The sequence below is a fragment of the Protopterus annectens genome, chromosome 4.part0 (genome assembly GCF_019279795.1).
Source record: "Protopterus annectens isolate FY-2018-M chromosome 4.part0, PAN1.0, whole genome shotgun sequence".
Lineage (NCBI taxonomy): Eukaryota > Metazoa > Chordata > Ceratodontiformes > Protopteridae > Protopterus > Protopterus annectens.
The window spans coordinates 721,564,926-721,637,014 of NC_056733.1; the positions used below are offsets into that span (position 1 = coordinate 721,564,926).

General features: G+C 40.4%; 1 gene segment (V, D, J or C); it reads left to right on the forward strand.

Annotated features, from left to right (window-relative positions):
• Positions 1-4,091: 4,091 nt before the first annotated feature.
• Positions 4,092-47,172, forward strand: LOC122800307. The segment is given in 3 exon segments: positions 4,092-4,163; positions 4,336-4,752; positions 47,105-47,172. Coding segments are annotated over 3 exon segments (531 nt in total).
• Positions 47,173-72,089: the final 24,917 nt, after the last annotated feature.

Below are 72,089 nucleotides of genomic sequence, written 5' to 3' on the forward strand. Positions count from 1 at the left end.
TAAAAATCCTAAACAAAAGATTAAAGAACAATTAAGATAAAAACAGCCCATGTCCTGGGAGGAGCATAGTAGTAGTACTGGTAATATGACTCAGAGGGTGACGGTCCTGATGGTAAAATGAAGTTTACATATAAAAATATGTATTTTATGGTACAACACCAAGCAACACTGAGTTTGTTCCTCTGATACTGCATAAAAATTTAGCGGGAAAATAATACCTGATTTGACACTTGACATGAAGCTATGTAACAAGGTCAATACAAACAAAAGTAATAAAAAGCCTGAAGGGGACCTGGCAAGGTTGGAGTAAGGTCCGAAATATGGTAGGGATAATTCAGTGCAAACTAAAACATAAATCAAACCCTCAGGGAAACAAACATATCACAGGGAGAATGAGAAGTGAATGCAGGTGTAATGTTTATTGAAAAGACATATACTGCACCTTAGGCTGAGTGCAAACAACTGCAAATATAGTACAAGCACGACAGAAATGTTTGAAAATGAGTGCATATATCAAAGGCAAGCAGTTATAACAGCACAAATTGAGCAGTGTCTAGGGTGGTCACCCAAAGGTGACAAAACAGGATGAACAATCAAGAAGAAGAAAAAGAGCCTGGTGGGACTCATAAATAGGTTGCACCACTCCAGATTGTAATCTGTGCCTTCATATATTTACTGAAGCCTGTATGCAAGGGATATCAAAAGTAAAGTACAGAGATATATAAAAAGTGTACACACCCCTTTTAAATGCCAGGTTTTTGTGATATAAAAAAATGAGACCATAATAAATCATTTCAAAACTTTTCCCACCTTTAATGTGACCTATAACCTGTATAATTCAATTGAAAAACAAATCTGTTAGGGGAAAAATATAAACAATAAAGAATGTACAATAAGCTGGTTGCATATGTGTGCACACCCTTAAACTAATGCTTTGTTGAAGTATCATTTGATTTAATTACAGCTTTTAGTCTTCTTGGCTACACACCTGCCATCAATTAAAGAGACTCTGATTAGCCCCAAATAAAGTTCAGCTGTCCTAGTAAGATTTTTCTGACATTTACTTAGTTGCCTGCTACAGTAAAAGCATTAGTTCGCAGAGAGCTTACAAAGCATCAAGGGGATCTTATTGTTGAAAGGTATCAGTCAGGAGAAGGATACAAAAAATTTTCCACAGCATTGCATATATCATGGAACAAAGTGAAGACAGTCATCAAAAAAGTGGAGAAAATATGGGACAACAGTGATGTTGCAAAGAACTGGATCACCCTCCAAAACTGATGAAAAGACAAGATGAAAACTGGTCAGGAAGGCTGCCAAGAGACATGCATCAACACTGAAGGAGTTGCAGGAATTTCTGGCAAGTACTGGTTGTGTACTACATGTGACAACAATCTCCGGTATTCTCCATATGTCTGGACTATGGGGTTGGGTTGCAAAATGGAAGCCTTTTCTTACACACAAAAACATCCATGCCTTTCTAAAATTTGCAAAACAATACATCAAATGTCCCAAAAGCATGTGGGAAAATGTGTTATGGTCTGATGAAACCAGCATTGAACTTTTTGGCCATAATTCCAAAAGGTACATTTGGCGCAAAAACAACACTTCCCATCATCAAAAGAACAACACCACTACAGTGAAGCATGGTGGTGGCAATATCATGTTTTAGGGTTGCTTTTCTTTAGCTGGAACTGGGGCTTCAGTCAAGGTGGAGGGAATTATGAACAGTTCCAAATACCAGTCACTTTTGGCCCAAGATCTTCAGGCGTCTGCTAGAAAGCCGAAGATGAAGAGGAATTTCATCTTTTGACACAACAATAACCCCAAGCATACATCCAAATAAACAAAAGAATGGCATCACCAGAAGAAAATAAAAATTTTGGTAAGGCACAGGCAGAGCACAGACCTAAATACAATAGAAAATCTGTGAGGTGACCTAAAGAGGGCTGCACACAAGAGATGCACTGCCCTAGCAATCTGACAGATTTGGAGTGCTTTGCAAGGAAGAGTGGGCAAATATTGCCAAGTCAAGATGTACCATGCTGATAGACTCCTACCCAAGAAGACTGAATGCTGTAATTACATTAAAAGGTGCTTCAACAAAGTATGAGTTTAAGGATGTGCACACTTATGCAACCAGCTTTTTGTACATTTTTTATTGTTTATATTTTTCCCCTAACAGATTTGTTTATTTTTCAGTTGAATTGTACAGGTTATAGATCACATTAAAGGTGGGAAAAGTTTTGAAATTATTTATTGTGGTCTCATTTTTTTATATCACATAAACCTGGCATTTTAACAGGGGTGTGTACACGTTTTATATCCACTGTAAGTAGAAATAAAATTAAAAGTAGAAATCAAATTCAAAAAGGGAATACATTTTAATGCCATGAAGAATGGGGGGTGGGGGCATGAAGAAAGCATTCTGAGTTCATTAAGGGACTCAAAAGAGTCAAAGATCATACCGAGCACAAAAAAGAACACATGAGAACAAGATGGCACAGTATGGAAATGCAGCATTTGATGAAGCAGGGAAACATTAGAAAGTGCTCTTGAAACAGAAGTGTGTCAAATAATAAGAATATTCTTCTTAAAACAGTGAAGGAATTTAACACTACACAAAAAATGCATAGAACATTTCTTGCAACTGATGTGGAAACTAAACTGTTGGTTACATAGGATCTATATTTTCTCATTGGATAGGTAAGTACATGGACTAGGTGGGGTACAAGGCCCCTGTCTGCAATGAAAGCTCATGTTCCTGTGTGTTTAACATGGCTGAGTTCAACTAGTTACAGCAGCCATAGTGTTAGAAGCAGAACAATTGGCAGTCAAGCACATGAAGCAGAAATATGGATGCCATTTTACAATGTTGTTTTATTGTAAATTTAACCAGGATTATACATTTGTGCTTGCTTCTCAACATGTATATTTAATAAGAAGGATAACACATTTGACATTCAGATTTACATTTGTAGATTTTGTTTACAGTTGTGATATAATGGAATGCAGCATAATCATTTATTTGGTTTATTTAGTAACCTTTTGAACTGCTGGAATCAACTTCAGCTAGTCCCATAATGCTGAGAGTGAATGGCCAACAAAACAAGCTTATGTATATCAAGTCCAAGATGGCCTTTTCTCTGAGGTATGGCAAAATCAGTTAGTATATATAACTTAATGGGTGTGGGGGACTTGTCCCCCACATCCAGAGTGCAGGGGGGTTGCCTTCCTGCAAAAAAAGAAGTTTAAAGGAGAACAATGTTCAATAATCGCTGCTGTCCTCCATTTTTGTTGGAGATGTTTTTTTCGGCACGTCAGCACCAAGCATTATGAGTGCAAACATTTCAACAGGGATCCCATTTATATTATTGTGTACTGTCTCTGCTTTTACTAAGAGATTGGCTACTATGTGATATAGCTTGGTTTATTCTCTTAAATTATTCCCAGCCCGGGGTTGGTAATACTGTGAGTAGGACAGGATCTTTAGGCAAGTGAGTATTTACTGATCCAAATAAAAACCTTGGGAAGTAACAAGAAACTCAGAGATAATGGAAATGAGGGTGTACATGAAGTAACCAGATAGGAACAACATCGTAGCTGCCTTAATCTAGAAACATGAGCAGTGGTCGCAGTTTATTAGCTGCAACACTGAGTGACCAGGAGGCTCCCTACCATATAAAGAAGTCATGAAGTAGGATGGAGGAGGAGATCAGTGGTGTACCTCAGCCTGCATCATTAGATAATCTGTGGGATGCAGAAGTCCTAGGTTAATACATACTTTCCCACTCAGATACAGAATCTGCTGGGTATTATGCATGCTTCATTAAATAGGTAAGTTTTTTCGATGCTTTTAAGCAGCATTAATTAATACAAAACACAAGATGACAGTCTTGAGGTGTAAGAAAATCATATTCAACATGTTCTAAAATGTTACGTCTGACTAAGGAAGCCCCACCTCATCACCACCCTAGGGGAAAGTAATGATAAGAAAACAAATGTTAGCAGTCATATTTACATGAAGGGCAGGGTTCAATGCTTTAAAGGAAACAGATGAGCAGCCATTCTAGACAGATGCTAAACTGGGCTCCTGGCAGCTTACAGCAATTTTACAATGTTTTATGTTTCAGTCCTCACTGTAACAGTAACCTGCTGGCTATGTAAGGGGTTCTATTTTTTTTTTTCTTCTAGTACTTTTGTTTTAAATATCTCAGTTGTGCTCTGTAAATATATTAATCATTTAAACACTGGTAGAGTTAAAGTACTTTATTTAAGATTTATGAAATATTACGCTCCTTTTACTAACATGTATAATTTTGTAACAATTTGCAGGTTGCAGGGCACAGGCAAGTCTGGTTCAGCCTCCTTCACTGTCTGTGTCTCAGGGGCAGAATGTGGAAATCCCCTGCACAGGACTCAGTGGTTACACTCTGTCCTGGTACCAGCAGAAACCAGGGAATTCTCCTCGGCTTCTTACTTATGGCACTAGCACAGAGACAGGAATTCCAAGTAGATTTTCTGCTTCAGTAGATAACTCTGCGAAAATTTCCAAATTAATAATCACAGGAGTCAATGCTGAGGACGATGCTGATTACTACTGCAGTAACTGGGATAGTAGTGCTAGCACACGCACAGTGATACAGTTACATGAAGACGTTAGACAGAAACCTTTTACTTCACTGAGGCTGTACAGCAGTAATTCATGCAGAGTAATATTATTTAAGCACCCTGGTTTCCAGGTAGAGGATGGTACTGATTATTACTGTGACATGTGGGTCAGAATATTTAACTCATACGCAGTTATACTGATAAAGGGGAACACAGAGGTTAATTAAAATTATTTAACACAGTACTCAAGCGGGGGATTGTATTGATTATTGCTGTGACATGTGGGACAGCATGTTTAACTCATACATAGTTATACAGATACAGGGAACACAGAGATTCATTAACATTATTATTTAACATGGTACCCAGACAGGGGACGGTACTGATTATTACTGTGACATGTGGGACAGTATGTTTAACTGATACACAGTTATATAGATATAGGGGAACACAGAGATTAATTAACATTATTTAACACAGTACCCATGCGGGGGATGATATTGATTATTACTATGACATGTGGGGTAGTATGTTTAACTCATACACAGTTATACAGATACAGGGAACACAGAGATTAATTAACATTATTATTAAACATAGTACCCAGGCAGGGGATGGTATTGATTATTACTGTGACATGTGGAGCAGTATGTTTAACTCATACACAATTGTACAGATACAGGGGAAGTTGAGATAAATGTTTTTTTTTTTGAGGGATGGGGGACACAGCGGTGAAGGAGACATCAGACAATCAGAAGGAAGACAGCAGGGAGGGTAAGACTGTACAACCAGCAGGAGTGAGTATTGGTGCAAAAGGGGTGGGAGGTTGGCATAATGGTTATGGTGTTTGCCTTATAAACCAAAGGTGTAGGGTTTGATTCTCAAATGGGGTAATTGGCTAGGCTTAAAATGCCTCACAAAGGCAGTTAGCCTAGTACTAATCTATGAACCTATGAACCTATGACATTCCATGGCTGTAATCCCGTCCAGCTACCCTGGCTACCATCATCATTGGGCCCTGTCTTAGATGTTAGAGACAGTGCTGGACAGGGATGGGACTCAATGAGTTGTTGAAAGAGGTTCTCCATATATCTGATTCAGGTGTTTAATGTCCTCTCACTTTTCTCCTCCACAGTGTCTGTCAGCTTCCAATGGGTGACAAAACTGTCATCTACAGTGGCATTGCTACATGTGAATACAACAGTCCCAATATCCAATGCAGTGCTACCTATAAGAGGTAGTGAAGGTGAGTCAGGAGGTGTGAAAGTCACTGTGACAGGAGGTGTAAAGTTGACTGTGGCAGGAATCTAGATGTGCTGGGTACTTCTGGTGGTGGTCATGGTGTTGCTTCCTCCTGTGGGAGGTCATGTGGGGGGGTCAACAGGCTTTGCTAGAGGGATTAGTGCAGATTGTGATGCTGGTTCTGTTGCAGATAGTGTAATAAATGAAGAAAAATAAAATAATAAACAAAATAAATACATGTAATAGAAAAGGATAGCAACAGAGAGGATGGGGAGAGAGAGATGTACAAATACAGTAAAAGGTACAGCTGATGTCTACTTGTCATATGATGAAGTTATACGTAATATATGTAAAAGAGCAAACAATTCATCCATGCTGTTAGTATAGACAAGTGAGATGGGAACTTGAAACTACAATCATCATCACCTGCTTTCTGTAACACAAATGAAAACATGATGTGTTACTTGTCAAACCATCAGGGGTGGGTAGTATAAGACACAGTAGTGGAATCTCTGAGATAATATACATATACAAAAAAAAATGCCGCTCAGTTACAGATTCCCCTCACTGGTATTTTAAATAAAGGAAACAAGTACAGTGACAAAGTATGTCCGTGACACAAATGTTCACCTACCAACAAAAAAGTGTTGCTCATACATATTTCCCACATCTAATCTTATGGGTACTATAATAAGACAGATATATCATATTAAAAATTAGAATAACATATATAGGGATGGGGGGATTTGAATCAACATACATCATTACAATGTGTGAACACATCCTTCAATACCTAGAGCCACTTGTCCAACATTATAGCAGAATGCATGCACACCCACAGTAGTCAACAGAGCTCCCTATTGAAAGGTTAACACTCAAATTGCTGAGTGCCCACAAGCTGAAAATAACAGACTGAAAACACAGGAGAAGATTGAATTTGGAAAAATCACTCTTCTCCTTTAACCTTCTTTTTGCATGGCAGGGGGGTGGGTGGCAGCAAGTCCCCCCTGCACCCCCACATTCCCCGAACTTATATATACCAACTCTGAGATCACCGTACGTCAAAGAAAAGGGAATATTCTGAGAAATGGCAAGTATACTCATCTTTTTCTGCTCTTAGGTACTCCATTCTCTCCACATGTAGCTGCCTATTCACTGCAATGTCTTCAGGGTCTATGGGAGGAAAAACAGCAATGAGCAAGGTCTATGGATGGCATGTACTGACAGACTGTATGTTTAGCTGACATAAATCCTACTTAAATAGAGTAAGAGGTGCCTGCTGTTTACCTTCTTCCTCCCCTCAACCACTGGGGGTCAGGACTGTGGCACCTCATATCACAATAATATTGATGGTATATGGCTTCTCTCTACATGAGACTCCAGTGTCCCCAGTAATAGTACAGCTTAAACTGTTCTAGTCTTATACTGAAGCCCATAATACTCCTCCTACTGGAACATATGTCTGTAATCCTGATGAAAGAGGTGGAGAAAGATGTTCGTCTCCAGCACATACCAGCTCTGCTCTGTAAAAGAAGCACGACCTTCACATTTTCCAGCCATGCCTCACCTTGAATAATCACATGGAAAAATGGCTGAAAACTGTCACTCAAAGCACTTCTCTTGTGTTTCGTCTACCATGTATCAATGGCTATTGACAGGCACCACATTCACATGCCGGATTGCATGCTAGTGTAATACAAGTACTGCATTATTATGGTTTACACCGATAGCCTAGTACCTACCTATGAACCTATATCAAACAAAGCTCCTCATTAGCACTTTTCAAGAAAAATCTTGATGATTGGATGGGAAATAGGAAATTCACCCCGGGGATCACCTCTGTGGCTCTGCTCGACAGTGGCACAAGAAAATAATTTTCTTGGGTGGCAAAACCAGGGTACCTTTTTGGCTGGGCTTGTATAGGCCCCAGGGCCAATAGCCTAGTACCTACCTATGAACCTATGAACCTACAACAGTACATTAAAGTATTATGCCATTAAGGAAGCAACTACTACAGTGACTCCATTTTCCTGTGGTTATATGTGGAATTACAAATATCCTCTAGAAACATGGAAAGGACTGCTCATGCACAGTGCTGAAAGCAGGAATGCAGGTATGCGTATGGCATCAAAGATAATTGAGTGTGATGTTTAGCAAGTTTTCTCATTGTGAAAATTGAAAGAGCCAGACCCAGTAATTAGGAGTGCCCATATTGGTATAATGATTTTGCTCAGCCAAGTGAATATGCATGATATAAGTGTGACAGGAGTCGCCAAGCCTCATTGTGCCATGGAAGAATCATTAGAGCAAAATCTTCTGAACCTGCAAAAACTGCACCTGTGAGGAATTGTTAAGGAAAGTAAAACCCTGTGGTACATGGTAAGTTCTACCTTTTCTCTTGTAAACACTTTTTTGACATGTACACTTACTGACATAATGTTAATCTACACAGTAATAAAATTATGAATTTTAAATATATATGGTTATTACCAACTACCTGAAGTATGTGTATGTATGTATGTCTAAAAACCCAAGGGATATAATACTCATACTTTAGCAGTCCTAAGTATCATACAGAGTTAACTGAGATATAATCATTTAGCCTGGTCATGAAATGGCAGTTGATCTTAGCTGGAATATCAGCTCTGTATACTTGTTTCTAGTTGTCCAAATGTCTGCCCTGCTCTGGTCATATTTTACTATTTCCAGTAAACCAAAACCGAATGGATTGAAATTCTCACAGACTAAAGACTTCTTATACACAGCACTGTGGTGGTGCTGCGGTAGCGTTGTCACCTCACAGTAAGACGCTGTCCGGTTCGATTCTCAGCTAGAGCTTCTTCTGTGTGGAGATATGCATGAATGGGCGTACCTTCATTGAAGGTTGTGCATCAGGGCTGGTAACCCGGCACGTAAAAATCAACTACCAATCATTAGCGGACCGGAGTTCCGCTGTGGCGACCCCTCATCGGGAAAAGCCGAAAGACACAAACAAAAATTAATAGTCTTTTTTGCTATATCATAGCAGACTCTGTATATCCTTTTATGCAAAACTCTCTTCATTTTACCAACATAAAATTAAGTACAAGTTCTACATTTTTCATTGTAAACAATGCTGGGGGTCCCACAATTACCTTTTTTGTAGGATTATCTTCACTGAACAAAAATTGTCAAAAATATATGTTCTTCTTTCAAAGTAAAGGGGCATTGTTTGCAAACCACACTACTTTGTATACATCATCACTGGTATTACAAATACTCCACTTTCTTCTTAAAATTCTAAAGCAAAAGATCTAACATAATTTAGAGGTGGAATATTATAGCAATAACCCACGCCTGGGTGTGGGTAATGCTGGATTTACCCACGGTTGGCGTGGTTTGGTCCCGAGGGCGAAGCCCGAGGGACCAAACAAAGACAACCGTGGGTAAATCCAGCATTACCACCAGAAGTGAGTTATTATATAATGCCATTATTTAAGAAAAAATAATTACTTTTCTTAAATAATGGCATTGTATAATGCCTCTTGCTGCCCTTCTGCACCTGTCTGGTGTTCGCGGCAGTTCTGATGTACTGCGCATGCCTCGCAGTACATCAGAGCTTTGGGCAAAGCAACGGAGAACGCAAGTTCTCCGTTGCTTTACTATCTCGCTATGTTAAATGGGTTTAACATAGCGAGACAGCTAAAATAAGCAACGGAGATCTCCGTTGCTTATTTTAAAGCTGTCTCGCTATGTTAAACTCATTTAACATAGTGAGACAGGTTTAAAAGCAACGGAGATCGCAAGATCTCCGTTGCTTTACATTAAGCTATGTTAAAGGAGTTTAACATAGCGAGACAGTTTAAAAACAACGGAGATCTCCGTTGCTTTTTTAAAGCTGTCTCGCAATGTTAAACTCTTTAACATAGCGAGAATGTTATACTAACGGAAAAAGTCCGGGCGACCGGACCTTTTTCCGTTAGTATATTGAGGGATTTACCACGGGCACGCTGGTTGGTCTGGCCAATCAGCGTGCACGTTTTGAGGGTAGGCATTGTATAATATTTGTTTACTGCAAACTTTTGATTGTTTGTCTTAGATTTCTGGCCCTTTGCCAAGAGAGGAACATATCAAATTAGATTATATTGAAAAAGAACTGTATAAACTGGACCCAAACAAAACGCAGGTAATAATGACCAGAGAACACTTCAGCAACAACTTAAAGTACCATTACAGTAATAGGGGACAGGGGGTTTAAATGCAGAGATGAAAAGTCAGCAAGCAAAGGAGAGTAGTAGTGCTGAAATTGAATTCGTCCTTCAGTCTTGGTGAGCACTTTCATGAGCTAGACCCTGTTTTTTACAAAATCACACCAAGGCGACACTAATATATAAACTGTATTTATACAGCAAATATCATGAATAGAAGTAGGTCAAACATTAAAAAGTATAGCTGGGTGCACAAGACCCAGGATAAAAAGTGCCCAGTCTTGGTAGGTGCACTGGTACCAGGACTGGAAAAAATAACAGTGTAGAATTCACAAAATGTGGAAATGTTCCTACAATAGGGCAAGGCCCAGGGCAAGGATGGCCCCCCTGTTGTAGAAAGAAGTAGTCCACAAAAATCACAAAAACTAATAGGCCAAAGAAGAGCCATAATGATGACAGAGTGGACTATTGAGGATAAGAAATAAATTATTCATTGTTACTATTACGCAAAAAGCCCAGAATTTCCAGACACAAGATATACAAAAACATTAAGACAGAAATTAGAGGAAAGAAAAATACTTCCACAAGAAAAAAACTGTCAGACACTTCACATAAAAATTTGTGGTCATTAATACAACAGATTTGTGAAAAACAGTATATAGACCAAGAAACGTTGATCTGTTTGGAAAAAGAAGCATCTGAGAAAGTGCAAAAATATAAATAACAAAACCTAGATATTTTTGAAATATATAAAAAAATAAATATGGACATGAGAAAGAAGAAGAGATTTGATATGGTGCAATATTTATGCAACAGTGAAAGCCAAATTAATCAACATAAAGAAGGCAGCCCCAAAGATATTTGAAGAGAGATACAGGCAAAGGCATCCAGACATGAAAAATTTCACAATAAAAGAAAATGACAAAGAGGGAATGTAGAAAAGAAGATTAGTAAAGTAGAAGTTAAAAAATAGAAATTGAAGTTATGGAGTGCCTGCAAAGTGAAAGATCTGATGTAGAAGGTCTAACACAGGTTACATCACAGCATGATGGAATGAGTCCCCAAAGTAAGGAAAAAGAGGAAGATCAGGAGACATCTGAGAAAGAAATATGAACATGGGAAAGAAAAAGAGATTTAATATGTTGTAATATCTATGCAAAAGAGAAAGCAAAACTAATCAATACAAAAAAAGCAGCACCAAAAATAATTGTAGAAAAATACAGGCAAAGGAATCCAGACATACAATACAAAAAATAAAAAGACGAAGAGGAAAAGCAGAAAAGGATATTAGTAATGGAGAAGTTAAACTGTCACACTGTTTGTAAAGCTTTTTTATCTAGTTTCACTGTGTGAAAGATATTAACTGGAAATTTTCTCTTATTTGTTAAGCATCTGTTTGTTCTGTTTTCCAGCCAAGGATTGTATCATATAGCATGCAGTTAAAAGCATTCTCTAGAGTCTCCTTGCTCCTTTATCTGTTTAAAACTTTAATTTAGTGTCTCACTGCTGTTTTTCTGCTGTGATAAACATTTCTGTAGTGGTTTTTTCTGCTTAAAACAGTGTAGCTAGTAGCTGTAGCATAGTTTCCCATGCTGCATCCCTATAGGTGTCTTGTTCTTATACTTGGTAGCTTTGCAGTTGCCCCTAGTGTAGATTTGATCTGAGACACTCCTCCCAGTCCACTGCTATTAGCTCATTCTCCTAAATACAAAGAGAACATTTGGGAAGGTCAATCCCCTTAGTTTTTTTAACCTTGAATTATCTCACTTCTCCCTTTACACTTTATTAAAGAACTACTCAGCTGCTTTTACAGTATTTGTGTTTCCTCCTCCTACTCTATCATTTCATCTTGTTTTTTCTGCTACTTGTTCTCTAAAGTGTTCACTTGCATCTTCTCTGCTGCATTTATTACTGCTTGTTTTTAGCCTGTCTAAATTTTAAGTGCTATTCTAAGCCTGTTACTTTTGGCTTATGCACTTGTGCTTTAGGCTTACCCCTTAGCTCTCCTTGGCCTCTCTCCCTCAGATTCTGACAAATATGGATGGATAATTTCCTATGGTTTCTCCTGCCAGTCTGTTTAATATAGGCATCCTGAGACAGTGTAGCAACTGCCTCATGTACATGGGCAACCATCTACTACTACCACCTAGGAACACAATTGGTGAGAGCTGCAATTACATGAAGAAGCTAGAGTCTATGCTCTCTCCTTCACAAGCCAGTACATCTGGCACTAAGAAGGTTGTCAACAAAATCACTACACTTCAAACACCGCCCACAACTACACAGCATGCACTCACATAGGCAGAGGTTCTCAATAAAAATAAACCCAAACAAAGGAGATCTCAGAGGTAAAAACACATGAGAACTCCACAACCCTCCACACCACATACCATGCATAGTCCACACGCAAGTATCTCGCAACCACTAAGGCCTAACCATAAATTCAACATATCAGTCATAGGAGACTCCATTGTGAGACACACAGATGTGCCTCTCACCAGGCTGGATAAGGAGAAAGTCACGGTTAGTTGTTTGTCAGGTGCCAGAATCTGCCATATCACACACACACACACACACACACACACACACACACACACACACACACACACACACACACACACACACACACTCAAGTCTCTCAATAACAGGTACTGTTATGACTCTGTCATAGTCCATGTTGGCATGAACGACTGACTATATGAACAGAGACATGATTGAACTCGCTGAATATGTGTCCCAGGCAGGTATCTCCCAAGCCTTAAGCGGCATTCTACCTTCACCCAGAAAGATGCCTCAATACAAACAGAAAATGATTAACTTAGGGGGATCCAGTGCCTGACAGCCTAGGAAGATATGATTGACAGATCATGATGCTTTGCTAGAGATGGCCTGCATCTGTCTCATTTGGGCTTCTGGCTTCTAGCAAAGGCCCTTGCCTCCCCATAGTGTCTTTTTTAGGAAAAGTCATGAAGTTGATACTACTAACATAAACATCTCACAAAAATGCAAATTAAAGGTTATGCTTCTAAATGCTAGGAGTCTAAATATGAAACTGCACTCATTGCAAGCATTCTTAACCCTGGAAGTTGTTGACATTTGTGCAGTCACAGAAACCTGGTTCAAAACTGTGAAGAACACCCCAGCCTTACCTGGTTACTCATCCTATCATACATTCAGACCCCAAAATTTGGGCAGCAAAGTCAAAGGAGGTAGAGTTTCAATATATATTAAAGACACACACACCTCCAGGCTGATCAAACATTATGATGCACAGGAGACACTCCAGGTGCAGTTAACCGTTGAAGAGCCCCTATTCAAATTATCTAGCTACAGGCCCCTAAATTTGACTCAAAATGCCCACTCCACCTATCTGGACACTCTTCAAATCTATCAAGATTCAACCCCTTACCCTGATCCTGGGTGACTTTAATTACTCAACCATAGACTGGAAAAACTGCTCATGCCAGAACACAAATGCCCAGAGATTCCTCAATTTTATCAATGCCAATGCCTTGGAACAGCTAGTTGATACCCCCACAAGAGGTGATAATATATTGGACTTTTTATTTATTTATTTTATTTTATTTTACATTTGTTGACCGGGATAGTCCGACTGGATGCATGTCCATTTTCAGCGGAGGCCTGGGGAGAAAAGCTCCAAGGTAAACAGATAGAACATAACATATTACAAATAAAATATTAACAGTGATTACATAAGCAAACAAGATAGACAAGTTCCACAGGTTAGAGTTAATCCAGCATGAAAGTCAGGATTAAATTACACAGTAAGCTGACTAACAGATTTTACACATTCCAGAGGAGAGTTAGCCAGGCTTGATACAATGACATAGCCAGTTTAGTGCCAGATGTTGTTTGAGTCTAGTTTTAAATTGACCTAGGGAGGAAAGTAAAGTAATATCAGCTGGAAGTGAGTTCCAGGATCTACCTACAGAGTTTGCAAGGAGAGAGTCACTGGATGTGTTGTTAATTTTGCTTGTCTGAATTAGTAATCTGTTGGAGGATCTAAGCAGTCGAGGATTGTTATAGGGGGTGATAAGATTTTTAAGTGCAGGAGTATTGTCCAGATTATAAAGGATTTTATAGGCCATAATCAGTTGGTTATACTGGATTAGGCTGGGTAGTTCAAGCCACCCAAGTTGGTTTAGACTGATGCAATGATGTGTCCTAATGGTTAAGGTGTTTGCCTTGTAAGTACAAGGTGCAGGGTTTGAGTCTCACAAGGGATAATTGGCTAGGCTTAAAATGGCTCGCAAGGGCAGTTAGCTTAGTACTAATCTGTGAACCTAAAAGGCAAACCTGGCAATGTGGTTGTAGCAGATTGAGAGTTTGCTAAGGACAGTCTTGTTTAAATTAGAGAGTAAAGGGGTTGCATACAGAAGTGTTGAGAGAAGGTCAGAGTGAGCTATGGCAATTTTGGCTGCCCTACACTGACCGCCTCAAAAAACCCCAGCTTTACTCCGTAGCATATCGCCTACTCCGAGCTGATCTCTGCCTAACATATAAAACTATGTCAAACCCAGAGCTGTTGGACATGCTACACCTAAAGAAATCCCAATCCCTCCAAGCTACATGCTCTAGGGACCTAAACCTTGTCACCACAATAAACGAGACATGCTGGAGGGATAGATTCCTGTCCCAGAGACTTCCTATACTCTGGAACAAGCTACCCATCTATGTCAAGCAAAGTTCTTCATTAGCACTCTTCAAGAAAAATCTTGATGAGTGGATGGGAAATAGGAAATACACCCCGGGGATCACTTCTGTGTCTCTGTTGGACAGTGGCACAGGAAAATAACTTTCTTGGGTGGCGTAAGCTATGGTACCTTGCTGGTTAGGCTTATGTAGGCTCTTGGGCCGATAACCTAGTACCTATAAGGGGTTAGGAATGCTTTTATTCTGTAAAGTGACCGTATTTTTTTGTTGATGGTTTTGATTGATTGGTTTACATGTGGGTCAAATTTTAGATTATTATCTGTAATGACACCTAATAGTTTTATAGAGGGGTCAGGGGAGATTATTGTGCCATCATTTGCATTTATGGTAAAGGTAAAAGCAGTAGAACTATGTGTAGGTGAAAATAACAGCATTTTAGTTTTTTGGGGATTTAGTATCAGACAACGTTCAGAAAGCCAGTTTTCTATTGTATTAAAGGTGGTCTGGGTAGATGACCATAAGTCTGTTGGGGATGTGGCCGAGCAAATCAGGGTAGAGTCATCAGCATATTGGATACAGCTGACTTTTGGGATGACAGTATACAGGCTGTTAATGAAGAGTTGATATTTACCACCATGAGTAACAACTGCAGGACCCCTAAGGTATCATCTTCTCTGGTAAGATCCGACCATAAAGCGGTCACTTTCAAAGTCACCATCTCCCTTGACCCCCCTCTAGCTAGGGACAAACAAAACAACTTCTCCAAAGCTGATTACAACCTCCTGAGGAATTATATAAACAGTGTCACAGCCCTTCCTTTACTATGGGAACTGGCACCAATGTCCAAATCTACACTGAAGTACTATACGAGCATTTATATAGATGCATGGAATCAGGAATACCTGACAGGACAAAATCATCCTCCACAAGGAAGAGTAAACCCATCTGGTGGACATCTACAATAAATAAACTATATAAAAAAAGGAAAAAAATGATGTCCAGGACCAAGAAAGAGCAGGTGCTCAATTGGAAGCAATGTCTCCCTAGCCTGAACAAGCAAATAAGAGCACTAGTGAACTCCTCTAAAGCAAACTTTGAGTCCAAATTAGCCACATCTACTAGAGACAATCATAAGGCCTTCTTCATATATGTCAGCAGTCTCAAAGGAAGCACCCAGATCTGTTCAGAACTGGTGGTCAAGGACACCACATACACAAATGCTGTAGATATAGCCAATCTACTGGATGACAGATTCAGAGAAAACTTCTCCCCTCTGTCCACCCATCAGTAAATCAGGACATCCTCAGTACCTGCCCCCCACCCCTCATCTCTAGGGAACAGGTCATCACTACCCTCTCCAAGGCAAAAAATACAGCCTGCAATGGACTCAATAACATCCCAGACTGCATCCTACATGAACTCAGGCTTATACTTGCAGCACTATTAGGCACCCTATTCAACCAAAGCCTGAGTATCGGCTTTGTACCAGCTGAGTGGAGGACAGCCACTCCCATCCCTTTACACAAAGGTGGAGCATCCACCGATCTAGGAAATTAAGACTCATCAGCCTAACTAGCCTTATCTGCAAAGCCATGGAACAGATTATCATGGACCTCATTAACAGTGACATTGGCAACCTCCAAACACTTGATGCCACACATTCTGGCTTTGTCAATTGGAGGTCAGGTCTGTTAAATCTGGTCTTCTTCTTTGAGACAGTCATCAAAGTCATGGACAAGGGGAAGATGACCATAAGCTAATCACCCTTAACATCCACATCCCACCCCCACCCCCCAGTAAGGAAACCTCCATAAAAAACTTCTCCAAAGCCAACTTCATGCTACTCAAGTCAGAAGTGACAAACTTCATGACACCCATGCAGACGGGAACTGAAAGTTCAACTGCTGAATCCTACACTAAGGCACTGTACGAGCACATCCACTCATGCATGAATCGTGCCATCCCAAATAGAACCAAGATGCTCTCATCCAAAAAAAGGAAGCCAATCTGGTGGTCCCCTGCCATAAACAAACTTTACAACAAAAGGTAGAAACTGTTGCAGAAAAGAGAAAAATCGCAGGATGCAAAAAACTTCCTTACCAGCCTCAGTAAGAAACTGAGATCCCTCATAAAATCCTCCAAAGCTAGTTATGAAAATAAAATCGCCAAAGATTCCAAAGACAACCACAAGGCATTCTATAACTATGTCAAGAATCTAAATGGCAATGCTCAGATCTGGTCTGAGCTAAAACAGAATGGCATTAAATATACTGATCCCAAGGATATTGCTAATATCCTGGCAGATCGATTCAGTGCCAACTTCACCCCCCTCTCACCCCCTAAATGGCCCATCTCAATACCGGAAGATTGCCAAGTTCTGGTAATAACGGCCACACAGGTAAAAAACGCACTCTCCAAAGCTAAGAATACAGCATCCATGGGACCAGAAGACATCCCGGGCTGTGTACTACATGAACTACAATATGAACTGGCACCTCACCTAAGTGTCATGTTTAATCATAGCCTCACCTCAGGTTTCGTGCCCACTGAGTGGCGCAGAGCTACAGTTATCCTGCTCCACAAGGGGGGATCCACCTTGGATCCCGGAAACTACCGCCCATCAGTCTGACAAGCCTTATCTGCAACGCCATGGAGCGTATTATCATGGAACTTATAAACAAAGACATTGGCAACCTTCAAACACTGGACCCCACCCAGTTTGGGATCATGAAGGGCCGATCTTGTCTCCTGAACATGACTGACTTCTTCAAATCAGTCTCCAGAGCCATGGACAAGGGTAAGGTGGTCCACAGAGCCTATCTAGACCTTACCAAGGCCTTTGACAACATCCCCCACTCTGGAATCATATATAAACTTACTAAGCTGGGCATTAATCCCTACATCACCCAATGGGTTGCTAACTGGCTTACTGATAGAACCCACACTGTAAAAGTAGCCGACTCCAAATCCAGCTCCAGACAAGTGACAAGTGGAGTACCTCAGGGTTCAGTCCTGGGACCGCTCTTGTTTGGCATCTACTTCTCTGAAGTACAGGCCAACACTAAGGGACACTGGATAACAAAGTTCGCAGATGACTGCAAACTGGGAGCCATTACTGAATCTCCAAATGATGTGGATACTCTACAAAAGGGCCTTACAGAAACACATGCTTGGTGCCAGAGCCATGGGCTCAAGCTCAGTGTCAAGAAATGTATAGTTATTCCCTTTGGGAAAAAACATGTATCCGTGAATTACCTTATAGGTGGCAGTACACTAAACACCGAAAGTGTGATAAGAGACTTAGGGACACAGGTGGACAGTGGTCTCACCTTGGATAACTACATCGCCACAACAGTCAGGAAATCTTTCTATGTGGCACACCTCATCACTAAGGGCTTTTCATCCAGAAAAAAGGAGGTCATTGTCCAACTGTACTCATCCCTCATTAGACCCATTATAGAATACAACGCCCCGTTTGGTATGTACCTCTCAAGACATCTGCAACAACTGGAAAGGCCACAGAAATACCTCACTAAAAGAATCACAGGCCTAAAGCAGATGTCCTACGCTGACTGCCTTAAAAAACTCCAGCTATACTCTGTTGCATATCGTCTACTCAGAGGCAATCTCTGCTTAACATACAAGGCCATGTCAAACCCAGAGCTGTTGGACATGCTACACTTAAAGAAATCCCAATCCCTCAGAGCCACACACTCCAGGGATCTAAACTTTGTCATCACAATAAACAAAACATGCTGGAGGGATAGGTTTCTGACCCAGAGACTCCCCAGACTCTGGAATACATTGCCCATACATGTCAAGCAGAGTGCCTCTTTGGCCCTCTTCAAAAGGAACCTTGACGGTTGGATGGGAGAAAGGAAATTCACCCCGGGGATCACGTCAGTCGCCCTGCTAGACAGGGGTCCAGGGAAGTAAATAGTGTGGGAAGAAATTGCCAGGGAATTGTTATGGCTAGGCTTGTATAGGCCCTAGGGCTGATAGCCTAGTACCAACCTAAGAACCTATGAACCTATGAACAACACCTACCCTGACCTGGCCAAAGCCTTTGACACTATTCCCCACTCGGGAATAGTAGATAAACTCTCTCAACTAGCATCAAACCATATGTTACCAGATGAATAGCAAACTGGCTCATTAACAGAACCCACCTAATCAAAATAAGGGGAAGCCACCTCAAGCAATAGACCTGCAATGAGCAGCATACCCCAGAGAAAGGTTTTGGGGCCTCTGATATTTAGATTATACTTATTTGAGGTGCAGGCCAAAACCAGTGGGCTATGGCTGACCAAGTTTGCAGATAACTGCAAGCTGGGCACAGTCATCAATTCCCCAAGTGATGTGGATATCCTCCAAGAGGGTCTCACCCAAACAAATGACTGGTGCCAGAAACATGGCCTCAAGCTGAATGCCAAAAAATGCATCATCATCTCCTTTGGGGAGAGTGACATCCCCACATATTATCACATTAATAACAATGTTCTAAGTACAGAATCAGTACTGAGGGATTTGGGCACCCAGGTTGATAGCAACCTGACTTTTGACCATCATGTTGCTTCCATTGTATGGAAAGCTTTCTACATGGCCTACCTCATAAGTAAGGGTATCTCATCCAGGGACAAAGAGGTGATACGATCCCTGTATTCTTCCCTTATAAGGCCAATTATTAAGTACAACACCCCCTTCAGCATGTACCACGCAAAGCACTTGCAGCAGCTGGAGAGACAACAGAGGTTCCTCACAAGGAGAATCCAGGGCCTCAAACACCTACCCTACACAGATAGGCTAAAAGCCCTGTCCCTCTACTCAGTTTCATACAAACTCCTCAGAGGTGACCTCTGTCTGGCATAAAAAGCAATCTCAGACCCCACCTTGATGGGACTGCTGCATATCCGCAAGTCAAGCTCCACTCGAGCAACCCATACGTGCAACCTCAACCTGGTCTGTGATAGCAATATGAATTCTTGGCAGAACAGATTTCTGTCCCAGAGACTCCACCATCTGTGGAATAGAGTCCCTCTCCACGTCAAGCAGAGTACCGCATTATCCCTTTTTAAGCGCAACCTGAATAGCTGGTTGGAAAACAGAAAATACACTCCTGCGATTCCACCTGTGTCCCTGCTGGACAGGGGCTATGGGTGCTGACTTGTCTAACTGTGGGCTAAACTCTTAGCTAGGCTTATAAGGCCTCAGGGCCAATAGCCTAGTAACTTCCTATGATTCTAAAGAAATAGAAACTGAGGCTATGGAGTACCTCCAAAGTGAAGGATTCAGTTTAAAAAATCTAATTCTGAATGCAACACAACTGGATAGAGCAATGGACCTCCAAATTAAAGGGAAACCAGTGGAATGGGAAGCAATTGGACAGGTGCCATATGAAGATATTTTGGAGCCTTCCACAGGAAACCAATATAAATGTTCACTTGAAGCTGGACAGCAAAGGAAGGAACAGGAAACTGTGGAAACTCTAATGTAGTTTATAATGAGGAGTGGTAGGCCAGTGAGTTCTCATATGACAGAACAACGGATGTCACAAGATGAAATTGAAGAAAATGAGCCACAGGAAGATGCAATAGAACTTTCTATAGAATGCTCACAGGAAATGGAAAACAAAAAATGTGCCATCAGTTTAAAAGAAAATGAGCTAAGAGAAGGGTTGCTTGACTTAATTGAGATAGATACATTTACGATCAATGAAAGAAATAGACTACAGAAGGTCAATAAAACCGCAAAAGTCAGAAGTTGAATAAAACAAGTAAACACAGTAATTAGGACTGTCCATAGAGATTCATGCAATATAACAGAAGTAAACAGAATATATTACTGTGCAGCTAAATTAATCACTGATAAAGTTCTACCACAAAAACACAGGGCAGTGAGGGAATGAAAGGGGAGAACTCGAATACCATCACGGAAGTATCAAATAGAGAAAACTACAAAGCAACTAAGACAAGAAATGTCACTGATAGAAGACTATAGAAGAGGGAACAGATCAACAAAAATACTTAGATAGATGTGATAAAAGCAATGTGCAGTATTAGAACAGATCAGAATCTATCATGCACTATCGCAAATAACAAACTAAAAATCTCAGCACAGGCGGAAAACTTAGAAGATACTTAGATAAATATAAAGGAAAAGTACAAGATAAGCAATTTATTGATGACCCAAAAAAAGTTTTATAGAGAACTGGGAAACAAGGTAAAAATAATTGAAAGAGCCCCAAAAAAGGAAAAAAAATAGATACATTTTGGAGAGGTATCTATGACGATCCCGTGGGATATAACAAAGATGCTAAATGAATAGAAGAAGTAAAAGAAAGAATAAGAAGTACGGGATATGAAATGGGGTGAAGTAAAAGCCAGAGAGATTGAAACAAAGTTAAGAAAAGCCTCTAATTGGAAAACCCCAGGCCTAGATGCAGTACATAACTTCTGGTTAAAAGTCTTAACATCTTTGCATGAAGATTTAGCCATGAGTAAAAACTATTTATATGCACACTCCAAACAAACACTAACCAGGCTAACAATGGGAAAAGCAATGCTCCTACTTAAGAATGAAACTGGAAGCTAACCTAAAAATTATAGACCAAAAACTTGCCATCCGATGACGTATAAACTGTACACTGGAACTGATGCTGACAGAGTTTATAGTCATTTAGAAGAAAACTCAATTATGACAATAGAACAAAAGGGAAATAAAAAAAAGTTATATGGAACAAACAATAATTTATTGTTAAATTAAGTCATAGTGTAGAACTGTAAGAAGGGGAAGAATCTAAGTATGGAATGGATTGACTACAAAAAAGTATTTGATAGTGTCCCACATTCATGGATAAAAGAGTACTTAGACATCTATAAGGTACACCCTACACATATTGAATACATTATAATGACCATGAAACAGTGGCAGACCACTTTGCAATTAAGCCTTGATAAAGGACAAATTATTATTCCAGGGATAAAAATTCAAATGGGGATATTCCATGGTGACTCTCTGTCACTGTTGCTATTCTGCCTTCCCCTTATCCCATTAAGCTGTCTGTTTAACAGCTTAGACTGTGGCTATAATATGTCTCTTAGAAAACAACAAAGTGCAAAGACTTCTCTGTTGATAATTTAAAATTGTATAGGTCATCAGATGAGGAACTGAAAGTACAACTGCAAGTTGTCAATGCTTTTTCAGATGATATAAGAATGTCATTTGGTCTTGATAAATGTGCAAAAGCAACCTTTAAAGCAGGAAAACTGCAGCACAAAGAAAACATGAGTTTAGGACAAGAATATAAAAGAACTTAAGCAAGAGGAAGTGTATAAATATTTGGGAATTGAAAGATTAACAATAAAACATGAACAAATGTGAATAAAACTTAGTAAGGAATACTTTACAGACTTAAATTAATTCTGAAACAGAGTTGACACCTAGGAACGATATCCAGGCTATAAACTAATTTTCTCTTCCTGTCCTAACTTACAGTTTTGGAGTGAGTGACTGGCCCCAAAATGTGTTGGATAGATTAGATAGGAAAACAAGAAGGATGGTTCATGCTCACCAAATGATTTATAAAAATCAGTGCATACCAAGATTATATATTCCCCGTTCTGAAGGAGGAGTGGGCCTCCTTGAAACTGATTACATGTATTGAGCTTGAATCATGGGACTCCACACATATCTGCTGACCTTATAAGACCCAAATGTAGTGAAAGTTTTGAAACATGAGGAGAATAAATCTAAGATGACTTCCCTGCTTAAACTAGCAGACGCATATCACCATCAAGCAGGAATGGAAATCATACCACAAGTATAAAAATCAGGCAGCAACTGAATTTGTCAAAAAACAAAAGAAATGTGAAGGACCAGATGAGAAGGCAAGAAATGTGGAATAAATATAGTTGCAAGTACAGTAAACTTCTGGAAGAACCTCATGTTGATCAGGAATGAATGCAGGAATGGTTAAGGAGAGGCAAATTCAGACCAAGAGATGAAAGGTTAGTATTGACGACACAAGATAGTGGGCTTACATACACATTGTTTTACAAAGTCCATTGAACATGTGGGAGAAACAGACAGATATAGGTTTTGTAAAACAGAATTGGAAACAGTTGCACACGTTGTTGCTGGTTGTGAAATACTAATAGCAGAAGGACTGTATACTGAAAGACATAATAATGTGGCAAGACTGTTGCACTGGGGATTGTGCAAACATTATGGTAATGAAGTAGCTGAAAAACACTGGAAACATGAGCCACAAAGCATCATAGAGAATGATGAAGACTACATCACATGGGATCACCCATTACCAACAGTTCAAATGTTAGATGCTAGAAAACCAGATATATTGGTCCGAGAAAAGAAGACAAAAGTAGCATTGATCATTGAAATTGCTACACCCATTGACTACAGTGTCTTGCATACAGAGAGACACAAAGTTATAAATTATCAGGATATGCAGGCAGAAATGAGAGCAGTGTGGAAAAAAGATACCCAGAGAGTTCCAATAGCAGTAAGAGCAACGGGTCTTATAAAAAAGAATCTACAAGGATATTTAGATATGTTACCAGTACATGTAATTCCATACGAATTGCAGAAGGCGTCATTACTGGGCACATTGCGAGTGCTGCAAAGAGAACTTCTGGCTGACATCAAAGACTGAAACAATACTAATTTCATGAACTTTAATCATACTTTGACTTGGGAATGAGGTCCATTCCTGCCACAGTATTAGAAATTCAAAAGATTTGGAGAAATTAAAAACAGCAATACTATTATATGAATTATTTGGGTCTATATCACATAGTCAAAGTTTTATAACTTTGAACAAGGAATGTTCAAACCATTCTGTTCAATGTTACAAAATTTCGACTAGTGATTAAAAAAAAAAAAAGAAGTTAAAACAAAATAAACTGTTGTAAGCAGGGGGGCAAGCTGCCCTGCACCCCCCACGTGGGGGGCTGCACCCGCCACACCCCATTCTACTTAAATATATTATTTCTAATATTAATTCTAATAAATCCATAAATATCTTATGCATTTATCTACCTCCTGGAAATAATATTAGCACCTTAGAGTATATTCTTAGCTGGGTCACAGCAACCTTCCCATAAGAAACTTTAATCCTAGATGACGTTAGTATAGATTGGAAGTGCATCAATACTGAGCACCCTACTTCTCATATTAACCTTCATGGTTTCTCTCAGACCATCACCTCCCAAGCTAGAATTAACAAACCAAACCAAAAAGAGAGCACCTTAGATTGGATTCTGATTAATAATCATCACCAAACATACAAAGTAGGCATCTTCCCTGATGATGTAAGTGACCATTGCTTAACCTATATAATTAGGCAAAAAAAAGATATCTCCCACCCAGCATCATATAGGACTTTACGTTCCAACAAGCATTTTAACCAAGAACTATTTCTGAGCAAACTTAGTGCCTGTAATTGGACTTGTCTAAAAACCCTCCCATTAGAAGAGTCTGTCCAACACTTTAGCTCTAAAGTCTTAATGATCCTAGACCAACATGCACCTATACGCAATATAAGAATTAGGTCAAAACCAGCCCCATGGCTCACCAAAGATACAAGGCAAAAAATTCTACTTAGAAATAAAGCCTGGACTAGGTGGCGAACTGCCAAAAGCTCATCTGCTCAACAGACATTTAGACAAATAAGAAATGCAACTAAAAAAAACATACTCTTAGACAAAAAAAACCTTTTACTACAAAATACAGCAAACACACCAAAATAACCCTCAAAGATTCTGGGCAAGTATCAATAGACTCTTATACCCAGGACACTCCAGTACACCAACACCAATAGGAGCTAACCATGAGACTCTCATCCAAACTGCTTATGACTTTAACTTCTTCTACACAGATGCCATCCAAACTCTAGACAGTCAGCTTTCTCCTGACACCTCTAGCATTCCTATCTCTATAACTAGCACTCTTCCTACCTTCCTATTACAGTCTATATCTACTAACTTTATTTTCAAACTCCTAGCAAAACTGAAGCCTTGTACCCCTTCCACTGACCAAATCCCAGCTGAATATCTGCAAAAAGCAGCCAAAGCAGTAGCTTATCCTATATCCATCCTGTTAAACAGAACCATTAAAGAAGGATATAATCCTACCAGCTGGAAAGTCATACACATTATCCCCCTACACAAAGATGGCAACTCCAGTGAATATTCTAACTATAGACCCATAGCCCTTCTACCCCCCTTAGCAAAAATAATGGAAAAATGCATTCACCATCAGCTAATAGGCCATCTAACTCAACACAACTTACTTGCCAAGGGCCAACATGGCTTTAGGCCATTCCATAGTACCACCACTGCCCTCCTATCCTTTACAGACACCATTAATAGAAACCGCAATAACAATGTACTCTCTTCAGCACTATTTATTGATCTTTCAAAGGCTTTTGATATGGTAAACCACAAATTGCTTATCAATATTCTCAAATCACTTTTCCTGGATACTCAATCTATAAAGTGATTTACTTCCTACCTGAGCAATAGGCAACAAGCAGTGCACTGGGAAAATAATCTATCATCCCACCTGCCAGTCACACTGGGAGTTCCCCAGGGCTCCATTCTAGGTCCTCTCTTATTTTCAGTTTTTATTAATGATCTCTACTTGGCTATTCCCAATGCAATTTGTATACAATATGAAGATGACTCTACATTAATCTGCACAGCTAAATCTGCTTCTGAACTGCAATGCCAAACCCAGAAAGTATTTAGCATAGTTGAGACATGGTTCTTAAAGCGCTGCCTCCTATTGAATCCTAAAAATACAAAGCTCCTGCTCTTTACTCCTACTTGTAGGTCCACACCAATATATATCTCAGTCATTTCTAACAATGATACCCTCATATACCCAGACTGTACCACCAAACTCCTTGGTATTACAATAGACAACAACCTTAACTTCGACACCCACATTAACAACACTATAAAATCAGTTAACAGAAAAATGGGCTACCTGTACAGAGTCAAACCCTTCCTTACACCAAAAGCAAGAACTACCATTGCCCACTCCCATCTAATCTCTACTCTACTCTATGCCTCACCAATATACACTAACCTATCCAAAAATAATCTTCTCAAACTTGCTACCTCTTATCATAATATTGCCAGATTTGCCACTGGTAAACCCTTCAGAACCCATCACTGTCAGAATCTCAAACAACTCGGATGGCTTGAACTTCAAAACCAGCTTCAACTCAACCAACTTACAATTGCCCATACGATCCTTTACCAGCCAAACAATACTCCAATACCCTCAGACCTCATAACCTCCTACAAAAATCTTAATGCCTTGCGTTCATCAAGTAAACTCCTAGTTAACATCAGCAAGTCTCACAACATGGCAGGGGACTCTCTATTCTCAAACACAACTGGGAAAAACTGGAACCTTCTACCTATTGAACTTACTTCCCTTCCTTCCTTACCACTCTTCAAACAAAAACTTAAAACCTTCCTCAAAACACACTGGCTGTGCCCTTGTACCAACCCTGACTAACCTATTGTTAATGCTACTAATATCTTTTCTAGCTGTTCTCTCTCCACTAATTTAATCTTCTGTAGTACAATGGAAAGCATCTAGTAAGAACCTGGATACTATTTTTTAGACACTACCATATTTATATTATCTTGCTCTAAACTTTGCATATAATTTTATGATATTTACTGTTAAATGCATAAAATATCTTCTATGTCTACTTCTTGTTTTTTTGTAACAATACTTATTGTCTATTTGTATCTGTCTTGGAGCTTTTCTTCCCGGGCCTCTACTGAAAATGGACATGTATCCAGCTAGACTAGCCCGGTCAACAAATGTAAAATAAATAAATAAATAAATAAATAAATATACCAACTCTGAGATCGTACCACATTGAAATGAAAGGAAACCTCCCCTTATGGAGATTTCTGTTTAAATGCTTAAACTTGTACAAGTTCAAACTTATGGTCTCGACCATATGGGGTTCGAACTTGTACAAGTTCGACTATGTGATAGGAACCCAAATTATTTACTAGGTCATATAAATATGGGGAGGTTTTTCAAGATTGGAAACGTGCTTATTAAATCTGTCTTTAAGGGAAAGGAGAGTGCAACAAACCCAGAAACATATAGACCCTTAAGTCCACTTTTATTTTGTGGAAAAATAATGAAGAAGGTAATATTGGATAAGTTATGTTCAGAACTTGATAGTTTGGGACTTGAAACTAAATACCAGTATGCATATGATGAAAATAGATCTATTACAATCGGTAACATAATGTTCTATAACAATATAATAGAAGCTATGAATGAAAAATTGTGCTGTGATGTAATTTATATAGATTTAACTTCAGCATTTGATAGGGTCATACACAAAACACTGATCAACAGCTAGATATTGATGTACTCTTGATAAGATGTATAGCTGCATGGCTTACAAACAGTACATGGCAAGTATCATACAGCAAATGAACAGGTGAAATTCTTGGTTACAGTCAGGGTGTCTCACAGGGCTCTGTCCTATGCCCTTACTTGTTTATATTGTACCTTGTAGACCTACCTTTTTCATCTGAGGTGTTCTACAGTCTATATGCAGATGACCTGAAACTGGGTAAACCGATTACATGTGTTACAGATAAGGCATGTCTCCAAAAGAACTTGGCTAAATTGACTATTTGGGCACAGGAGAATAATACGCTGATAAATACATCAAAATTAAGCATATGAGGTTTGGGGAACATAACTGAAAGGTGAATATTTAATACAGCACACAGTGACTGAAACTGTAGACTCATTTAAGGACCTGGGTATATGGGTAGATCCAGCTATGAGTTTTTCTAATCATATCTACCAATTGCTTAATGATAGTTATAGAACTATATGTCATATAAAAGATTTATAAAATTTAGGAAATCAGAAATGATGAAGTCATTGTTTGTTAGTTAAATTAGACCCAAATTGAGTATGGAATAACAATATGGAAACCTTATAAGAAAACAAGCATGAGTAAACTGGAAAGAGCAAAGCAGAAATATACCAAGGGCATCCATGGATATGAACATTTAAGTTATTATGAAAGTCTAAATTATATACAGTTGTCCAGTGTCTCTTATAGATATCTAAGAGGAGATCTTATTCAGGTGTATAGGGCATTTAGAGACAGCTACCTCTGGGAAAGTTTGGAGTTATCAAAAAGTACTAGAGATTCTAAAAATTAATAAGATAGCCCACTCTCATCATATTAGACCCTGAGAATTGGGAGGAATCAACTTCCCAGATTTAGAAACATATATCAAGGCTTCAATTTTCAAAATAGTTGTTAACTGGATAGATTAAAACAGTGTAAGAAACTTCTCTGTGTGGAAGATTTTCAGTCCATATATCTCTAGTTAATCACTGTATATTAATCAGATCAGGCAATAGTAGTAGAAGTAGTGAACTTAAACTCATCTTAAGTCAAAAAATAATAAAAAATATATAATTTGAAATATTGTACAGAATTACTAAGTATTCGAAAGTAATCCAAGCAAGACAGGCAGTCTGTTTCCAGTCAAAAATCCTTTATTAAGAACATTGACAAGCGATCCAAGTAAAACAAAAATAACAGAGTAAAAGTTTCCTTAGAAGCTTTCTAAATATATATATATATATATATATATATATATATATATATATATATATATATATATATATATATATATATATATATATATATATACTTTTTATCAGGCAAGGGAGTGGTTTATTGTGCTGTAAAACAAAGTGTTATTGGTACACATGTTAAATTCATATCCCTTCCCCCATCAGAGTGACATTCGAGCTGGTCCTGCCCTACTTAGTACCTGTCATAATAATATAACCCTTATGTACCTTAAATAAAATTTATAGTGATGTGATACCTCTTATTTAACCAGATTATTAAGTAGATTATTAAGTCTGTGATTTTATCCAAGACAATATACTACATGGCTGGAAATATATCAACCTTAATCCATTTGGCAATCAAAAAATATATATAAATTATACATATACAATTTGCATGTAAAAAGGTCAATTGTCAAAATCATATTCTATTTTCATAACCCATGTTAATAAAGATCGCTTTCATCCTTCTAGACTTCTTCAGGTCTGTGTACAAGAACTCTAAAAACTATCTATAAAAATATTATTGTATAATTAGTTAGTATTATTACACATCATTTTGAATAAAGTGGAAAAAAGAGAACAAGAAAAAGAAAATATAATAAGAAAAAAATGTATGATGATGAAAAACAAAATATACACTTAAATTAAAACTGATTCAACATGGTATTTAAAACCAACTAGTAGAATAAAATAAAACAAAATTAGTCATGTAAACAATGTGGCAATTTTCTTTTAATTAAACAGTAGTAATTTAGTCCAGGCTTCCTAAAAGAGTTCAGCTTTAATTGCCACATGAGTTTATGTTTCCAGAATATTCAGGATGTCTCCTTCAAATCACCCATGTCTATGTGATCCTGGATCTGGAACTTAAAACCTGTGTGTCTTTTATGAAGAGAAAGGTGTTGGGCTAGTGCAGATCATCTGTTTCCATTTCTTCCTGTCCTCTGCATCATGCTCTTTCACACCAACCACCTGCATGTCCTCTCTCACCACACCCATAAACCTTATCTTAGGCCTTCCTCTTTTCCTCTCATCTGGCAGCTTCATCCTTAGCATCCTTTTCCCAATATACCCAACATCCCTCCTCAGCACAAGGCCAAACTAATGCAATCACACCTCTCTTGCTTTTTCTCCAAACTGTCCAACCTGAGCTGTCACTCAATCCTGTCCACCCTAGTCACACCCAGTGCAAATCTTAACATCTTTAACTCTGCCACATCCAGCTCTGACTCCTACCTTTTCATCAATGCAACCCATATAACATAGCTGGTCTCACTACCCTCTTGTAGACCTTCCCTTTCACTCTTACTGGTACCAGTCTGTCACAAATCACTCCTGACACTCTTCTCCACCCATTCCATCCTGCCTGTACTTCCACACTCATCATTACTCTAAACTATTGATCCCAAGTACTTAAACTCATCCACTTTTACCAACTCTACCTCATTTGCACACATATATTCTGTTTTAGCCCTGCTGACTTTCATTCCTCTCCTCTCTAAAGCATATCTCCACCTTTCCAGGGTCTCCTCAACCTGTTCCCTACTGTCACTACATATCACAATGTTATCTGCAAACATCATAGTTCTCATCTGTCAACCTGTCCATCACCACTGCAAATAAGAAAGGGCTCAGAGCTGATCCTTGATGTAATCCCACCTCCACCTTAAACGTATCTGTCACTCCCACTGCAGTCCTCACCAATGTCACACTTATCCTGTACCCTCTTACATACCTCTCTAGGCACCCTGTCATATGCTTTCTCTAAGTCCACAAAGACACAATGCAACTCCTTCTGACCTTCTCTGTATTTCTCCAACAACACTCTCAGAGCAAATATTGCATCTGTAGTGCTCTTTCCTGGCATGAAACCATACTGCTGATCAGAGTGGATTTCTGACAGATGACATGAAATTTACAGTCTTGCCCACATAGAATGCATCTCATTCATTGCACTGTGCCCTGTAAATTGCTTTTGTAGTGTTACAGTCATGCCCTGCACTGGTCTTAATGATTTTCTTTAAATAAGGGCAATAAAAACTATCACCTTTCTGTATAAATATACAAAATGTACAATTAGCTTCACATCTTTTAGTGTTTCTCTCATATGGTCTAGGTTTAAATTCAACAAAACTTCTAATGTTCATGGCCTTCCTATAAACAAAGGATGGGACTTCACCTAAGATATTAATCAGAAAAGGGTTTTTTGTGACAATGGTTTTGATACTGTGATAATCCAAAGTGTATGTCCATTTGTTATTCTCTGTGGAATTTCTTAACATTTTCTGACTGGATGTTTTTTAACATCTAACTTTCATAGCCTCTCACTAGAAAATCATTCTCTAAGTTCTTCAGGTTTCTCAAAAAAGGTTCCATCTCTGTGGTAACTGGGACTTCATTACATTATACGACATTTACCGTGGAGTAATATGTTAACCCTCATTGGTTTTCAGAATAGATCAGTGGTGATTCTGTTATTGTTGGTGTCCTTGGAAATCTGTATATCTAAGAAAGTGGTTAAAGTATAGCTATGGGAAGAGGTAAACTCCAGGAAGGGGGTTGTTTGATTGAAAGCTTCAAGGTGTCACCTTCCCACACAATAAAGATGTCATCAGTAAAATGTAAATAGCATGTGATCTGTGTTGTTTAAAACAAAAAGAAATTGAACTCCAGTACAAGATTGTGTACAAGCATTCCACATCACTAGTTAATAAAATGCTGTCAGCTTCCACTGTAATTTTTTTTTTTATTTTCCTCAAAAAATCCATTGCATCTCTTATGTATGACTTATTCTACCACTAGTCTGTAAGGTGGGTCTTCTCTGTTCATGTGTGGTTTTGGTATTCCTGGACTCTATAAATAATTATAAAGATTTTCAGTAATAAGTTTTTCTTCCCATAATGTAGTGACATTAATGTTCTATAAATCATATGCTCTTTTTATGTCATCCATGGTAAATAACTCATAAAATATGTTATCCTCCATCATGTTCTCTATCTTTAGGTTGTAGCTAGTTGTATCAGTCACAAGTATACCTCCTCCCTTGTCTGCCTTAAACCTAAACCATATGAGAGAAACATTAAAAGCTGTGAAGCCAATTGTACATTTTGTATATTTATACAGCAAGGTGATAGTTTTTTATTGCCCTTATTTAAAGAAAATCATTAAAATCAGTGCAGGGGTGACTGTAACACTACAAAAATTTTTTTAGCACAGTGCAATGAATGAGATGCATTCTATCTGGGCAAGACTGTAAATAAACTTAAGAGTAGGATTTCATGTCATCTGTCAGAAATCTGCTCTGGATGTAAAAATATTGCACTAGCCAAACACATTTCTCTTCACAAAAGACACACAGGTTTTAAGTTCCAGATCCTGGATTGCATAGACATGGGTGATCTTAAAGGAGACATCCCGAATATTCTGGAGAAACATAAACTCTTGGCAATTAAAGCTGAACTCTTTTAGGAAGCATGGACTATAACTACTACTGTTCAATTAAAAGTGTACTGGAACTTAAAAAAATCTCCACATTGTTTACATGACTAATTTTATTTTATTCTACCAGTTGGTTTTAAATACCATGTTAAATCAGTTTTAATTTAAGTGTATATTTTGTTTTCCATCATCATACATTTTTTCTTATTTTTTTCTTTTTTGTGTTCTCTTTTTTCCACTTTATTCAAAATTATGTGTAATAACAATACTAACTAATTACACAATAATATTTTTATAGATAGTTTTTAGGGTTCTTGTACACAGACCTGAAGAAGTCTAAAAGGATGAAAGCAATCTTTGTTAACAATAGGTTATAGGTTCATAGGTTCATAGGTTGGTACTAGTCTATATGCTCTAGGACCTATACAAGCCTAGCCATAACAATTCCCTGGCTATTTCTTCTTACAGTATTTACTTCCCTGGACCCTTGTCTAGCAGGGTGACTGACGTGATCCCCGGGGTGAATTTCCTATCTCCCATCCAATCATCAAGGTTCCTTTTAAAGAGGGCCAAAGAGGTGCTCTGCTTGACATGTATGGGCAGTCTATGCCAGAGTCTGGTGAGTCTCTGGGTCAGGAACCTATCCCTCCAGCATGTTTTGTTCATTGTGATGACAAGGTTTAGATCCCTGGAGTGTGTGTCTCTGAGGGATTGGGATTTATTTAAGTGTAGCACGTCTAACAGCTCTGGGTTTGACATGGCCTTGTATGTTAAGCAGAGATTGCCTCTGAGTACACGATATGCGAAAGAGTATAGGGGAAGTTTTTTTAGATGGTCAGCCTAGGGCATCTGCTTTAGGCATGTGATTCTGTTAGTGAGGTATTTCTGCAGCCTTTCCAGTTGTTGCAGATGTCTTGAGAGGTACATACCAAACGGGGTGTTGTATTCTATAATGGGTCTAATAAGGGATGAGTACAGTGCAATGGCCTCCTTTTTTTCTGGATGAAAAGCCCTTAGTGATGAGGTGTGCCACATATAAGGATTTACTGATTGTTGTGGCAAAGTGGTTATCGAAGGTGAGACTATTGTCCACCTGTGTCCGTAAGTCTCTTATCACACTTTTGGTGTTTAGTGTACTGCCACCTATGTGGTAATTCACGGGTACATGTTTTTTCCTAAAGGGGATAACTATACATTTCTTGACATTGAGCTTGAGCCCATGGTTCTGGCACCAAGCATCTGTTTCTGTAAGACCCTTTTGTAGAATATCAACATCATTTGGGGATTCAATAATGACTCCCAGTTTGCAGTCATCTGTGAACTTTTTTAGCCAGAGTCACTTAGTGTTGGCCTGTACTTCAGAGAAATAGATGCCAAACAAGAACGGTCCCAGGACTGAACCCTGAGGTACTCCACTTGTCACTTGTCTGGAGCTGGATTTGGAGTAAGCTACTTTTACAGTGTGGGTTCTGTCAGTGAGCCAGTTGGCAACCCATCAAGTAAGGTAGGAATTAATGCCCAGCTTAGTAAGTTTATCTATGATTCCAGAGTGGAGGATGGTGTTGAAGACCTTGGGGAGGTCCAGATAGGCTGTGTGGACCACCTTACCCTTGTCCACAGCTCTGGAGTCTGATTTGAAGAAGTCAATCAGGTTCAGGAGACAAGATCAGCCCTCCACAAACCCAAACTGCATGGGGTCCAGTGTTAGAAGATTGCTAATGTCTTTGTTTATAAGTTCCATGATAATACATTCCATGGCCTTGCAGACCAGACTTGTCAGACTGATGGGGTGTTAGTTCCCAGGATCCAAGGTGGATCCCGCTTGTGGAGTGGGATAACTGTAACTGTGCGCCACTCAGTATTATGAAAATAGAATATGATTTTTACAATTGATTTTTTACATGCAAATTGTATATGTATATATATTTATATATATTTTTGATTGCCAAATGGATTAAGGTTGATATATTTCCAGCCATGTTGTATATTGTCTTGGATAAAATCACAGACTTAATAATCTGGTTAAATAAGATGTGCCACTTCATTATAAATTTTATTTAAAGCACATACGGGTTATATTATTATGACAGCTACTAAGTAGGGCCAGACCAGCCTCAAATGTCACATTGATGGGGGAAGGGATGTGAATTTAACATGTGTACCAATAACACTTTGTTTTACAGCACAATAAACCACTCCCTTGCCTGATAAAATGTATATATATATTTAGAAAGTTTTTGAGGAAACTATTACTCTATTATTTTTGTTTTACTTGGATTGCTTGTCTGTGTACTTAGCAAAGGATTTTCAACTGGAAACAGACTGCCTGCCTTTACTTCAATTACTTTCAAATACTTAGTAATTCTGTACAATATTTCAAATGATATATTTTTATTATTTTTTTTTTTTTACTTAAGGTGAGTTTAAGTTCGCTACTTCTAGTACTATTGTCTGATCTGATTAATATACAGTGATTAACTAGAGATATATTGACTGAAAATCTTCCACACAGAGAATTTTCTTGAACTGTTTTGTTTTTGGACCCACTATACTTGTTTAGTGGGTTGTTTGAGACTTCGGGGATACCACAGAGATTAATTCTTTTTTTTTTAATTGGATAGATCCTAACTTCTCTTCTGCTTGGAAATCACTCCATACTACCAAAATGAAAATAAATTAGTAAAAAATCTCCTGCTAAATGATCAAATTAATAGATTCTGGTATATACTATGTGTTAATCTACAATATGATGTGGTGAAACCCACCAATTTAAATTATGTAAATTACATTTGCAATTTACTTAGATCGTTCATCGGTTCCAATATAGATATAAAATTATGGTGGGAGTTGCTAATACCCTTCAAAATTACAAAAACATTTTCAAACAAAATCCATAAAAGTATTTTTAATAATTGGGAATTAAAAAATGTACTTGCTGGCAACACTGTATAATGAACCTGTCAGTGCTAGATATACAACAAATAAAAAATACATTTGATATTCCAAACGCAGATTGGCTTGTACTTCAAAGTATTTTATCTTTTGCTCAAGCACTATGCAGAATAATTAATAGCTCTTCCTTTAAAACTGAACCTAATCTAATATTCTATATTCAAGAAATGATATATAATAATTATAATTGGATAAATGAACATAAAGATTATACAAAATTTTAATAAATTATAAAGTTAACCCTAAACAAAATTTCTGGGATTTTATCTTTAAAGAGCATACAATTAATTTATCAACTGAAAGTAAAATTAATTTACTGTACTCTACCAAACTAACCTCTAATTTACAAGTTTGGAAGACTTTCACATGGAAATTTCTGCATAGAGCCTTTTATACTCCTAATAAGATTTCTAAAATGAACTCTTCTAAAGATACTGTATGCTGAAGATGTTGACTAAGTTGTGAAGCTGATTGGTCTCACATAATTTATGATTGTAATAAAAATAAAAAATATTGGGAGATTAGTAATTTCCTTATAAACTATCTTCACAGATTCATTTGTATTAACTAAGTCTTTGATTTTCTTGAATGTTAATGAAATAAATGAAATGAATAAAACTAATTTATATCTCCTTTGGATCACACTAGCAGTTGCTAGAAAGTGTATGACAAGAAAATGGAAATCTTCTTCAGAACCTAATATTGAACAATTCTTGATTTTATTGGACGAAACAGCGCTACTGGAAACAAAAGTCAAAGAAACAAGAATCTTTCCAAAAAATGGACCAACAACTCTTGGAAGAAAATTCTTTCTCTTATTGAAACATTGAAGTCTATCACAATCTCTTTGATTTAGAAGAGAGTGAAGTAGAAATGCTTGTTAATGGGTAACTACATTTCTTTAATGGATTGTTCTTCCTTTCATATAGGCCAAATGTAAATATTGTATATAGTATGTTATATTAGGTCATTCATTAGATAACTGCATTATATCTATTGTTACTTCTGGAAATTAATAAAAAAAATGTTTGAACAAAAAAAAAGTAGTAGAGAGTCATCAGACAACTTATGTAGAAGATTCTGTAGGAATGAGAAGTGTACTAATTGGTTCTCTGAGAGAGCAGCTGATGCATGGAAAAGACTACTAAATTGCATTAAAGCGAGGACTAGTTTAGATACTTTTAAGAAAAGCCTGGACACTTATTATGGGAACAAGTGTTTTGGTATATTGACAAACTAGAAGGGCACTGATGCTCATGCTTGAATATTTGTATGTATGTAGGTATGTGTCTTTTTCACATCTCAGAAGCCAGACTGTTACAGATGTCTGTGACTAGTTCTCTTGTGTAAACCTTCTCAGAAAGCATTACTTCTAGTTTCAATCTCTCTGTTTCAAACAGGTCAGTCTCAGAAGTCATCTTCACTAGCTTGACAAGTGCACTTTTACCAGGTTTTTTTATATACCCCAGCATGGCTATTTATTAATGCAAATATACTTTAGAAAATGCTGGTTTACAATAGATGGCAAACCATAGCTCTTAGTCTATTAGCACAAAGAATCTGGACAAAGCCAAAAATAATGGGGGGACAAATGTCCTAAAATAGGGACACATTTTAAATAGTTCTCTTATAAACTTATAAACTTCCTAGAATAAAAGATAATGTGTTCTCATGCATTTTCTAAAGGATATGAAGTCTGAAACTCAAATGTATGTCATTATTTAGTGACTTCAACCATCACTGATTTACCAGAAAACTACAAAGCTGATGAGGAACAGACCAAAAATATAAGGCAGAAATCTGGACAGTTGTGAGGTGTATGGCAAACACAAGCCTATCCTCTTTCTTCATAATTCTTACATCTGAACAAATAACTTGCTCTTTGCTATGGAAATGAGTGAATTGTAAACATTATTTACTATTTTGTATGTAGTTTAAGAATTCATTAATTTTGTGGTCTTTGAAAATCCATAAAATGAACAAATTGCCAAGGTACTTCAAATACAGATTCCAGCACTGGTTGTAACCTAAATTAAGAATGTGCCTTTTCTCCAACCTTAACATCACAATGTAGACATATATAGAGACACAAGTGCCCACCCATGCTACACCCTTCACCTGCTTGTAAAATTTTCCTTTAAAATATATAAAATTATTTGACAAAATCAAGTCCATAGGATGCATCAGTAACCTAATGTCATCTGAGGTTAATAACTTAGAATCCATCAGTGCTTTTTGGAATAAATGTAAACTAAAATGCAGTGGGATTCATGAAAATAGATCTAAAATGTCCATAGTTTAAAAAATGGTGCCTTTCCTTCACTGGTCTTGTTTGATTCTCCCAAGAAAATCCCATGAATGTTTTAAAAGATATGGGGATTCTGCAAGAACAGATTTTAACATCCTGTCAACAAAAACAACCAGAGTGTATGTTTTAAATCCTTCATATGCTACGATTAATCTGTATGCTCTTTTTAAAATGTTTGTGTGTGCCTTGGAAATCCTAAAAAGACACGGCCCAGGATTCAGGAACACTCTGTGCAAGAATAAAGCTATTCTTGCACAGAGTGTTCAGTGTCTGTGTACAGCAGCAGCACGCCCTACATATTCATGAGGGTGCATCACTGTATTCTTCATGGAGACGATCCATGTACAAGCGCAGGGGGCATGTTGAAGTAGTGCACGGACAGTAAATGTTCCTCCTGCATGCAGAAAGTGCCATATAACACTTTCAAAGCAAAAGTGGAATAATATTAGAGCTTTGCTCTAATATTATGCAGTATTTCAATGTCTGTGGACACTGAAATGTATAACTGAGCATAACAGTGTCCACGGACACTGAAATACAAAATATAAAATAAAAAAATTCAAAAAGTGCCTGGACAGTTTTGGACATTACCCAGAATAGCCAGATCCCTGCCGCACATACCCTCAACCTCCTGATAATTAATAGTGTATTATTTAATATCTATATTTTTAATACCTAAATAAAAACTTTAAGCAGAGCACAATGGTAGATCGTGAGAGCTAAATAAAAATGTGAAGCAGAAATCCTTGCTGTTGATGTAGTGTAGTGGTTAGAGCTCTGGCTTTGTGGACAATAGATGCACAGACTGAATCCCAACACAGGCCAGTACATTTTATGTGTGGAAGCAGTTGTACATTCATTTTTATGATTTGGAATGACATTGTAATTCATATGCATCACGTATGGTAGTGTCCGGCATCCAAAATGCCATTGTGGTGTCATACACTAACTTATGCAATTTTTTTTTTTAATGAAAAGTAATATTTGCACCTATCTAAGCCAGTTGCAGCATTGCTGAAACCAACTAAGGAATGCTTAAACATGAACATTGTAAGCAATCCTTAGCAAAGGTAAGCTGCACTTAGTTGGTGTAAGCATTGCTAAGTAGATTTGTGCATTGCTAAGCTCTGGACACTTTAATCAATGCTCAAGTAACTGAGCAGGTTTGTGCACTACTAAGAACTGCTGAAGCTCTTGCCTCTTTAACCACTGCTCATCTCAGCTTAGTGGGTTTGCGCACATCTAAGCACAGCTCAACACTTTTAAAAATCGCCCAATGTCGACAAAGGATGGGAAAATCTCCTTATTTAAACCACACAAGTGGGAATACAGACATATCTGTTTGAGCTTGATCAGGGTAGCAACTGTGTCTGGTGTTGGAGAGGGTGTGCACTTTGGGCACAACACTGGGACATCCAGGAGTCCAGGGTCATGGTCAGACTCCTTGTTAAAGACCATGAAGGCAGACTGCTGCAGGGCCAGTACCAGGGCTCACAGTATAAAGCAGAATTCTGGGACCATCTGGCATATGACCTCACCAGTGCCACTGGCATAACCCAAACTGGTGAGCAGGTGCGGCATCACTATGATGACCTGAAGTATAGGAAAGGTGAACGCTTGGCCCAGTGGATTCAAGAAGCCCAGACACAGGATGTCCAGGAAGTTTGTAAGTACCCACTCTGTCAAGCTGTAAATAATTATTTAAAAATTGTATATTTTACTGTACAGGTGTGCTTAATGTCCGTTCTTTTCCCCTTACAGCTGCTGTTGAGAGGGCCTCAAACATTTATGCTCATGTGCTGCATCTGCTATGACAGCACCGACAGTTTGGAAAGTACAGAAATATTCTTAATATTTGCTGTAATAAATCAGAAATAATAAAACTAATACTGCCTGTTTTTATAATTGAGTTCTAACTGTACTGAATAAATCCATGTCTCAGGCTGCCATTGTTAGAACTGAGTAGTGCCAGCTGCTGTGTAATACAGAGTTTTGTAGGAAACAAGGTACAATTGAGGAGAGGAGGAGTAGAATATGTATTAGGCTGTCTGAAACAACCTGCTAGGGAAGTGCTGTGTTAGGGCTACTGTAACAGTCATAAATGAGAAGCAGTCCTTCTGTGCAGATCATGCAGTAATACTGACTATGGATTTCTGAGGATTATAAACTGTTGTGTTTTGTTAAACCTAATAAAGATGACTACCACAAACTGTTGTCTTTCATTTGTCATGTATCTGAAAAGTAGAATTGTGCTGCTGCATGGCACATAAGGCTATGGCAGCATGCAGTAACTCAGGTGAAGTGATTTAGCACTGCTTGTCTGCATAGTTTAGAATGTGAATCTGAAATAACTGACAACATGCAAAAGTAAATATTTTGTTTAGTAATGTGTTGTACTGTGTTCCTGCCAGCACTGCCTTGTGTTAACCTCTGCATTTCAGCTGTATGTAGTCCTGAATGTACAAGAAAGTGTGAGACACAAGGAAGTACAGACTGCACAAGTAGTGTGTGTAGAAAAGTATGTACTAGGCAGAAATAAGTCAAGTAAGAGACACCACTTCCCCAGTAGCTTAGTCTGATAAGGATTGTATTTCCCTTTTGCACACACACACACACACACACACACACACACACACACACACACACACACACACACACACACACACACACACACACACACACACACACACACACACACACACACCATGATCAAATCCAGGGACTGGTACTAACATGTCTTTCTAGTTCTACAGCAGTAAACCTAAATATTTGTAGAAACACTCATCTATTGTGAACAGATAATTTCCCACAGCAGGTAAAGAAATATTTGCAGAAGCAATATGATGGTTATATCCATGAAATGTGTACAACTGTTCTATTGAGCAGCCCCAGTCCTACAGATAGAAGAAGAGTAGCCATCTACACTATGCAGTCTTGCCAATGCAAGCCTCTCAAGTGTCATGCTGTCAGAGTTTCCACTGTTGGTAAAAAACCTGCACCCAGATAACATTACAGTACAAGTATGCCATAAGCACACTCACAGAACAGCATGACAGGGAACACATTGTTACTCGTACCAGTAAGTATGACAGGTATGAGTCCCCTATACCCATGTATTTAGAGTTGTCATACCTTGCCCCATAGCAGTCCTGCTCCACATATGTACAGGTGTGTATGTGCTATAGTAGCTCCATGGCCCACGTAAAGGTTAAGCAAGGGCAGAACTGTAGGGTATTGAGCAGTACTGTATTGAGAACTATCAATGAATGCAGTTGTTAATGGAATTGTTTTCTCTTCCCCCACCACTCATCTGCTCTAATAATTGCAATACATTTCATACGGATATGTTGTTCTCAAAACCTACTGCTGGGACCTGCATTCCATTCTGGTTATTATGGGTGCATACTAACATACCTTGTTGAATAACCATTGTTGCTGGCCTGTTGCCGTAAATATAACTGACATGCTGTTGCAATCCTGAGTGCCATTCCATTTCTGCATGTGTTCTATTTGCGATGCCATTGTTATAATTCCATTGTTCTTGGTCAATTGGAACACCTATGCATGCTGTTTTGACTAATGTTGAAATGTTTTGTTCATGACTAACCAATACACCTTGTTAATTCTCACTCCATAGCAGGTTTGGGTAGGCCAGTCCTGACGGATCCACCTCTCCCAGCACATCTGGCCGAGGCACTGGGTCTCAGCCCCAACCCAGAGCACCCTCATCTGCTGGTCCTGCACCACCCTCAGCTGGAACCGCTGCAGGGGACAGAGCTTGCCCCCCTGCATGTGGGTGCAGAGAGGATCCCATCACCCGGCATGAGCTCCGTGGTATGGTGTGTAGTGTTCTCCAGACAGAGCTGGATCTCTGACTGTGCCAGATGGAGGGCAGACTGGCACAGCTTGAGGGGCAGCTGGCCCCTCCAGCTAAGCCCCCAGCACACCCACCTTTGGGGCCATGAAGCGGTAGTGGTGATTGACATCAGGTGGGGACATCAGTCCCACTACTACCATCTAGGGGGCTCATGGGCATTGGATTCCCAACCACCCTCTCCATCCAAGGTATTTACCCCCCATATTTCACACAATGCCCCAGTCTGCTGTCTTGTGTGTCTTGTCTGTCTGCAAAAGCAACCTCTCCTACCAAACTTACCTCCCCACACTTACCTACACTCCTTCCCCAACATTACACTCTCACTTTAAAAAAAAGGACATCTGTCCCAAAATAATTACATCCCATACATAGCTCTGCATTTTGCTACAGATACAGACCCATTACACAATCTACCACAATAATTATCATTATTGTATTTTTCATTATTGTATGTTGCCCCCACCCCTTCTTGTGGGGTGTGAGGCTCTAAATTCCAAATTGCCCCTTGTCATTCCCCCTTCTTGCCCCATTTCACCACTTTCCTGTGTCCCTTTTTTCTTTTCTTTTTTTTTAATTAGCGTGGGTTTAAGCTGACGTAAGTGGAGTTAAACATTGCTTAGCTTCGCTTAGCTCCATGCAAACCAACACAATCCCACTTACAACTATTATAACTTTTTTAATCACCCTGTGTCATCCACAGTGTTCTGTTTAGTAACAAAATAGCTAGAACTGCCAGGGCTTGAACCCAGAACCCTTTCCACTATAGTCAGTTCAACATACGATTAGGCCATCTTGAAACTGAGTGCTCACTCGTATTTTTCACATATATTCTGCAGTAGAGTCATTCAACAGTAAGGAAACATTCTGTAGAATAAAAGTCAGGTTTTTTATATGTACAAGTACAAACATATATATGTATGGAGACGCATATATATGGAGAAATATGTAACTAATGTAAATACAGATATACATATAAAATATATATACACACACACACGCATACATACACACACACACACACACACACACACACACACACACACACACACATACACACACACATACACACACGCACACACACACACACAAATTAATAAATAAAGATATATGACAAGACAAAACAAAAAATTAAAATAAAAACATATATAAACATATACATTTATATATCCAGAATTGATGGACATGCTCCACCTAAAGAAAACCTTATCCCCTTGAGCCACACGCTCTAGGGATCTAAACCTCACCACAACAATAAATAAGATGTGCTGGAGGGATATATTCCTGTCCCAGAGACTTACCATGCTTTGGAACAAGATTCCAGTCTACATTAGGCAGAGCTCCTCACTAACGCTCTTCAAGAGAAACCTTGATGAGTGGATGAGAAACAGAAAGTTTACCACGGGGATCACTTCAGCAGCTGTGCTGGACAGAGGGACAGGGAACTAATCTAAGGAGGCAATGAAAGCCAACACATTCTGGCTAGGCTTATAAATGCCTTCGGGCAGATAGCCTAGTACCTACCTATATATATATATATATATATATATATATATATATATATATATATATATATATATATATATATATATATATATATATATATATATATATATATATATATATATATATATTATATATATCATAACATGTAGTGGAGTCATACCTCTCAAACTCATAGTGCAACACATCTGGCCAAAGGGTGTCCAAACGGGGTGACAATGGCCGAAAACTAGGGAATTGTTTTAATTATCGCACTATAAATGTAGAATGTTGCCAAAGTGACAGGGTTCGTTTCAGCATACATGTTCAGCAGGATTTCAGTTCTGAAACTGAAATGTATGTCACCATTTACTGTCAGACATCCTCAGATCATCACAGTGATTGACCAGGGAAATAAAATAATAAATCTGTGGAACAGACCAGAATATGACCAATAAACCTGGACAGTCTGAAACAATCTGGCCACTCAAGAGGTAGCCTCAGAACCCCTTACTGCAATGAATCTGAACCAAGCCTGACAAAGTGGGGGGAGAAAGGCATGAAAACAAGGACATATATGAAATACTGGAGTAGATAAGCTGACACAGTTGCTGCAGTAATACCCTCATATCTGTCCTAACATATAGTGACTGAAATAGCACAAGTCTAACACTCACTTACTTCACAGTAGTTAGCGACTGACATCCAAACATCATCCCACTAATGTGTCAGAAATACACAGCACTTATGGGGGCAAGGCAATAGTACATCCTACAAATATTTGTACATAACATCACATTATGGAAACTACACTCAGCTCCTAAGCATGTCACCAAGCACCCTCCAAAGTACAGTCAGACTGACACAACAGAAAGCAAAATCTGCTATGGGGAATTACACTTTTATTTGCAAATATACCAGGCACTACAGGGATGTAACAGCAGTGCAAAACAGACACCATTGTGAAAGTGCATATCCACAACCAATTGCAACACACTCACAGTGACATACTGTTATAAAAAAATGAACAGTACAGTATAAGGACTTTCTTAACAGAAATATCCCAACAAGTTTGCCATTCACACAGTACCCCTACATATACTGGCCCAAGTCACACTGTAGTGTTTTGGCTGACCGTGGTATGGGGACATGTCTCAGTCTGCCCCTACAAACATATACAGCTGAGAGACTACCACAAACTGGAGCAGCATGCACAGGCAGATACAAAAGGAGACATAAGTCATACATGTATCACCTTCCCTACACAGGCCTGATACAATTGACACACTACACTGCTACACAATCCTGACAGTCTGTCAACAATTGGCATAAATACATAGATTTGTAAACTGATTGGAGTCCTACAGAATGTCCACACTTTGTCATCATATATCAGGCCTTGTACACATTACATGTCTGGCAGTCTGTTACATCAATAGGATGGTATCAGGAATGAAGGCATTAAAGAATTATATACTGCACCTACCACCATCTTACTGCATGACATCTGAAAAAAGCCTGACATACTTGGGGGACAGAGGCCCACAAACAAGGGCATATGTGAAGTATTGCTTTTATAAACTGAGACAGTTGCTGGTGTAAAACGGTTTGTTGACACACATCTTGTCTGAGGATATGAAGTCAGAAACACAAATGGATGATAGAAGTTACTGACTGCAATCCCCACAGTATGCTACTGATTTTACAAATAAAAGACATCGCTGATGAATAAACCAAATATGAGAGTGCAGCATCTGGCCATTCTGTAGATCGCCCCACTGTTGAGAGTTATGTCAACCACATAACACTGTCAGACTTAAAATCATACAGAAAAGCCATGTCCATAGAATACTGTTAAACTCGCATTAATACAACTGTATAACAGCAATACCTACATTCTGTCCTTATGTGTGGAACATTCTCCCCCAGTTTGTTGGGCTGGCTCCACAGTTTATGATGTAAGAGGTATTTCAAATGAGCCTCTGTGATGCTGTTATTCACACACCTACATGAAGTCCTCCTCATAGGCAAGGAAAAGGGCCAATGCCCACATGATGTACTCAATTATAGGAGTGTGTTGCCATGCCATTGGCTGTAGGAATAAAACCACAGCTGTTCTGCATGCAATTAGCAAGTGGGAGGCACCAACTGGTGTACAGGCCATCATCTGCTCATGAGCATTACCTACAAAAGACAAGATGCTGCCTATGCAAAACAGAGGTATATCTTACATCTGTGAGTGAGAGAGAGAGAGAGAGAGAGAGAGGGGGAGACAGTGAGAGATACACAGAAGAAATCAGCACTTGAACAGAAGCAACCATACTTTGAAAAACGAAAAGGTATGTCAAACATGTAAACATGCAATGGAATGCAGTAGAAGGTATGTAATAATGGGAAATAGGAAGTTCAACAAATATGTCTCAACCAGACTTGCTGTCCTGATATATTGCTGATCATAACCTATAGCCATATCAGCTGGGTCTGTCTGCAGTGACATAGATCACAGCTCAGGGCCCTGAGTCACCCCAGGAAAGGATGGCTCACATATGCCAACTACAGGAGTGTTTGTTAACAATACTGACTGTGACACTGCTAGGTCAGATACTGGGATGCTGTAGATATCCATATGTTAATTGTGAATACAGCTTCTATATACTTGTTTTCTCAGAAATGTGAGTGACCTATGCAGGATTTTTCTATAGTGAAATACTGTTGCAGATGTTTGTGTTGAACTGCATGTGATATACTGAGCATGTACTATTCAAATCTCCAGTGTTATGCACACCGACCATATGTGTGCCTCATATTTGTAGTTATTTACTCATACAGTTGTGTTGTGTCTGTCAAATAATTGGCAACCTGTGAAGACTGACATTACAACATCTCTTTCCCTTTCCTTTGGCTGTTCCTGTTAGGGGTCTCTACAGCGGATCATCTGTCTCCATTTCCTATTGTCCTCTGCATCTTGTTCTGTCACAACAATCACCTGCATGTCCTCTGTCACCACATCTATACACCTTATCATAGGCCTTCCTCTTCACCTCTTGCCTGGCAGTGTCATCCTTACCATCCTATTCCCAATATAGTCAGCATCCCTCCTCAGCACATGTCCAACACAACATAATCCCAGTACTCTCTGGCTTTGTCTCCAAACCATCCGACCTGGGGAGATCCTCTAACATACATATCCCTAATCTTGTTCACCTTTGTCACACCCACTGCAAATCTTACCATGTTTGACTCTGCCATATCCAGCTCTGACTCATGCCTTCTTGTCAATGCCACTGTCTCCAACCTATATAACATAGCTGATCTAACTACTGTCTTGTACACCTTCCCTCTTACTCTTAGTGGCCCTTGTCTGTCACAAATCACTGCTGATACTCTTCTCCTCCTTCCCCATCCTACCTGTAGTCTTGTCTTCACCTCTCCCCAGCACTTGTCATTACTCTGAACTGTTGATCCCAAGTTTGAAAACTCATGCACCTTCCCAAACTGTACTCCCTACATACTCACCATTTCTCTAAACTCCTGCCCAGTCACACACATATATTCTGTCATAGTTCTACTGACCATCATTCCTCCCCTCTGTAGAGCATATCTCCACATCTTCAGTGTCTCCTCTTCCCTATTCTCAGAACAGATCACAGTGTCATCTGTAAAAATCACAGTAAACAGTGACTCCTGCCTGATCTTGTCTGTTAGCCTGTCCATCAGCACTGCAAATAAGAAAGGGCTCAAAGCTGAACCACGATGTAATCCCACCTCCACTGCAAACACACCTGTCACTCCCATGGCAGAACCCACCACTGTCACACTACCCTTGTACATCTTCTGTAGAACTTTTACAGATTCCTCTCACCACTCCTGACTTCCTCATACAATACTACAATTCCTCTCTAGGCACCCTGTCATATGCATTCTCTAAGTCCACAGAGACACAACACAAATCCATCTGACGTTCTCTGTACTTTTCCATCAACACTATCAGAGCAAACATTGCATCTGTAGTGCTCTTTTCAGGCACAAAACCATACTGCTGATCAGTATTCCTCACCTCCCTTCTTAACATAGCTTCCACTACTCTGCCCTAGACCTTCATGGCGTGAGTAAAGAATGTTATCCATCCACATACACACACACCATAGATACAGCCATCCTGCTGCAGACAGATTTAGAGCAAACATCACCCCCAGGCTCACCCTCAGTGTAGGTGGATATGCACAGCACAAACAACCCTCCACTCATCATCATGAAGCGGGTGCATACTGCATAATCAAAGTCAAGAAAAGCAAGTCCCCCATGGGACCCCAGAACATACCTGTCTGAATCCTACATGAACTCAGGCATATGCTCCCAGCTCCATTACACACTGTATGGAGGGGAGCACCATTGACATCCCATCTACAAGGAAGATGGACACTGTCATCCCTCTACAGAAACGTGAATGGTGAATGGTGGTTTATGCAATGTACTGGCCCTCAGAGGGAACATGACACATCAGGAGCAGGAATGCAATGCAGCTTCATACTTTGCTGAGAGATGACAGGGTTATGATGTGGTTGGAAGTGATGGTTGTGGTAGGCAATATTGATGTGCTGATTATGTAAATAACTCTGGCCAATGTCTGCAGGCCTGTGATGTTTTCATGTTTATGTCTTCCAGGTGGCATGCAGCATCAGCCTGCTTACACTGCAGAGGAGACTGCAGCTATCATTGGTGCAGTAGTATAGCACCATGCAGTTCTGTTTGGCCAGAGCCAGCTACATCTGTGGGAGCAGACTGCCCTGTGGGACAACCTTGTCCACAGAGTGAACTCCTTGGGCCACCATGGCCGCACATACGATCAAGTCAGGCATCGGGCAACTGACCTGAAATGTTGTGCCCAGCAAATGGCTGCTGCTGTGGCCAGGAACCATACTGCTATGGGTGTGAGTCCAGCCACACAGGCCCCACTTATGGCAACTGAGGAGCACCTTGCCAACCTTGTGGCATCCCCCACACAACCACGACAAGAAATACCACTCATGGAGGTGGGTAGCACCCAGGCAACAGGTGAGGAGCATCCAGGTAATGCCACAGTGCACATCAATGTAGTCATTTATCAGTCATACTGTCTTCTATAGAGTATCTACATGCATATGTCAGTTCAAACTGCATTTGTGGTTGGGGTTTATTAATGCACAGAAATGCACATCTATGGTGAGGGACAGAAAATTGGATAGTATCATAGCTTGTACTGTACTTGTGCAGAATCTTGCACCACTACCAAATGTGAGTCTGCTGACAATACCTCTCCCCCACACCTACATAGGTACCTCTAGTCTGCATGTAGGACAGCAGCCTTCAGCCAGTGAGTATGGTATTTCCCTGTGGTGGCTCACCAGTACCACAAGCATGTTAAGGTCATGCATGTGACCATGCACACAACTGTTACTCTCAGCTGTTGTGCAAATATCTGCATATTCAGTTGTGGTTGGGGTTATCTGCATTGCATCACAGTGGTCATCACAGGGGCCTATTTGCAGGAGATGTCACATATCTGTACCATACCTCTCAACCTGTAATTGCAAGAAATCTGGTGAAAGACTGACCAAATGGGGGGGAGGAAGGGCCAAATCTAGGGACATAATTTACAATAATTGTTATACAGTGCATATAAATGGTGTACACACACCTGTTAGAATGGCAGGCATTTGTGAAATGCAAACATGAGAGCACAATCACTCATTTCCAAACCCTTGCAACCTGTCATGTGACCTATAACCTGTACAATTCAATTGTAAAAGAAACAAATCTGTTAGGGGAACAAGTATGACACATGAAAAATGTGGAAGACACTACATGTATATGTGTGTACAGTCTGAAAATAATACTGTGTTGAAGCAGCTCTCGATATTAATATAACATTACATCTTCTTCTTAGGTACACACCTGCCATCAATTACTGACACTCTGACATTAACAGAAAATAACAGTCTACTGTCCTACCAGGATTATCCTACATTTACTCCAGTGTCTGCAAAAGCAACAGCCATAGTTTACATACAGCTTATAAAGCAGCAAAGAGATCTCCTTTGTGAAAGGTAACAGGCCAGAGTAGGCTATACACAAACATTTCCACAGCAGTATATATACCATGGAATACAGTGAAGACAGCCATCAAATGGTGGTGGACATATGGGGTAACAGTGATACTGCATAGGACTAGACAGCCCTCCAAATGTGTGGAAATGACAGGGCCCAGACTGGTCAGGGAGGCTGACAGGAGACCTACAGCAACACTACTGGAGTTGCAGGAATCAGTGGCAAGTGCCAGTTGTGTACTACATGTGACAACAATCTTACATATTCTGCACATGTGTGGCCTATGGGGTAGGCTTGGAAGATGGAAGGCATCTCACACACTGAGCAACAGCTAGGTCTGGCTAATTTCTCATGGAAAATACCTCAGGTCCCCCAGTAGCATGTGTGGAAATGTGCTATGGTGTAATGACACCAAGGTTGCACTTTTTGTCCACTATACCAAGAGTTTTGTTTGATACAAGAATGACAATGTGCATCACCAAAAGAGCACCATCCCCATGGTGATGCATGGTGATGGCAGTGTTCTTCTTTGTGGTTGCTGTTCATAAGCTTGATGTGGGCCTGTGGCCAAGGTGGAGGAGATTAGGAACAGTTCAACATACCAGTAATTTTTGGCACTCAGGTGTCATGTTCCTGCTAGAAAGCTATGAGATGGATAACACTTACAACTTTCCACACAACACTGACCCATACCATACATCAAAATCCATGACAGAATGTCTTCACCAGTATACAATCAAAGTTTTGGAATGGCCCAGCCACAGTGCACACATACATACAATAGAGAATCTGTGCAGTCCCCTGAAGAGGCATGTACAGACATGATGTCATTGCAATCTGACAGAGTCAGAGGGCTTCTGCAAGGGGCAGTGTACAAATATTGCTAAGTCCAGATGTGCCATGCTCATACACACCTTCCCAAGCAGACTGACTGCTGTTAGGAAATCAAACGGTGCTTTAACAACGTATTATTTTTTAAGTGTGTGCACAGTCATGCTACATGTTACCCCTAACCAATGAGTTTGCTCTGCAACTGGATTGCACAGGTTATAGGTCACAGTAAAGGTGGGTGATGTTATCACATCATTTCGATGGACTCATGTTATATATGGGACAAAGCTGGCATGTTAACATGGGTGTGTACACTCACAGTATCCACTGTAAGTTTAGAAGGTTGCAAGTGTAACCAGTCATGTTGTAACATATATGTGCTTCAGATTTTGATGTGTGAGACTCTAAATATGTCACTAAATAGTGACAGCAGAACTCATATGAGCACAGTAAGGTGACAGACAAATACAGGATTTATGAAAGACAGACCAGAAATATGGGCCACCCATGTATACTTTCACCAACACTCTGCACAGTTTTGAGGTATGTTCTGTAAGAGATGCCACTGTGTTATACAGGTGAACAACAATTATGTGTACATGGGCACAGTGTGTGTTACTAGAAGGCACATCACCTACTAACAATAGTTACATATCACAGAGGTGTATAGAAGTCATAACAGGAAGTGGAAAGGACTGCACTGCATGCTGTTGATGGCATGTCCATGATATGTAGTGGTCTGACTGTGTTGTGAATGTCAGCAGTTGGCTATTGTGAGGTCTGTGTAATGCCTGTCTGCCACTTCACTTGCATGTGTGTGCATGTGTAGCAGGAAATAGTATAGTGCAGGTATTAATTTACGTATGTTGTTCTTTCCCACACAGTTGGTCATGGTGGTCACAGTCCATCCTGTTCAGTATCTGATGACAGTGTCTCTACAGATCATCCCAATGATAATGCTGATATACAGGCACAGGTGTTGTCAGGGGCTGAATCTGTGTCATCAGTTGCCACTCCACACTCATCCACAATGTCACCGTACACAGTCACAATGTCCACACATGCCCCATTTCCAGCAGCCACAGATGATGGACAGTTGTCAGGTGGTGGCATAGAACAGGCTAGTGTGGTGACTACGGCAGGTGTGAGTGTACAGACTGCCCAAAGCCAGAGTGCTGTCGAGGTCCCACATGGGCAGATAGACAGGGGTGCTCGCAGGAGGACTGCTGCTTGCCAAGCCACTATTGCAAGTTTTGGGCTGTGATGGATGAACAGGCATGCAGTGAACACAACACCAGACAAATACTCAGGGGGTTAGATGCAAGTCTTCCTGGTTTACATGGCGACATGCATGACCTTGTTGAGGCCACACACCAACAAACTGAGGTCATGAATAGACAGTGGGGTGAGACCTTTGCAATCCTCGACCATGTCGCATCCTTTATAGAGCATGTGGTGGGAGATGGGTATTGGGCACATGGACGTAGGTCAGCAGCAACATCAGCTGAGAGTCTACAGGGTCATGCACCTTCACACTCCTGTAATGGCACTGACACCAGCACACCCAAAGTGAGGTTGCTGCGCACATCACACAGAAGCAGGCCATGGGCACGTGGTCCTGGCCGGTCTCATCAGGGATGCAGATCCAGCAGTTATCAGTCACCATCAGGAAGCAGTATTGCATCTGGCCTTGGGCCTGGTAGTGCCAGTGAGACCCCTGGAAAGACCAGTTCATGAGTCCATGGCCAGAGATGGTGAACTGGACACCCTGCTATGTATGGTCCACACCTCTCCAACATACCCCTGTGTAGGGCAGCCACATGGTGTGACTGTGTGCATGCATACATACACACACACACACACACACACACACACACACACACACACACACACACACACACACACACACACACACACACACACATATCTGTATCACAGGCGAGTCACCTCCAGACACACACAGCACCTCTGCACAACCCATGTATAGGATACCGCTCCAAACACACACACACGTTGATGTCAACTGTATGGCCCAGCCTAGACTTCTGGCAAACCCACACCACACCCTGTGCATATGATGATACCTGTACCACATTCCTGTCATCCATGTCATAGATGAAGGGACAGGATAATATGGGTATGATGCACAGGGTGAATATAGTACAGTGTAGCTATGTAATACTGTTTAAGGTGCTGTCTGCTTGCATTTGTTATGGGTACACACAAAGGTGTATATATCTTATTAGCCATGATGCATTATTGCTGTTAGTACCACTGCCTGAATGTAGTCTGACATGCTGTATTCTGTTTGTGTTTCAGTGTCTGTGTGTCTGCAGGCTGTGGCACTGCAGACATTAGCAACCTGGACTAAGGCAGAATGGAAATACACTGACCATTTCATAGTCAGGGTACAGGTTTATATGTATGTGTATCAGGTGTGTAAGCATGTAACAGTGTGTGATGGACTCTGTTGCCAAACAGTGTGACCTGGTATACATACCTCTTGTCACAGGTAGCCATCAGACATGTCACCTCAGTGTTGTGTAGTACCACAGGCCAATACATGTGGAAAAGGTTATTAGACTGCTGTTAGTAGGTCCCTCACCAGCATAGCCATGATATTGACCACAACAGATCCACATGTCAGCACCTGTTGACTCTGCCATTTCTTTCCCATACACTTTCAACCCTGATGCAGTTGATGAGGGCATGCATGGTACTGTGCATGACAGGTTTATGGTATGTAATGTTGAGTTCAGAGGGTGGAAGAGGTAGACAAAATGGTATATCCTTTGCATAGACACAGTAAAGACTGACATGGGGATATGCATACAGTAAGACAAACACATTTGCCAATGGACAGATTCATAAACCAACATATCCACTTTAATGTAGTATAGTGCTACATACACATGACATGGCCCACATACATTATATGCATGGGACATAGCCCACTACTTCTTATAAGGTAATGAATGCCTTCATGGATAGTGAGATAACCCACCAGGAACAGTGACTGCAGTTATCTATTGCTCTTACAAGCCTGAGCAACTGATAGGGTAACAGACATTGTATCACCATGATGCTTCCATCATGTATGATATCTGATCCTAGCATGTGTGTCAGTACACTAGTTGTGACCTATTTGGCAACAATATCACATGCATGGCAATTGTTAGGGTACACAGACCACGTATGTGTTGCAAACAACCACATATTCCAAAGACAGCTGTACAGATGACTGCAATGGCCTGTGCAATGGTATAACATGGTGCAAGTGAAGCCATTAACATGCTATATAAATTAATGCTATTGGGAGGTGGCAAAAAGTGTGGATGGTACACACATCAAAATGGTATACAGAGGATATGATTCTCAAGCACAGCGCACACATACAGTTGCCAGTATTGAGATTAGAACCTGTACCTGTCTATTTATTTCTACTATAGTGTGCAGTTATGAGACACACCATGGAGCTTATATGAATTCACCTTCTCACAAGGTACTTCTAATGTGAATGAAATTATTAGGCCTAGTAAAGTAGGACAAGGGAAATGTAATGGGTGGGAAATGCCTCAAAATACTTTAAAGTAGTAATATTCACACTTAAACACACACACACACACACACACACACACACACACACACACACACACACACACACACACACACACACACACACACACAGTTGCCAGTACCGGGATTAGAACCCTACCTATCTAGTTACTTGTACTGCAGTATTATGCAGTTATTACACACACCATGGAGCTTGCTGGGCTGCTAGGAGTCTGAGGTGACTTCTAAGGTGAGTGTCATCAGACAGCCTTCTAAAGTGGGGAAATGGGTATCATAAGTGCCCTCCACAGGCCTCAAAATATTATAATCAATACACCTATTCAGGAGATATGCTTCTGTCTTTCTCTTACTCACACACACACAGTAGTCAGTGCTAGGATTAGAACCCTACCTATCTAGTTACTTGTACTTCAGTATTACGCAGTTATTACACACACCATGGAGCTTGCTGGGCTGCTAAGAGTCTGAGGTGACTTCTAAGGTGAGTGTCATCAGACAGCCTTCTAAAGTGGGGAAATAAGTACCATAAGTGCCCTCCACAGGGCTCAAAATATTATAATCAATACACCTGTGCAGGAGATATGCTTTTGTCTTTCTCTTACTCACACAGACAGTAGTCAGTGCTGGGATTAGAACTCCTTCTTATTTAGTTACTTTTACTACAGTATTATGCAGTTATTACACATGCCATGAAGCTTGCTGGGATATTGAGAGTCTGAGATGCCTTCTAAGGTAAGTGTCATCAGGTAGCCTTCTAAAGTGGGGAAATGGGTATCATAGTGCCTTTCACAGACCTCAAAATGTTATAATCAATACACCAACGCAGGGGATATGCTTCTCTCTCTCTCTCTCTCTCTCACTCACACACACACACACACACACACACACACACACACACACACACACATACACAGTAGTCAGTGCTGGGATTAGAACTCCTACCTATCTAGTCATTTCTAATACAGTATTACACATTTATTACACATGCCACACAGCTTACTGGGTTACTGAGGGACTGAAGTGACTTCTAAGGTGAGTGCCATCACTAGACAGTCTAAAGTTTGGCAATGGGCAGTGTTGTTCTGTTGGCCAAGGTTTCAGGATACTGTCACCTGCAAACACACACACAGCAATAGGTGATGCCAGATTACAAGCAGTACCTCAGTACTGTTAAGCAATGGGGATCACCTTAATCGTGGGACATGGCAGTAGTAACACAAGGTGCGCAATTGTCTGCAGCTGGATGGCACTCTATGCCATTCAGTGTGTCTGTATCTGTCTATGACTCTCTATCTGTGCGTATCCCTCTCTCTCTCTCACAGTTTCTCTCTCTCTCTCTCTCCCTCCACCTTTCTTTGCCACTAAATGATTGATATCTTTCTATGTGTTGCCCTTACATATGCATGTGTATCACACTCACCAGTTGCAGACCTATGAAATATGAGCCACCTACAGGTAGCTGACAGTATGGCTGTGGGATAGGGGTTGGAGGAGACATGGCAGCTGTACATAGGTGCCTGCCTGTACTGAAATATAGGCACAATACAGTTGAGGAAGCTGATCTGGGTTTACACATGGGCTGTGATTCCCTAAGTGTAGGAGCATGCCCAGTATGACTCTCCATAGAGAGTGTGCACATGGGCTGTGATTCTCTAGTGAGTGTGCACATGCGCTGTGATTATAAGTGTAGGAGCATTCCTAGTATGACCCTCTATAGTGAGTGTTGGACTCCATTCCACAGATAGTTGCAGTCCGGTCGGGGGTTTTGTGTGCTGCAACCATACCTCCCAAAAGTACACAAGACTGCCCTGGAGGTACTGGCTTAGTTTAAGCAGACATGTTTTCTGATATATGTGAGGTCTGACTCTGCAATGTATTCTGTCATTCTGTACTGACAGACATCTTCAGATCATCACAGTGCTTTACCAGAGGAATACAAGATGCATGATGCACAGAACAATATTCTGAGCCCAACAATGCACATTCTTGCCCAAAAAGGCCAGTTTAGAAGTGTGGCTACAGCCAGTTGACTGCTGAAGCTTTGTAAACAGTCCAACAACTGGGTACTCTACTGGCAAGGGATCTCCTGCTTGTGTGGTATTCTTCCTACCTGACAGGTCATGTCCTGGTGTAGGCATACCTCTGAACATTACATTTCTTGTCAGATAGTTCAGGGGCTTGTCCATAACTTTCATCCAATCTACAGAGAGTTGTGTTATTATGGCAAGTTAGTTGCATATACTTGAAGACTGACATTACAACCCAATGACAGACATTACTGTATCAAACTTCCTCACCTGCAGAGAACTCCTGGGAATGCAAAACACCTTACCCTACCGGCTTCCTCAGTATGTAGAGCAGTATTCACCACACATGCCTATCATGTTGCCTTTGTCCCACTTTCACTTATGACCTAGTCCAGATGTGTTGTTGTCACAGGTTTGGGGTATGTGTGTGGGTACCGAGTGCAGTCTACTGTGCAGAAATGTCCATCATATATGTAGTATAAGCCACATAGCACTGTAACATACAGTATGTCAGTGGCACAGCAATGCAGAGTAATCTGGTGAACCCCTGACACACACACTTGTGGGTTGATAGATTGTATAACATTAGTAGCATATGGGCCCTGAGGCCCTTATCACCCACACAGACGAGAGTGTAGGCCATGTTTTGACATGTCAGCACACAGAGCCCCTGTCCAGCAGGGACACAGAGGAATCAGAGGACTTTAGTATGTGTTTCCCATGCACATCTATGAGGAGAACATCAGTAGGGGGTATTCAGGCACTTTTGTTGTCAGGCCACAGGTTATCATGTTGATTGGGACAGCCCTGGCAATGTGTGCTGTACTGTTATTTCCCTGCAGACACACATGCTACTGCTTTTCTATGGGAGTGGGGGGACACCTCTCAACTGTACAAATTTGCAGAGACTGTGCTAATATTTGCTTTATATTTTGTTTCCATTTTGCATAATAATGTGCCCTGTCTTGTAGACTACAGACATATCACTACAGATAATGAGGTCAGACTGTGATGGCATACATTTGAGTTTCAGACTTCTTGCCCTTCAGAGCCTTACTGCAACTGCAGAATCTTCTGTGCTAACACTGTGTAAGTCTGTATGGGTGTATGTCATCATTTTTACCATTTATGGGCCTGCGCCAGACATTTTTTATGGTTTTCTATAGCTGACTTGCTGGGTGATTCTGTGAGGGTTGAGTATGGGACTCCCACAGTGCCAACCATGCCTGTGACCTATGACCTCCCAGTTACCTGACCCCCCGCCCAAATATACTGCAGTGGTATTTGTCACCTTGGGTAATACTGCATAGTATGGGGATGGCAGTCTTGGCCAAACAGTTCCTGATGTCCTACATATTGTCACTTGTATGCTGGATCCAAGTAACCCATCCCAGTCCCTCACATGCATGCTGCAATACCATAGGTATGGTACCAAAACATAGTAATCCATTCCGTTATTGTTTAGAAAACACACTTACCTTGTGCCTGCAGCAGATGTGAGGATGGTGCTTGATGGCTGCATTTGTTGGATGCACACAGTACACAGCCTATACAAGGTGGGCAATAGATTGTGTGGTGTGTGTGCCATCCATTTTACTGTGTGTGCGAGTTGGACAGATGTGTCAGTCCCTGGGCCATTACAGTGTCAGTGTGTGTGCTATGCACTGTCTCTTTGCCAAGGCCTGGGCAAACTGGGCACCCCTCCATCTGCCTATGAGTGCAGGTTCAGGGAGTTCCTCCTCCAAGTCTTTCTGTGCCTGTGGGGACCTTAGCAATGGTGGGGAGCTGTGTGGCCCTTCCCCATGCTGATGCTGCCGAAGCTGTTTCTGCAGGATCATATTGTGAATCATGGCACTTACAATGAACATGCAGGCACATGTGGCTGGGGCATACTGCAGGGCTCCACCAGATATGTCAAGGCAGCCAAACCGTGACTTGAGCAGCCCAAAGACACACTCTATAATGACCCTGATTTGTGCATGTGCCTCATTATTTCATTCTTCCATGTGTGCGTACACTTCTGAAGGGTGTCATCATCCATAGTTCCAGTGCATAGCCAGCATCCCCCATGAGATGGCTGCACAGGATGTCCCCCCTGGCAAATGCCTGGTACAGCTTTGAGGCATGCCAGATGTTGGAGTCATGATAACTACCAGGGCAGCCAACACACACATTCATTATTATGCCCTGGGCATCACACATGGCCTAGCAGTTGATGGAGTGATAGCCCTTGCAGTTTAGATAGACCCTACCCTGTTCACTGGGTGGTGCTTTCATATGGATGTGCATGCAGTCTATGTCACCAGTACCTCTGGGTAGTCTGCTACATGGTGAAACCAGTAAAAATAAAACCACTTCAAACGTCTGAAGAAGTTTTGCTCATTGAAGCAAGATGAAAGCGCTTACTTTATCATTCCTTCTGGAATAATAAACCTCCTTTTTGTGAGACTTTATTGTTGCCAGTGGCCTTTTTTCAGTTTTTGAAGTAGTCTGCTACATGGTGGAAGAGATGCATATTGCTGGCCCTCTCCTCAGGGGTGGTGGGGAAATATATGTGATCACCAGCATTTGGTAACATGGCATCAAGGAACTGATGGAGTATCCTGGATACAGATGCCTGTGAGACCCCCATAATGTCCCCAGTAGGTATTTGGGATGTACCTGTAGCTAGTATTCTTAAGGCTACACATACCTTGGTGTCAACTAGGATAGGCTCCCCTCTGTTGGATCTTGATTGGAGGCAAGGCCGGCACAGTTAAATGATTTGTTGTAGTAGGTCCCTGTCCACCCTGTAGCGCTCTACTATCTCCAGCTCATGTAGCCCCTGCTAGGTTACCCTGGGCCCCATCACTATCCTCCTCCTCCATGGCCTCTGGCAGTTGTCAGCATTATCCTCCTCACCACCCTCAGCCTCTAGCACATTTTGGAGTATTTGAGCAATTGCAGCCCCTAACATTTTTGTGAGTTAAAATTCCCAGCAGTGTTCACCTATGGTGCAAAGTTTGTGGGAAAAACCTGACTGTAGGGTGTTTGCAATAGTTTATGCTGGTATGCTGTGACTGCTGTCTGTGTGACTGGCTGTCTGTGATGTATTCCATCTACCAGCTACATAATTGAGGGGTTGTTTCCTTTCTTTCTGCTATTTCCTTTTTTTCCCTATTTCCTCCCTGTTTAAGCCCCATGGCACTCTGTCCAAACTTGTGTAGCTAGGGTAAACAATGCTAAGCAAGATCTGACCCTCCTCTGGCCGCGAACACACTTCATGTTTCTTGATTTCAGGTTCCTGTCATTCAGCAGCCTGAGACACACACACACCCTGCTGAGCTATGCTTAGGTCCACGCCTCCTGTTTGCGCAGAGCTCCAATGTGCTTACAGGAAACATGACACCCCCCCCTTCATGTCTGATGCTCTTTCTTCTTACAAGAGCATGCTATAGCACCTACACAGTTAGGTGCAGTGTGGCACTTAGAAGAAATCTGTGATTCAGGTACATTAACCTCCCTTGCATACCCCACTGACTTAGCCCATAGTTACTGCACTACAGCACAGCCTTTCCCCTTAGCAACCAGTGTTCCCTCCTATTGTTTACATTCTGCATGCCATAGACTATAATGGCAAAATACAGATTTCCTTTAAAATCCACTTTTTGCATTTTTGTTATTGTCTTGCAGATCCCGTTTGCGCGGCACTGTGGTACACTTAAACGGCCAAAATTGGCTATAGAAAAAAAAGTTATTTTTCATTAAAGTTCATCCATTTTCCATGCCAGTGGCCATATATTTGGTATATTGAATACATGCTGTTTTAGGAGCTGTCATGGCTCTGTTTTGTTATTTGCAAAAATGTATTCGACTAGTAACCAAATACATTTCTGCAACTAACACTGTCCTTGCATGGAGTCCTGCCTGCTTGCACAATCACTATTTTACCTCATTTGCATGTTATTTACATGCAAATGAAGTAATTAGCATTCTGCATGGATTTCTGTGGAAGAACAGTGCAGGTGGGCTCGAGCACATCAGAAACTGATGCTCCTGGATCACTTGGCAGCCATAATCCATGCAGGAGCAGCTACACTGTTGTTGCACAGAATTAAAAACTTTGTGAATCCAGGGGATGGTGTAATTGGATTTGAATAAGTTAGGAAATTAAAACAGTGATAAAGTTATATTTCCCTGTGTCAAACAATCTGCTAAAAACAAATGTGTTTTCCTATGTACTATCTTCATTTAGTTTCCTGACGCTTGTAAATATATTTGCCTTGTAACATTTTAAATATGTCTCTTGTATCATCAACAACATCACATATCACCATTTCACCAGATTTGTCAGATGTTGTTATTCATACTGCTTTCTAAAAATATCAGTTACCCCCTTAAAATTCTCACCTTTACCTTAATGGTGTTTAGCTATGTTAAGATTCCTAACCTGGTGCACAGGTTTGACTCTATTAATGACTCTTTTAGGTTAAAAGTTATGCATGGTATAAAAGTGAACCCTTTTTCACATAACTAAACCAAAAAGTGAAAAGGTCACACATCAAACCAATTAGTAAAAACTACAAGAAATACATAGCCAAGTTAGAGTTTTCACTATGTGATACTTTAAACCACCTGTAATGGAGGCCCCATGTGATATATGAAAATAACTCTTGAGGACATCAATTGTTTCAGCTATTTGGCTTCCTAATGTCCATGACTTTTTACTTCTTCCTTTTTAAATCTTGCTAGTGCCATTTGGCTTTTTCAGCCTGAATCTTTTTTCAAATAAAGAAAAATAATCAGGGGTAATGTTCAAGCAACTATAATCAAATATGTTCAAACTATTGCAGGTTATCAGTACTCCATTGTGGTCATATTAAATAATTCCAGTTGCAACTACACTCTCTTGCCTCTTAGAGGTTCATAGGTAGGTACTAGGCTATTGGCCCTAGGGCCTATATAAGCCTAGCCAAATGGTACCCTGGCTTTTGCCACCCAAGAAAATTATTTTCCTGTGCTCCTGTCAAGCAGAGCCACAGAAGTGATCCCCGGGTCAAATTTCCTATCTTCCATCCAATCATCAAGATTTTTCTTGAAGAGTGCTAATGAGGAGCTTTATTTGATATAGATAGGTAGTTTGTTCCAGAGAATGGGAAGTCTCTGAGACAGGAATCTATCCCTCCAGCATGTTCTGTTTATTGTGGTGACAAGGTTTAGGTCCCTAGAGCGTGTAGCTTGGAGGGATTGGGACTTCTTTACTTGGAGCATGTCCAACAACTCTGGGTTTGACATAGCTTTGTATGTTAGGCAGAGATTGCCTCTGACTAGGCGATATGCGACAGAGTAAAGCTGGAGTTTTTTGAGACGGTCTGCGTAAGGCATCTGTTTGAGGCAGTGATCCTCTTTGTGAGGTATTTCTGTGGCCTTTCCAGTTGTTGTAGATGTCTTGTGAGGTAGATACCAAAAGAGGCATTGTACTCTATAATGGGTCTAATGAGTGATGAGTAGAGGGGAACAATGACCTCTTTTTTCCTGGATGAGAAAACGTTTGTGATGAGGTGTGCCATGTAGAAGGATTTCCTGACTACTGTGGCGATGTGATTATCAAAGGAGAGACTACTGTCCACTTATATCACAAGGACTCTTATCAGACTTTCGGTGTTAAGTAGACTACTGCCTATGTGGTAATTCATGGGTACAGAGTTTTTACCAAAAGGGATGACAATGCACTTTTTGGCATTGAGCTTGAGGTCATGGCTTTGACACCAGGCATCTCAGTGAGGCCCTTTTGTAGGATGTCCACATCGTTAAGAGATTTGATTATGGCTCCTAGTTTGCAGTCATCTGTGAACTTTGTTAGCCAAAGACCTTCTGTGTTAGCCTGTACTTCAGAGAAGTAGATACCAAACATGGGAGGACCTAGGACTGAACCCTGTGGTACTCCAGTTGTCACTGGTCTGAAGTTGGATTTAGAGTCTGCTACTTTCACAGTGTGGGTTCGGTCAGTGAGCCAGTTGGCAACCCATCTTGTGACATAGGGATTTATACCTAGTTTAGTGAGTCTGTCTATAATTCCAGAGTGGGGGATGGTGTCGAAATCCTTGGCGAGATCTAGATAAGCTGCGTGTACCACCTTACCCTCATCTACAGCTTTGGTGACCGATTCAAAGAAGTCTATCAGGTTTAGGAGACCTGATCTGCCTTTTGCAAACCTGAACTGGGTAGGGTTCCTGAGTTTGGAGATTACCAATGTCATTGTTTATAAGTTCCATGATGATACGCTCCATAGCCTTGCAGACCAGGCTCGTCAGCCTAATGTGGCAGTAGTTCCTGGGGTCTGTGGTTGCTCCCCCTTTGTGGAGTGGGATAACCATTGCTGTGTGCCATTCAGTGGGCACAACGACTGAGGTAAGGCTATTATTGAACATGGTACTTAGGTGGGGTGCCAGTTCGTTCTGTAGTCCATATAGAACATAGCCTGGGATGTTTTCAGGTCCCATGGATGCTGTGTTCTTGGCTTTGGAGTGTGTGTTTTTTACCTGTGTAGCCGTGATTACAGGTACTTTGCATTCTTCCGGTATAGAGATGGGTCCTTTAGGGGATGAGAGAGGGGTAAAGTTAGCACTGAACCTATCTGCCAGGATGTTGGCAATATCAGTTGGTTCTGTATATTTAGTGCCATTGTGCTGTAACTCAGAGCAGATCTGAGTGTTGCCATTGAGATTCTTGACATAGCTATAGAATGCTTTGTAGTTGTCTTTAAAATCAGTGGCGATTTTGTTTTTGTAACTGGCTCTGGAGGATTTTATGAGGGATCTCAACTTCTTAATGAGTCTGACCATGGAGTTCCTCCAATCATGGGATTTTACTCTTTTTTTTGCAACAGTTTCTTTCTTCTGTTGTAGAGTTTGTTTATAGCCGGGGACCACCAGATTGGCTTCCTTTTTTTGGAGGATAGCATCTTGGTTCTGTTAGGATTTGCACGATCCATGCACTCATGTAAGTGCTTATAAAGTGCAATTGAATATTATTCAGCAGTCGAATCTCTTTTGTTCGTCAGCATGGGTGTCGTGAAGTTTGCCACTTCTGTATTAAGAAGCGTGAAGTTGGCTTTGGAGAAATTTTTCTACGGTGGTTTCCCTAATGGTGGGTGGGCTGGGATGTGGATGTCTAAGGTGATTTGCTTGTGGTCGGAACTGACCAATGAGGAATTGACCCCTGGTGTGGAACACTGGTTGCCCATGTTGGTAATGACCAGGTCTAGGATATTGCTGCCCCTGGTGGGAGTGTGGATAAGTTGATCCAAGGCATTGGAATTTATGAATTCCAGAAAACATTGAGCACAAGAGTTGGTACATCAGTAGTTTTCCCAGTTAATGGTGGGGTAGTTGAAATCGCCCATTATTAAGGTGTTAGGTTGTACCCTAATATTTTCCAGTGTATCAAGAAATGAGGACTGGGAATCCTGGAGCATGGTGGGGGATCTCCATCAAGCTACAATTTGCATTGCGGCCTTGCCCAGAGTTAGTTGCACTTGGATGATCTCAGATGCATTATGCTGAGCAACTAGCCTGGAGGTGTGGATATCCTTAATGAATATGGACACGCCTCCACCTTTAGTGCTTCGGTCCAAGTTAAGTGGCCGAAAGGTGTAGTATGAATTATAGCCTGGTAATGCAGGGGTGCTCTCTGGAGCCTTGAACCAGGTCTCTGTCACTGCACAAATGTCGATGTTCTCCATTTTAAGGAGTGCCTCGAGTGAGTGCATTTTGAGGTTTAGACTTCTAGCACTGAGTAGCATTACCCTCAGATTTTGCTTGCCTGTACCTGTTACGGTGGTGAATTTGTCATTTGAATTTGCCTAAAAAAGGCACTATAGGGGTGGCAAGAGCCTTAGTCAGTATTCGGAATCCCAAGGGCGACAGGTGCAGGCCATCTCTGGCAAAGCATTGTGGTTTGTCGATCATGTCATCCCAGGCAGACAGATACTGGATCCCCTTAGAATGACACCAGAAGCTTAGTCAATTGTTGAAGTCAATCATTTTGTCCTTGTACTGTGGTATTATTCTGGGTGATGGCAGGATGCTACTCAGGGCTAGAGTCATACCTGCCTGGGCTAAAAGATAAGATAGCTCCTCCATGTCTCTTTTCATGTAGTCCAGGGAGGTACATCTCAGGTCATTCACACCAACATGGACAATGACAGAGTCATATTTGTACTTGCTGTGGAGTGACCTGAGTGCATGTGTTATGTGGTGGATCCTGGCACCTGATAGGCAGCTGACAGTGACTTTCTCCTTGTTTAGCCTGGTGAGTGGAACATCACTGTGCCTGACTATAGAGTCACCTATGACTAGAGTTTTAGGTATGTTGTTATGCCTTATGGGTTGTGGTTGAGTGGCACACTGAGTTTGTGGGCTATGAGTCATATTCTCCCTCTTTGTCCTGTGTAAAAATGTGGGCATTCACCTTTTGTTTGATTGTGGGGAGAATGAAGGAGCCTCTGCATTTCGTGAGTGCAGTTCGCTAACCTCAGTGATATGCAAAGGGAAAGAGGAAACTCTAAAGGGTCACCCAAGGTAATGACCTGCTCTTCTTGACCAATATTTCTTTCCTGTGTGCATAAATAAATAACAATGATCATCCCCTTGAACTCTTGTACTTTCTGCATCTTGTTGATGGATTTGCTTACTATTAAATGCCTTTGTTGGTAAGGGGTTTACATGGTTGGCTGCATAGTTGTTCACATCTTTAGCTTACTTCTTGTTTAATATTTTAATAATTTTACTTTCTTAAAGATACTGTCATATGCAACGTTTTTATTGTCAAACACTTACACAAGATGTTGCGCTTTGGTGATTCTTTATCCAGCACTGTGAGACTGCCCTCATCTGATGGTGAAGGGTCTGCAGCCTCTGATAATGATAGCCAGCAAGGACTGGCACTGTCAGGGAGTACAGTACATGTCTTGGACACAGGAAATCTGACCACTCCATCCTCTACACAGACTATGGGCACAGCCTCTATGTCTGCAAATACCCATTAGATGCATACCTCACAGGAAGGACAGATTAATGGGGGCACTATCAGTCAGGGAAATGTAGAACTGCCTAGCAGTCACATATCAGAATCTGCCCTAGTACCCACAGGCAGAAAGGTATGTACAGGGGGCTGGGTAACAATACTCACTGGAAATAGTTACCATCCTTCCTCTGAGGATGGTATGTCATAATTGTAGAGCTATTGTGAAGGCAAGACTAGTACCGCCACAGCCATGGCAGAGTTAGGTAGAGTGATGCAGGATGTGAGAGATGACCTACAAGAGTGCATGCCCCATGTGTGTGACTGCTTGGATAGATCACTCACATACCGGAATGTGCCATGTCCTCTCAAGCTTGCCTGTCAGTGGTGAAACACCAACCGTGAAGCTGGCCCACTGCTGTCTCCACATATGGTAGTCATTGTGGTCATGGATAACCTAGCTCATGTTACAGAAGCACTAACACTTTCATGGCTACATCTATTGTTATGGTATCTATGCCCAAGACATGATGTCCCTGTGGGCATGCCTGTCATGGTAGCGACATGTCCAAATGTAAACACTTCTCATAGCCATATGGCACACCACAAACTGGGCAAGGTCTTAGTACAAACAGTGCAACTCCTGGTAGAGCCAGCTGTCATGGGAGGAGGAGGTATGTAGGTGATGCTCAGACCTCTACAATGCATACCCTGGATCTGTGCAGTACAACAAGCTGCAGTGCTGCAACTCATGCTAAGGCTGTATCCCAGCAGCCCCTCTCTCACACCACCATAGCCCCCAAAACATCATGCACATAAACTTCTACTGACTCTATCCCTTCACAAAGCCTTTTACATTAACTGCTCCCCCCACATACACACACACACACACACACACACACACACACACACACACACACACACATACACACACTCTCTGAAAGGCAATAAACAGATCAGCATGTTTCACTTTAATAATCAACATTCACACATTTCCCTGTAAAGGGCATCCACTCCTGTGCTCACTTCTCAGCTTTTACAAATGGTAATAACTGTACCCTGCCCTTTGTGTACTGTTATTTGCATTGCTATGGTGATAACTGTACCCTGCCCTTTGTGCACTGTTACTTGGGTTGCTATGTCTGATGCACAGTGTGGTTAGCATATGCATGGATAAGCATAGCCTGATGATGGTTTTGTATGCATCACTTTTACTGTGGTGTATCTGCTTTATTCTGCCTTACTATTGGCTGAGGCTATGTGCAAGCTGCTGCCTCTGTGCCAGTGAAGTCTCATACTGCGCTTGCCTCCATCTAGTATGATCATTTCCTGGTGCTGGCTCTGCCACTGATCTGACTCAGTTTCCACCAATGATGTACTGGGGACTGTTAATCCTGCGAGTGACCATCCTACTGTAAATGCCTCCTATGTATAATAATGCATAACACTGCATACACTGACACTGTTTTGGCACATGTGCCAGGGTCATACTGCATGGCACCACAGATTATTCCAGACAGTGAAAGTGTACCTTCAGCTAAATACATATATGGTCAACAATGTTGCTTGTTTGTGACTTGGCATGGTTGTACCCCAGTTCTGTTTGATTTTGTGGATTTCATAATATCTCATAATCCAGTTTTCCAGGGCATACCCAGCATCACCAGCAACATGCCCTAGGGGAAGTCATCCCAAGTAAAACATTGGCATAGATTACAGTTGTTCAATATGTGGGAGAGGGGGCACAACTTGAAGGGACATATAGTCAGTCTGCTTTCTTAGCCTGAACTTTGAATGGGATGAATTTCCTTGTCTTTTCTGAACCTCACTGCCATTGATTTCTGCACTTTTGTATGTCTATGCATAGCTGGGATAGCCTACTTTGTTTCCTATAAGAGGATCCTGAAAAGGAAAGAAAATTTACATTATATTTTGGCAAGAAGGTTTGAAAAATCTGAGAAACCCACTGAATTAACTCCCCTTTACATCAAACATTTTAAGGACCACAGCAGAGGAGGGGCCAAATAATATCTCTTTATTTGGAGTGCATTTATGAGTTCATCTCTGACATTCCCTTATAGACTCTTTGAATAAAGCTAGGCAGCTCTTCTCATCACTGATCCAGTGCTCATATTGTCAAAGGAACCCAGCAGAAATTTGTATATCTGGCTCTAACAATTCTCTGTTCTGAAAGCTAGCAGAGAAATAACTGCAGAGACAGACCTGGAGTTGAGTCGGAGGTACATTATATATTTTGTCTGACTTTCTGTAAAGAGGGTGCTGACTATCAGGCAAGGTGCTGGCTGGAAGAGAAACATGCTCTAAGTTCTGGCAAACAACAGATTGAGGGAAAAAAACACCTGAAGCAGATATGTTTGCTGGGTCCTAGAATATCTTTCTGTTTCCTCTGAAAAATTCCTTAATTCTGACAAAAGCAACAGAGAAAGACAACTCTTCCAGAGGCGAATTTGAACAAAAACCTTCCCCAGTTTCAGATTCTGCATTCTGTGCAGTGGGAACTAGAGAAACACTGTCCAAGTTGAAATCTTGCCCCTCAAGCTGTGAATCAGAATTTGGGAGGAGAGGAATATTTTTTTTTTCCTTTTCAAATGAAGAGACATCTCAGGATTTAATGATGGAAAGACTTAAATGAAAAAAGTCTAACTTTTTTGTTTTCTTTTCCTGTGAGAGCAATCAGAAAATAGTGGTCAGCAGACAAATTTTTTCCTTGGAAATCAAAGTCCTCAGAGTGAGTTAGTGAACAATATCATCTGCCCCATTCCCCCTAAACCAGCAAAACTGTTTCTTGTTTACCTAAAGAGGGCAATTGAACAGGTCTCCTTACCACTAAAGGTGACTGACAAATGAATACAGAAACTCTAGAAAGTTGGTATTACCTACTAAGTGAACATTTAAGTTTCGAGTTAAATATTTTCAGTAACAACCACCAAACACACTAACCCCAGTCTGCAGCAACAATATAAAACAAACTATTGTAATTTTTCCACACAAAACATGATAATTTGGAAGGGATTCCTCTTAGGGAACCAAGACCATTTGTCTGTTGCAAAGTGTGCCTAATGAGTGGTTAGTGGTAATTTTTAGAACCAGTCTTACCTCCTGCTGACCACTTATGTATGACGGTAAAACATTTCAGTGAAAAACCATTAAGCACTCTTGTCACAGCCCCTATCAACCAATTATGACAAAGACTTTACACTTTTTCTCACAAACAGTAAAAATTTGGGAGGGTTCCCCATTAGGAGTAAAGTGTGTTTCTGTACTGAAAATGGTATGTAACCTACGCACAACCCTCTGACCACAACAAGTATAACCCTAACAGGTTACAGGTGCTCCATAAGTGTTAGTCATACTAACTGCCTGGGTAGCCAGTGCACATATTGTAGATTATCACCTGTGCATCACAGGCCACCTGGCAGTTGATGGAATGATTTCCTTTGCAGATCACTTTCTTTCTTTCTTCACCATGTGGGGCCTTTATTGCAATATGGATACTGTTTATGTACTTCAGTATCTCAGAGAATTGGGTTACATCATATAAATCTTGTGTGATGCTGGCTGTCTCATCTGTGGTATATTTGGACCACTTAAGCTCATCCCACATAATGAAATATGTCATCAAAAACTGAAGAATTCTTGAGGTGGATGCCTGAGATAGTGCCACTGTTTCCCCAGTAGGTCGCTGAAAAATTCCTGTAGCTAGCATATATAAAGCTATACGTACCTCAGTATCTACTTGGATAGGTACTCCACATATCCCATAGAGTTGAAGATGAGGCCCACACATGTCCACAGATCAACTTGAAGAGTTTTCCACAGATAGACCATTTCCTGGAAGACATCAAGGTACAGCTTTCATTCATAATAGTCTGTCCTGCCTCTGCTCAGTTTGCCTGCAGTAAAGTTTTGATCTGATAAAATATAGGCAGACTGGAGGGTCAGACAAAACTGAGTCTCTAATTCTAAGGCTACAATAGCTAATCTACAAAGGGGATATGAACTGTTTTTCCTTTGTCTGTTTCCATACCACATCACTATGATCTTGCTTTGATTACTAGCAGTGAGTCTGAAGTCCAGAGATGGTTTAGAAATTAGACAACATTTATTAGAATAACAGCTTTTTTACAGTTGTGAGCTGTAATTTGTCTTGTTCATACCAGAGGCCCTGAAAGGTTATATTCTTTGATACAGCTCCCCATACAATGACTGGTGTATATGTTGTTATATGCAGGAAAGAAAAAGAGGAAACATGGGATGAAAGACAACTGATTCACCTATCTGCGTAACTCCTTTTTCACAACTCCAGCACTGGGATCTGAAATGAATAGGGGTTGCTGTTAATGGGTTCAGACTGATTTAATGAAGCATTGATTTTCCCCAAGAGAAGTCTGGACATAAGAGACATGAGAATTATACAAACCACAAATCTGGAATTCTAAGATATTCCCTGTAAGATGCTAGATTGTGGCTGGAAAATACTAGAAACTGCTTATCCTAACAATCATAGGTTCATAGGTTCATAGGTAGGTACTAGGCTATCTGCCCGAAAGCATTTATAAGCCTAGCCAGAATGTGTTGGCTTTCGCCGCCCCCTTAGATTAGTTCCCTGTGCCTCTGCCCAGCAGAGCCACTGAAGTGATCCCCGGGGTAAACTTTCTGTTTCCCATCCACCCATCAAGGTTTCTTTTGAAGAGTGTTAGTGAGGAGCTCTGCCTAATGTAGATTGGAATCTTGTTCCAAAGCATGGGAAGTCTCTGGGACAGGAATCTATCCCTCCAGCACATCCTATTTATTGTTGTGGTGAGGTTTAGATACCTAGAGCATGTGGCTCAAGGGCATAAGGTTTTCTTTAGGTGGAGCATGTCCATCAATTCTGGGTTGGACATGGCCTTGTATGTCAGGCAGAAATCACCTCTGAGTAGGCGGTATGCAACCGAGTACAGCTGGAGTTTCTTCATTCGAGCTGCATAGGGCATCTGTTTGAGGCCAGTGATCCTCTTGGTGAGGTACTTCTGTGGTTTTTCCAACTGTTGCAAGTGTCTTCTAAGGTACATCCCAAATGGGGCATTGTACTCTATGATGGGTCTGATGAGTGATAAGTAGAGGGGCAGAATGACCTCTTTTGATCTGGATGCTAACCCTTTTGTGATTAGGTGGGCCATGTAGAAGGATTTTCTAACCACTTTGGCAATGTGATTATCAAAGGTGAGATTACTATCTACTTGGGTCCCCAGATCCCTTATTACATCTTCCGTATTTAGGGGACTACCACCTATGTGGTAGTTTGTGGGTACTTTTTTTTCCAAAGGGGATGACTATGCACTTTTTGGCATTTATCTTGAGGCCATGATTTTGCCACCAGGTATCCATCTCAGTGAGACCCTTTTGGAGGATACAAGCCATCACTGGGGAGTATCCAAGAGGCATCCCAGGAACAGTGTCCTATGAGAGAGAGTGAGATAAAATTTCTATGTGATCGTGTAAATCTTTGACTGAGAAAAATTTTTTTTTAACCTCGGACAGAGATTCTTGAATAATTGTGAAACAATCTGCATAAACAAGGCAGTACTGTAAATATGGTGAAAGGTAAATACTCTATAACTTGCAAAGAGCTATTTCAGGAGGTAGGAACTTTGAAAATACTGCTGGAGATTTTAACAACCCACAGGATAAGACAAGGCATTAAAATGTAAACCAAACACTGAAAAACATAAAAAGCATTTGAAATATTTTAGAACTGAACATTTGGAAAACCATCTTTTAAGTCCATAATTACTAGAAAACTTGTGGTTGAAGATGGAATGAGAGGTAATAGAGTCTGCAGGGAGACCGTTTCATAGGTTCATAGATTAATACTAGGCTAAATGCCCTTTTTGGGCTATTTGAAGCCTAGCCAGTTACCCCGTGTGAGAATCAAACCCTGCACCTTGTCTCTTTAAGTTAAACACCTTAACCATTATATCATCCTCCCACCCCCTATATCTTTATCTGGGGGATTTGAATTTTTGAATCTCAGTGTGATGAAGCAAATGAAAATATCTAGGACAAGTCTTTAGATTTCATTTTTCTTGGGCACCAGAAAGAATCTTGAATAAAACCTTTTCCTTTTTTGCTCTGGTAGAACATGTTTTATTACCCTCAGGAAGCAATTGATGTAATATAGGCAGTAATAGAGAGTCTTGATAGAATGGAACCAGAGTGATCCCATTAAAAGAGGAAAAAAATCCCACTGTCAGTAGCAGTCTTTTTGAACAACATTCATGACTTCAATCTATGATTTATCTGGTGCTAGAGGGAGAAGTGAAGGTCTACACTACAGGAAAGCTTTACTGGATTGCTGGGAAGACGGGGAGCATGGGAGAATGGTAACAACTTTGAAGGGACATATAGTCAGTCTGCTTTCTTAGCCTGACCTTTGAATGAAGTGACTTTCCTTTTCTTTTCTGAACCTCACTGTCATTGATTTCTGAACTTTTGTATGCCTAGACCTAGCTGGTATAGACTATTTTGTTCTCTATAAGAGCAGCCTGAAGAAGAAGGAAAATCTATATTATATTTTGGCAAGGAGGGTTGAAAAATCTGAGAAACCCACCAGATTAACTTCCCCTTACATCAAACATTTTAAGGACCAAAGCAGAGGAGGTGTCAAATAATATCTCTTTATCTGGGGGACATTTAGGAGTTCATATCTGACATTCTTTAGTAAACTCTGAGAATGAAGCTAGGTCGCTCTTCTCATCACTGATCCAGTCTACATATTGTCAAAAGAAGTCAGCAGAAAGTTAAATATCTGTGCCCAACAATTCACTACTCTGAAAGTTAATATGGGAAGAGGTATACATTTTCTTCCCAAATTTATCATAGGGTTTCCCTAACTTGTCAAAAGGAACAGGATTATTTACTATAAGATGTTTGGTAAACATTGGTTTTAACAAGAGAAATAACTGCACAGTCAGACATGGGGTGAGTCTAAAGTCCATTATATATTTTGTCTTTCTGTAAAAGAGGGTACTGACCATCAAGAAGGCGATGTCTGTAAGTGAAACATCATCAACGGCTGGCAAATAATACAAACAGTTACAGGTTGAGGGGAAAAACACCTGCTGCAGAAACTGTGTTTGCTTGGATTCTAGAATAGCTTTCTGTTCCCCCTGAAAAATTCCTTCATTCTGGGAAAAGCAACAGAGAAAGACAACTCTTCCAGAGGGGAATTTGAAGAAAGACCTTCCTCAGAGTCAAATTCCCAATTCTGTGCAGTGGGAACTAGAGAAACACTGTCCAAGTCCAAATCCTGTCCCTCAAGCTGAGAATCAGAATCTGGGAGGAGAGGAAATCTTTTCCTTTTCAAATGAAGGGAGGCCTCCGGATTTAATGATGGAAAGACTTACAAGAACCTTTAACAAAATGCAGCCAATCCTCCTCATCTGCCTTAGAAGAAGAAAAACATTTAACTTGTTTGTTTCCTTTCCCTGGGAGAGCCTCAGAAAAGAGTGGTCAGCAGACAAATACTTTCCCAGGAAATCATTACTTAGAGTGAGTTAGTGAACAATATCATCTTCTCCATTCCCCAAAACCAGTAAAATGTTTCTTCCTTACCCAGAGAGGGCAGCTGAAGAGCTGCAGAGGACCTGTGTACCTCTCAGTCTTTAATGACTTCCCAAGAGGCAACACCAGAGGAGGCATAAGAAATTGATGAGTCGTCCAAAGAACCAGATGTGGCACAGTGAAAACACTCAACAGGTGCTGAGGCAAGAGGAAGCTGGAGTCAAGAAGCCTCCTCTGGTGTCCTTACCATTAAATGTGACTGATAAGTGGATAGAAAAACTCTAGAAAGTCAGTATTACCTAATGAGTTTACATTTATGTTTCTTTTTTAAATATTTTTATTGATTTTAATAAAAGAATAACAAATTTTAACATTAAAACGAATACAGAAATAGAAGCATGTAAACAGTTAAGTAAACAAAATAAAACATAACTAAACAACTATTTACAGAGGTGTCTTCCAAATGACTAACACTCTAAGTATTGTAAAACCAACTAAAGAAAAGGAGAAAAATACATTTTTATTTTTACTGACCTATTGTCTCTGTTTAGTCAGCAGTT